The sequence below is a fragment of the Anomaloglossus baeobatrachus genome, chromosome 4 (assembly GCF_048569485.1).
Source record: "Anomaloglossus baeobatrachus isolate aAnoBae1 chromosome 4, aAnoBae1.hap1, whole genome shotgun sequence".
Taxonomy (NCBI): Eukaryota; Metazoa; Chordata; class Amphibia; order Anura; family Aromobatidae; genus Anomaloglossus; species Anomaloglossus baeobatrachus.
In genome coordinates, this window is record NC_134356.1 from 217,865,976 (window position 1) to 217,938,064 (window position 72,089).

The 72,089-nt window shown below is 45.0% G+C and overlaps 1 protein-coding gene across 1 annotated transcript; it reads left to right on the forward strand.

Moving 5' to 3' along the window:
* Positions 1-25,081: 25,081 nt before the first annotated feature.
* On the forward strand, positions 25,082-53,556 carry B4GALT7 (beta-1,4-galactosyltransferase 7). Its single transcript, XM_075342370.1, has 6 exons — positions 25,082-25,554; positions 30,091-30,429; positions 33,973-34,198; positions 50,670-50,753; positions 53,137-53,241; positions 53,351-53,556. Exons 1-6 carry the CDS (start codon positions 25,505-25,507, stop codon positions 53,504-53,506), a joined length of 960 nt encoding a protein of 319 aa, XP_075198485.1. The 5' UTR covers positions 25,082-25,504; the 3' UTR covers positions 53,507-53,556.
* The last annotated feature ends 18,533 nt before the right edge of the window (positions 53,557-72,089 follow it).

Here is a 72,089-nt window from a genome sequence, read left to right on the forward strand (position 1 = left end):
CTGGCATCGCGGCAAGCTGCGGTCACATACAGTCATGTGATCGGACTATGTGACAGCATGTGGCCGAAGCTTGCCGCGATGCCTGTGAACTGTATTGAATTGTACTGCATTTGTGCTGGGTGTGGCAGAATACCGCTGATGTGAAACAAGCCTTACCTGCAATTTTAGTATAAGCCACTTATCTTTATCATTAGTGGGTCTCCGCAGAGGTGAATTGTAGTCAAGCTCCACCCCCTTCTGTGATTAGCAGCTTCTGTCTATGGAAAAGGACGTGTGTGGGCGGGAGAAGCTCGCAGAGCTCTGCCACATACAAAATCTAAAATATTTCACTGTCAGAATGGCTGCACACAGTAATCTAAGAGTGAGGGCGGTCCTGCACCAATGTTCAGTGCATGTGTTACCTGCGGTGCCGCATGTATTCCGGAGGGAGGATAAGCAGTGATAGAATCCAAAGCGGGGGTGCTCGTCACAGAAGAAGGTCCATATGGTAAGAGACGAGAAGGAACTGACCGCACACCAACCGCTGTGTAGGAATTCTCATTTAATAATCAGTGCAGGTAAAAGTCTGGACGCAGCCGGTGAGCAGACTCTTACAAGAGGACGACGGCCGTTTCGCCTATCAATTAGGCTTCCACGGGTCCACATGTGGAGCTGAAACAGCACGCCTTATGTAGGCGTGTTCACAGGCAGCGTCACAGAACCACATAAAAACAATGAGGAATGTACATACATATGACAAGCGGGTAATTGAGCAATATAAAAAAATACCAAAATACAGATACAAGAATACAATTCAAAACGGACATAAGTCAAAAAGGATTCATAAAAATACCGTGAGATCTAAGCGATCATTTAGACCAAAAGCGCCCTGTGCCCTATAGTTAATAATCAATTTGGCCTCAGCCTGTAACAAGAGTTTGTGTAAGTCACCCCCTTTAGGAGGGAGGGTGACCCTCTTGAGGCCCGCGAAGCGCAAGACGTTTGGGTTGCCTGCATGTTGATCCCGTACATGAGCGATTAGCCTAGGGGAACCTTTGCCAGATGTAACAGAGTTATAGTGCTCCCTAAATCTTACATATAGGCACCTTATGGTCTTTCCTATATAGAATCTGCCGCAAGCACAAAGAACTACATAAACCACAAACTTGGTTTTGCAAGAGATAAATTGGTGCACCTTGTGTACATGCGAACCAACCTGCACGGAACATCCAGTAAGATGGAGAGTACAAAACCTGCAGTTCCCGCATCGAACATTTCCTGGTGGGCAACATTTATCAAGCCAAGTAGTGGGAGTACTCAATCTATTCTTAACCAGCATGTCTCGCAGGTTGTTGCATCGTCTAAAGGTGACCAAGGGGTTGGAACCTGTCATTTCGGATAAATCAGTCCTTCTCCAAGATGTGCCAGTGCTTCCGCAAAGTCCTCCTTATTATCCCATCCAAGGGTCCGAATTTAAAACTAAAGATAAACCTCCCAGGACTGCCCCTGTCAACGTTGGCGCAGCTGTTACGAACAGGTCTGGGGCGATCAGCAATAAGTCAAACGCAGTATCAACCAGACCACTGGGATAGCCCCTCTGCTGCAGTCTACTTTTAAGATCAGACGCTTGTTGGAAAAATGAATTGTCAGTATCATTACACCTGCGTACTCGCAAAAATTGGCTATAGGGTAAAGCCGTTTTTGTATATAGCGGGTGAGCACTCTGATAGTGTAGGAGCGAGTTATTTTTTATATTGCTCAATTACCCGCTTGTCATATGTATGTACATTCCTCATTGTTTTTATGTGGTTCTGTGACGCTGCCTGTGAACACGCCTACATAAGGCGTGCTGTTTCAGCTCCACATGTGGACCCGTGGAAGCCTAATTGATAGGCGAAACGGCCGTCGTCCTCTTGTAGGAGTCTGCTCACCGGCTGCGTCCAGACTTTTACCTGCACTGATGATTAAATGAGAATTCCTACACAGCGGTTGGTGTGCGGTCAGTTCCTTCTCGTCTCTTACCATATGGACCTTCTTCTGTGACGAGCACCCCCGCTTTGGATTCTATCACTGCTTAACCTCCCTCCGGAATACATGCGGCACCGCAGGTAACACATGCGCTGAACATTGGTGCAGGACCGCCCTCACTCTTGGTATTATCCTGGACTTTTTGCTGCTTTGGGTCCCTTTGCACATTGTTGTTTCGCTGTTACCCGGCATTATATTGTTTGGCGGTGCATTAGCTACGATATAAGTTCCTGGCATGGAGATTACTATCGGCTGTGACGATCAGTCACCAGGTGCTTCGGGACTGCAGGCTGGACGAGCTGACGGGATAATAAGGAGGACTTTGCGGAAGGACTGGCACATCTTGGAGAAGGACTCTGATTTATCCGAAATGACAGGTTCCAACCCCTTGGTCACCTTTAGACGATGCAACAACCTGCGAGACATGCTGGTTAAGAATAGATTGAGTACTCCCACTACTTGGCTTGATAAATGTTGCCCGCCAGGAAATTTTCGATGCGGGAACTGCAGGTTTTTTACTCTCCATCTTACTGGATGTTCCGTGCAGGTTGGTTCGCATGTACACAAGGTGCACCAATTTATCTCTTGCAAAACCAAGTTTGTGGTTTATGTAGTTCTTTGTGTTTGCGGCAGATTCTATATAGGAAAGACCATAAGGTGCCTATATGTAAGATTTAGGGAGCACTATAACTCTGTTACATCTGGCAAAGGTTCCCCTAGGCCAGGGGTCTCAAACTCGTCAGAGTAAGTGGGCCGCACATAAAAAAAATTTAAGGCAGAGGGCCGCATTCCTTTCAAATTTAATACAATACAATATAATTGTTAATTAATTATTTCAACTATTATAACAATGCTACATTAGTATGCGCTGAGAATCAAAAATACCGTGAAGCGAAACGTCATTTTTTTATATTATTTATTTGTCAAAGAGAGTGGGCATCTGTGATTGGCATCAGCATCAAAATGTATAAGCAGATTCCAGGTTATTCCAACATCCAAGCACAGACACTCATTCTCTGTCACAGCATTAAAAAAATTACATAGCGCTCCGCAGTATTTTTGATTCTCAGAGCAGATAAAGCGGACAGCTACGGGCTGCCACCCCCAGCTGCCTGGCTTTACCTTAGCTGGCAATCAAAATACAGGGAAGCCCAATTTTTTTTTAATTAAATAATGAAAAAAAAAATGCGTGGGCTCCCGCCATATTTTGATCACCAGCCAGGTAAAACCAGACAGCTGAGGTCTGGGATTCTCAGCGTGGTAAGGCCCAAGTATTTTGGGCCCCCCGCAGCCCACAACCGCCCCTGGAAATGGCGCATTCATCACAGCGCCATTTCCAGGTGCTTTACCTGGCTCTTCCAGCATCCCTGGTGGCAGTGGCACGCTGGGTAATAATGGGGTTAATACCAGCTTTGTATTCTCAGCTGGTAGTAAACCCGAAATTCATGGTGTCATGTCAAATTAGATGTGACCACCATGAATTTTTAGTAAACAGTAAAAAAACACAACACAGAAAAAAATATTTTTATTAGAAATTAAACAAAAAACACATTTAGGGACGCCATCTTTTTTAGAAAAAAAAAGCTTCCCTCTGACGTAGTCCAAAGTCAATATCAGCTCAGCTTCATCGCTCTGAACAGATGAGCGTCTGTCCAGACCGACTAGAAGGCTGAGACTGAAAGTAACATTTTCCGGTCTTCCAGTCACCATCATCATCAAAATCATTTTTATCATCATCATACACACACAGCCACCATCATCATCATACAAACACACACGGCAATCATCATCATCATCATTATACACACACAGCCAACATCATCATCATACACAGCCATCGTCATCATCATCGTCACTCACAAACAGCCACCACCACAATCATCATCAGTCACACACAGCCACCACCGCCATTATCATCAGTTGCACACAGTCACCACCACCATCATCAGTCACACACAGCCACTACCGCCATTATCATCAGTTGCACACAGTCACCACCACCATCATCAGTCACACACAGCCACTACCGCCATTATCATCAGTTGCACACAGTCGCCACTACCGCCATTATCATCAGTTGCACACAGTCACCACCACCATCATCAGTCACACACAGCCACTACCGCCATCATCATCATCAGTCGCACACAGCCACCACCACCACCATCAGTCACAAACAGCCACCACCGCCATCATCATCATCAGTCACACACAGCCACCACCGCCATCATCAGTCGCACACAGCCACCACCGCCATCATCATCAGTCGCACACAGCCACCACCGCCATCAGCAGTCGCACACAGCCACCACCGCCATCATCATCATCATCATCATCAGTCGCACACAGCCACCACCGCCATCAGCATCATCAGTCGCACACAGCCACCACCGCCATCATCATCATCATCAGTCACACACAGCCACCACCGCCATCAGCATCATCATCAGTCGCACACAGCCACCACCGCCATCATCATCATCAGTCGCACACAGCCACCACCGCCATCAGCATCATCAGTCGCACACAGCCACCACCGCCATCATCATCATCAGTCGCACACAGCCACCACCACCACCATCATCATCATCAGTCGCACACAGCCACCACCGACGTCATCATCATCATCAGTCACACACAGCCACCACCGCCGTCATCATCATCAGTCGCACACAGCCACCACCGCCATCAGCATCATCAGTCGCACACAGCCACCACCAACATCATCATCATCAGTCATACACAGCCACCATCGCCATCATCAGTCACACACAGCCACCACCACCATCATCATCATCATCATCAGTCACACACAGCCACCACCGCTATCATCATCATCATCATCATCATCATCAGTCACACAGAGCCACCACCGACATCATCATCATCAGTCACACACAACCACCACCGACATCATCATCATCAGTCACACACAGCCACCACCGACATCATCATGATCAGTCGCACACAGCCACCATCATCATCAGTCACACACAGCCACCACCGCCATCATCCTCATCATCATCAACACACAGCCATCATCATCATCATCCACACACACATACAGCCATCATCATCATCATCCACACACATACAGCCATCATCATCCACACACATACAGCCATCATCATCATCCTCATCATCCACACACACAGCCATCATAATCATCCAAACACACATACAGCCATCATCATCATCCACACACACAGCCATCATCATCATCATCCTCATCCACACAGGCATCATAACACACACACACACACACACACAGCCATCATCATCATCACACACACACACACACACACAGAGCCATCATCATCATCATCATATATACACACACAAACACCACAAACGTTATAACGTGCCCTATGCTCTTGTTCCTTCCGCTGCACCCGCCGGCAAAGCAGCTGACGTCAGCGCTGCTCGGGTCGCTCTGTTGCGCTCGAGTTGAACGCCGCCGTCGATTGCTTTACCCTGACATCTGATTGAACTCCGCCTTTGATTGCTTCTCCAATGCTGCAATGTGAAAGTGCGGCTGGCGACCGCTAAATGACTGGAGGCAGTGGAGGGCAAATATCAAGTGTTCTGCACTGTGTGTCTGCGGGCCGCATAAATCAGACTGGCGGGCCGCATGCAGCCCGGGGGCCGCGTGTTTGAGACCCCTGCCCTAGGCTAATCGCTCATGTACGGGATCAACATGCAGGCAACCCAAACGTCTTGCGCTTCGCGGGCCTCAAGAGGGTCACCCTCCCTCCTAAAGGGGGTGACTTACACAAACTCTTGTTACAGGTTGAGGCCAAATTGATTATTAACTATAGGGCACAGGGCGCTTTGGGTCTAAATGATCGCTTAGATCTCACGGTATTTTTATGAATCCTTTTTGACTTATCATGTCCGTTTTGAATTGTGTTCTTGTATCTGTATTTTGGTATTTTTTTTATATTGCTCAATTACCCGCTTGTCATATGTATGTACATTCCTCATTGTTTTTATGTGGGTCTGTGACGCTGCCTGTGAACACTCCTACATAAGGCGTGCTGTTTCAGCTCCACATGTGGACCCGTGGAAGCCTAATTTCTAGGCGAAACGGCCGTCGTCCTCTTGTAAGAGTCTGCTCACCGGCTGCGTCCAGACTTTTACCTGCACTGATGATTAAATGAGAATTCCTACACAGCGGTTGGTGTGCGGTCAGTTCCTTCTCGTCTCTTACCATATGGACCTTCTTCTGTGACGAGCACCCCCGCTTTGGATTCTATCACTGCTTAACCTCCCTCCGGAATACATGCGGCACCGCAGGGAACACATGCACTGAACATTGGTGCAGGACCGCCCTCACTCTTGGTATTATCCTGGACTCTTTGCTGCTTTGGGTCCCTTTGCACATTGTTGTTTCGCTGTTACTTGGCATTATATTGTTTGGCGGTGCATTAGCTACGATATAAGTTCCTGGCATGGAGATTACTATCAGCTGTGACGATGTGTATCTAAGTGATACATCATTGAACTCAGGATCTCTTGATGTGAATGAAAACCTAAACTGGCAAAGAAAAACTTTGCATATCGGTCATCAGTTTGCATGTTTTTGCAGCTCCTGGAACAATTTTGGAGAAAATATAGTTGCCTACAATTTCTATTGGTGCAATGGGGGGAGGTGGGGGGCTTTGTGTTGTTCCTCATCTATTGCTTACAGATCACACAGCACACGTTAAATCTGATGTTTGTGGGAGGAAAGGGAAATTGCTGGTCTCCTGGGACAAATGCAGTGCAAGTCTTTATACTTTTATACATTTTTTTTATTAAAGGTAACATGTCATCTGATTCATGGTGCTCGAACTACCAGCATAAATCAATCTCACTGCCTTATCTCAGCTATGTATGTTTTAGTATGAAGAAAAGGAGAAGCCGTGGGTTACTTGCCTAGGACTAGTCCTCCAACACAAAGTCCCTGGACTAGTCCAATTTCTCTGACGTGCAGCAGTGTTTCAGCGTTAGGGCTCTTTTCCACCTGCGATTTTCATGGGCGAGTGCGATCTGATAAAAATCGGATTGCCCTCGCACCAGTGGTAAAGAATGAGACCGTTTCCTCTGTCCTATTTTTTTTCTTCCACACGAATCGTGCTCTCGGTGCAATCACAGCATGCAGCGTTTTGCACCGAGTCTTGGCTCATGCACCCCCAACATCGTACTGCACTCACATGTTATGACTGCAGTGCGGTGTACGCAGAGACAGACAGCGGAGGAGATGGGAGAAAGTACTCCCTCCATCTTCTCCGCTCCTGTTATACAATTGCAAGATCGCATCACCGTATAATGACCCTCGGCTGACACCGCAGCAGAGGGTCATTAGCATATCGCTTGTGATGCTGTCGCATCAGAAGTGGTACACAAGTGGAAAAGAGCCCGTAAACATACAACACAGCGCAATAACTCAGTTTCTGATTAATGTAGCTGGAGTTTGGACAGCATGAATCAATGACCGATTTGCTTTAATCCAGATACTGATACATATTTTTCTTCTGATGGTAAATGTTTGGTTTCCTGTACATGATTATTGGTGCCATCATCTTTATGGAGCTGCAATATTCAGAGAAATTCTTTACAGCATTACATGGACAACAGGAATTAATAAACCGGAGAGGTTTCTATCATTCTATAGGAGAGCGTTCTGAGCATGCTCTGTGATCTGTGCAGAGGGCAATGTGCAGGGAGGGGACAAAATAATCCTACTTGAACTATGTTCCTGACTGTGATCAAAACAAGATGACTACTGAAAAGCGATCTCAACAAAATGAACTCCATCAGTGAGGCTGGCTCAGTAGCCCAATCTAACACTAACATTTTTTTTTAATATGAATAGTGAGACGTACTTAACCTTTTCCTATCCTGAGTCCCCTCCCTCGGGGGGACATTCAAAATCCGTTAAGCTCCTTTGTCCCCTGGCAGGGGACATCAATATTTCATACGCATTTTACTGTCCTAAGTCCCTTTTAGCGGACAACTGAGTGGAAAGTCCCTTTTCTAAGCATAGTAGGCAGGACTTTGCGCATAGTGATATTTTTGGCAGCCAATAGTTGCATCTGTTCTTGACGACCTTTGACCCAACCCAGTTTCGTTTCTACTTCTTTTACAAGTGAAAATGGCTCATAGATAGCGAAACGAGGGTGTGTGAATCCGGACAAAGTAAGGCAGTGTGTAATCGATACTAGTGCAAGTAGTAATAGTGAGAGCGATTCGGACGATGGAAGTGAAGTTGTAGAGTCGGACCTGAGTGATGTTGAAAGCATTTTTCTACTGATGTCAGCGACGAAGATGACGAGGGTACGGAGGTCGACGCTGATGGGTGGCAACGAATGTCGTCTTCTGCCAATGGGTTTGAGCAGATTCCGTTTTCACTACTGAACGCTGGAATAAATATAACTGATGACAACTTATAACAGCAAATTGTATTGGATAGGAAAAGGTTAAGAGGTTTCCTACTTTGGAAAATGGACCCCATACTTTCTTATATACCTAAAATAACAAATGGAGCATGTACTCTCCTTCCATTTCTCCAGTGATGAGTCCCTCCGCTGCTTGGGTCATGCTGCAGTGATGACATCATGATGACAGTGCTCATGACCACTGCAGCCAATCACTGAGCTCAGTGGCTTGTACAGTCTATCTCGGCTGAGCTTCTCCGCTGTCTTAGCTGTGCTGTGTGATATCGATAAGACATCATCGCTGCAGCCAAAGCACCGAGACAAGGCAGGGAGGCAGAGCTGCACCCAAGGAAGCAGAGTACCTGCAATCTTTAGTATTTTAGGTGTATAAGAGAATTTGGGGTTATCGTTCCTTAAAGCCAAAACCCATCTATAATAAAGAACTTCTACAGTCGAATGGTTGCATATGTACTGTTTTTGGATGAGTGAATAATTTGACTTTCTCTATGAATCCAATGAGTACTCATATTTTTTTAATTATGTACCCCACCCCCCAAAAAAACCCAAAACTAAACAAAAAAAAACCCCATCACTTTAAATTTAGATAAACAAAATATGTAAAGAATAGGTAGTTTTCTGATGACACTTTCTAAGTAGATACTTTATCTTTTCCTTTTATAAGGTATATTTAATACTGGTTTTATTCCTTTTTATAGAAAATCTATATAAAATTTTTATACAGATATGCAACAGTTGCAAATTCTCCTAACAGTGCGGTCTGATTTTTATTTTTTTTTTAATTTCTGACCCATAGACTTGCATTGGTGAGTTTGATCTTACACTCAGCCCAATATCAGACGTGTTTTTGTTCAGACCTCTCAGTCCAAGGAAAAAAATGGACTTATCTACCCCATAGGCCATCAGAGGTACGAGTACTATATGTGAAAAACTGACGTCTGATGAGTTTGTAAGGCTATGTGCGCACAGTGCATTTTTCGCGGCGTTTTTGCGCCTTTTTCTGGTGCGTTTTTGGCCTCAAAACTGCAGGACTTTGCTTCCCCAGCAAAGTCTATGAGTTTTCATTTTTGCTGTCCGCACACAACTTTTTTTTTAAGCTGCGTTTTTGAGCTTAAAAAAAATGGACATGTCAATTCTTTCCTGCGTTTTCCCCCATGCAATGCATTGGAAAAACGCAACCAAAAATGCATTTTTTGTGCTTTTTTTCCCGCGGGTGCGTTTTTAGCGTGCGCACATAGCCTAAGGTCCAATTACTAAGCATACCCCTAACCAATCTGAAAATGAGGGGCATTGTCTGTTGATCTTGAATGTGAGATATGGTGATATTTGTAGTTTTTCCCTGGGTATTTCAGAGCTTGATATTGTACCAGGGTGCCTATACTTATTCTCTCTGTATGCATTGATCACAATGGTGGCTCTTAGCGGCGCTGTAGGACGGCATTCTCCGCGTGTGGACAGGAACTTCTCTGCTTGCACACGATTTATTGCATAGCTCTTGGGCACGGTCTGTTGGAATAAGATAAGGAGAGGTGTGCACATATTTGTACGTAAGAAATCGTTTAACATAGTACTTGTCACAACGGAAATGTTTTTGCTACTTGCTGGACGGAATAGACCCGAATGTGAGTAAAAGCAATAGGTGAGCTGGCTTCTCTATATACCCTGTACACACTTGTACTCCAGGGGTTATTTGTTTTGTTCAGTGTCAGATGGACTGACTTTATAATGGGGTCCATAAGCCTTAATTGCTTTTGAAGGCAAGAATAACGTGAAGAACCATTGACCGTGGCATGAAATGAACATGTAAATATGCCTAATGATATACATGTATACTATTGGCAGAATATAATTCCTAGATTATGCCGTACATATATGCTACGGTGATTGCTCAGACACAACAGCTTGTGATAGTAACAGCCACGCTCCCACAGTAATGGCCCAAATCAGAGAAAAAGGAAGATTTTCTCTTATTTTTTAGATAATTGGGGGAGGTGGGCACAATTTAAAGGGGTTGTCTTATTAGCTTAGTAACTTACTCCCACTTGAAGCCTTCCACTAATGTTCAGTTGAGCTATAACCCCCTTAGCTGTCTCTAAGTCAGGCTATATTCACACAACCGTATTATCGTCTGTGCTGTCTGTGGGAAAAAAACATGGACCACTCTAGGACCAATATTATTCAAGTAGGCTGTTCAGCTTACCATTTTTTTTATTATACGGACCAAATGCTAGTGTGAAAAAAATCACATCATGCACTAGTGCTAATTTAATGCTAAAAAAATGGATTCCATAAGGGTTAACTGGGGTAGAGGTTCAGACACAGATTACAGTGATGTATCACTTATTGGGCTGAGTGCTGTTGTTTACTTATGATTGTTTTGTCATCAGGAGAGTATCACTTCTCAGACTATAGCTCACTCACCTGCTAGACTGGCCATGCCCCCTCCTTTGATGACCAGCTCACTGTCAAAATACAGTGTGCATAGGGAGCTGTAGTGTGGGTTTGGGCAGCTTCTGAGCTCTGCTACATCCTACATCTAGAACTCTGATAGTTTACAGAGTGCAGCACTTGTGACACAAGTGATACATCACTGGATTCAGGGTCTCTTTTTCTGTGTTATGCTGCTCTCAGATGAGGTAGCAAAAACCTGGTGACCGATTCCCTTTAAAGAGGAACCTGTCTGTTCCCCTATGTTCTCAACCCAACAACATTCATATCTGTATGTCAAAATTACCTGCTTCACCAGTCCTGTATAACGCTATTCACGAAAATCAATGTTTAAAAAATAGGATTTATAAACCACACTGTTCCTATGCTAAGTAGACTTGTGACTAGTCGATGGGGCGTTAGTTCCCAAAACTAGTCACCCCTACTTCCATGTTATCACGCCCCTGTGGGCATGATTACATGATTTCTTTGAAATCGTGTGCAAGCGCGCAGCATGTTCACGCACATTGAACCTTTCAAGCCGGGTGTATGCACCCTGGATTTAGCGAGGCACATTGCCCATGGTTGGAAGTGCTGTCTTCAGAGGTTCAACGTGAGTGAATAAAGCCGTGAGCACGCACAAGATTTCCAGGAGCTGGCAGTGACATGAGTTTCTGGAGAACATGTCCATAGATGCAGAATACCACAGAAAGAAGGCAAACTAGACAGAGCGAAGCGACGCCCTTGGGACTAGTCCCCCTGCTCATTTATATAGGGCACACACAAGTTAGAAAATGTTTTTTCTAAATTAATTTTACACAATCTTACAAAGCAGGGATGGGTAGGAAGGGTTTTTAGGCCACATCACCGTGCTTGTAGGTTACAAGGCATATGGGACCTGACAGGATCCCTTTAAGACTGGGGTTTCATTTCCTAGTCTTTAAAGGGATTGTTCATATATATGATAGTCAGGGCCAGAAATATTTGGACAGTGACATAAGTTTTGTTATTTTAGCTGTTTACAAAAACATGTTCAGAAATACAATTATATATATAATATGGGCTGAAAGTGCACACTCCCAGCTGCAATATGAGAGTTTTCACATCCAAATCGGAGAAAGGGTTTAGGAATCATAGCTCTGTAAGGCATAGCCTCCTCTTTTTCAAGGGACCAAAAGTAATTGGACAAGGGACTCTAAGGGCTGCAATTAACTCTGAAGGCGTCTCCCTCGTTAACCTGTAATCAATGAAGTAGTTAAAAGGTCTGGGGTTGATTACAGGTGTGTGGTTTTGCATTTGGAAGCTGTTGCTGTGACCAGACAACATGCGGTCTAAGGAACTCTCAATTGAGGTGAAGCAGAACATCCTGAGGCTGAAAAAAAAGAAAAAATCCATCAGAGAGATAGCAGACATGCTTGGAGTAGCAAAATCAACAGTTGGGTACATTCTGAGAAAAAAGGAATTGACTGGTGAGCTTGGGAACTCAAAAAGGCCTGGGCGTCCACGGATGACAACAGTGGTGGATGATGGCCGCATACTTTCTTTGGCAAAGAAGAACCCGTTCACAACATCAACTGAAGTCCAGAACACTCTCAGTGAAGTAGGTGTATCTGTCTCTAAGTCAACAGTAAAGAGAAGACTCCATGAAAGTAAATACAAAGGGTTCACATCTAGATGCAAACCATTCATCAATTCCAAAAATAGACAGGCCAGAGTTAAATTTGCTGAAAAACACCTCATGAAGCCAGCTCAGTTCTGGAAAAGTATTCTATGGACAGATGAGACCAAGATCAACCTGTACCAGAATGATGGGAAGAAAAACGTTTGGAGAAGAAAGGGAACGGCACATGATCCAAGGCACACCACATCCTCTGTAAAACATGGTGGAGGCAACGTGATGGCATGGGCATGCATGGCTTTCAATGGCACTGGGTCACTTGTGTTTATTGATGACATAACAGCAGACAAGAGTAGCCGGATGAATTCTGAAGTGTACCGGGATATACTTTCAGCCCAGATTCAGCCAAATGCCGCAAAGTTGATCGGACGGCGCTTCATAGTACAGATGGACAATGACCCCAAGCATACAGCCAAAGCTACCCAGGAGTTCATGAGTGCAAAAAAGTGGAACATTCTGCAATGGCCAAGTCAATCACCAGATCTTAACCCAATTGAGCATGCATTTCACTTGCTCACATCCAGACTTAAGACGGAAAGACCCACAAACAAGCAAGACCTGAAGGCTGCGGCTGTAAAGGCCTGGCAAAGCATTAAGAAGGAGGAAACCCAGCGTTTGGTGATGTCCATGGGTTCCAGACTTAAGGCAGTGATTGCCTTTAAAGGATTTGCAACAAATATTGAAAATAAAAATATTTTGTTTGGGTTTGGTTTATTTGTCCAATTACTTTTGACCTCCTAAAATGTGGAGTGTTTGTAAAGAAATGTGTACAATTCCTACAATTTCTATCAGATATTTTTGTTCAAACCTTCAAATTAAACGTTACAATCTGCACTTGAATTCTGTTGTAGAGATTTCATTTCAAATCCAATGTGGTGGCATGCAGAGCCCAACTCGCGAAAATTGTGTCACTGTCCAAATATTTCTGGACCTAACTGTATATATATTGGGTGGTAAGGTAGTTTTTTTTATTATACATATACAGTGAAACCTTGGTTTACGAGCATAATCAATTCTGGGAGTGTGCTTGTAAACCGAGTTACTCGTCTAGCAAAGCAAAATTTCCCATAGGAAATAATGCAAGCTCAGACAATTCGTTCCACAACTTGTTCAATGTCCCATCCTGGTCCCCTATTGTGCCATTCCACACACGCACAAACACATACACATTATGCTCACCTTACCTTCCGTTCCATCGCCAGCCTCCTGGTTCTTGTAGTCCGCCAGTACAGGATGTGTATTGGGTAACCATCGCGACCGATGCCGGAGCTTCCACTGCCTTTCAGTAGCGGCTGACAGCGGAAGTTCCTCCATCGCCGGGATGGTTACCGATACACTTCCTGTACCGGCGAACTACAAGAACCAAGAGGCCGGCGATGGAACGGAAGGTAAGGTGAGCATAATATGTGTGTGTTTGTGTATTCTGCAAGAGCGCGGTGGATGTACAGAACCGGAAGTGTGTGCGGTGAGTATTTTCTCGTACAGCAAAGCTTGCTCGTAAACTGAGTTACAAATTTACAGGAAGCTTTGCTCATATAGCGAAATGCTCGCAAACCGAAGTTCCACTGTATATTACAACAAAAAACAAAATTGTACCTTACTCCCTGTCCCCAGAGCCAGTGCTCAGCGCTGTCCGGTCTCGGCTGTGGCGCCAATGTGCAATTGACAGCCAATGAACTCTGTTTGTGTAGACAGAACGCCCCGATCACAGTAGCTGAGTTCACTGATTGGCTGTTGTCGTGACATCAACGCCACAGCCAATATTAGACATTCGGAGCAGCAGCGGACCTGGGGATGGTGAGTTAAGCAAAGCTTTTTTGTTTTTGTTTTCTCAAGAACAAACAATCTGGGGATGACTATTTTTTCTGAAAAGGGACAACCCCAGATGCCTCTTAGGCTACTTTCACACATCCGGCTTGAGCCCTGCGGCTCAATCCGGCTGTGCAAGCTATGCAACGGATGCGGTGAAAACACCGCATCCTTTGCATAAGTTTTTCCCATGCGGCCCGCCCGGTTTTTGCCGCTTGCGGCATGCTACTGAGCATGCGCAGTGGCAAAAAACGCATGCGGCGGCCGGATGCGGTATTTGCCGCATCGCGCCGCATCCGGCCGCCATAGGCATGCATTGAGAGATGCGCCGCATCGGCCGAATGCGGCGCGATGCGGTTTTTTTTTGCCGCACGAAAAAACGTGCCAGGCAACGTTCCATCCGGCCGCCGCATCGGCTAAATCTGCCGCATGCGGCAAAAACCGGATGGAACGCAAGGCCATGCGGCACAATGCGGCACTAATTAAAGTCTATGCAGGAAAATCGCAACCGGCAGCAAAAAAAAAACGGTTGCGATTTTCCTGCAAAGTGCCGGATTGTGCCGCAGAAGAAAAACCGGAGGTGTGAAAGTACCCTTAATAATTTTGGTGCAGCTCTTTGATGTCTACATGTCCTGAGAGGAGGCACACGTTTGTGCTACAAGTTTTATTGATTTCTATCATACTAATACTGGCCCATTCTCCTCCCTTTTAGCACTGACTACTTCTGTCTGTCCCAAATATGTTAATAAATTGTATATTGCACACTAATATATCATTCTTTGTGCTGCCACTTTTTGCAAATTACTTTTCTGGCTTCAGCTGAAACTGTATAATCTCGATGCAGTAAACTCCCTCTAGTGGACAACTCAGGATTTGGAGCTCCATATAAGAAGAAACTAAGCTCTATAAGGGTATGTGCGCACGTTGCTTTTTACCTGCTTTTTTGCTGCTTTTTCTTCTGCACTGTTTAATGCCAAAATGGATGTGTTCTTCTTTTCAAGCAAAGTCTATGGGAATTTGGGTTCAAAATGCTGCCTTTTTGTGGCAGAACTTTGGTCAAAAACTCAGCTTTGCAGTGCAAAACCCAAATGGCAAAAACAATTGACATGTTGCTTCTTTGAAAAGCTGAGTTTTTGACCAAAGTTCTGCCACAAAAAGGCAGCATTTTGAACCCAAATTCCCATAGATTTTGCTTGAAAAGAAGAACACATCCATTTTGGCATTAAACAGCGCAGAATAAAAAGCAGCAAAAAAGCAGGTAAAAAGCAGGTAAAAAGCAACGTGCGCACATACCCTTAGGCTACGAGCCCACGATAAGGCTTCCGAAAATTCTAGACGCAGTGTACTTTCTCTCCTGTGTGAGAGAACGCAGTGTCCGTGCACACAATTAGGGTCACTGACACGTATTTTCGCTGTGTTTTCACACTCAGAACACTATCATCGCCCCCCAAAAAATTGACATGCTCTGGCTTGGTAACTTGCGCCCAAGGGCTGTTTATGGAGCATCTAAAGAAGCACAATTGATGGGATTTCTAGAAATCCCATCCACTGTGCTTGTACTGTACAAGAGAAACCGAAAGATGGCAATATCTAACTCCTTAAATAGAAAACCTACAAGAGCTAAATAGAGTCAGTATCCAGAAAATTGAATAGAATATTTCTTTATTAGAAAAATGGTTAAAAATAGACAACAAAAATCAGGAGATAAACTAGGAACATTTCCTCCTCATTACATCCACTATGAAGACACGTGAGCATCACAAAAGTGGTAAATAGCCACAATATTTAAATATACAAGATTTCTAAAAACAACCACCAGAGGTCACTGCTGTACAAAAAAAGCCACAAAGTATAATCCAGTTAGTATAAATTATTGATCTACAAGTGCATCTCAATAAATTAGAATATCATCAAAAAGTTACTTTATTTCAGTATTTCAAAACAAAAAGTAAAACGGATATATTATATAGAGTCATTACAGAGTGATCTATTTCACGTGTTTATTTCTGTCAATGTTGAGGATTATGGCTTACAGCCAATGAAAACTCAGAAGTCATTATCTCAGAAAATTAGAATATTTTATAAGACCAAGTGAAAAAATGATTTTAAACTCAGAAATGTCGGTCTACTGAAAAGTCTGTACAGTAAATGCACTCAATACTTGCTCGGGGCTCCTTTTGCATGAATTACTGCATCATTGAGGCGTGGTATGGAGGCGATCAGCCTGTGGCACTACTGAGGTGTTAGGGAAGTACAGGTTGCTTTGATAGCAGCCTTCAGCTCGTCTGCATTGTTGAGTCTGGTGTCTCTCATCTTCCTCTTGACAATTCCCCATAGATTCTCTATGGGGTTTAGGTCAGGTGAATTTGCTGGCCAATCATGCACAGTGATACTGTGGTTATTAAACCAGGTATTGGTACCTTTGGCAGTGTAGACAGGAGCCGAGTCCTGCTGGAAAATGAAATTTCCATCTCCAAAAAGGTTGTCGGCAGAGGGAAGCATGAAGTGCTCTAAAATTTAATGGTAGACGCCTGCACTGACTTTGGTCTTGATAAAACACAGTGAACCTACACCAGCAGATGACATGGATCCCCAAACCATCACTGATTGTGGACACTGCACACCAGACCTCAAGCAGCTTGGATTGTGGCTTCTCCACTCTTCTTCCAGACTATGGGACCGCGATTTCCAAATGAAATGTAAAATTTACTTTCATCTGAAAACAACACCTTGGACCACTGAGAACAGTCCAATTCTTTTTCTCCTTGGCCCAGGTAAGACACTTCTGGCGTTGTCTATTGGTCGTGAGTGGCCTGACACAAGGAATGTGACAGTTGTAGCCCATGTCCTAGATACGTCTGTGTGTGGTGGCTCTTGAAGCACTGACCCCAGTAGCAGTCCACTCCTTGTGAATCTCCCCCAATTTTTGAATGGTCTTTTCTTAACAATCCTATCAAGGCTGCGGTTATCTCGTTTGCTTGTGCACCTTTTTCTACCACATTTTTTCCTTCCACTCCACCTTCCATTAATACGCTTAGATACAGCACTCTGAACAGCCAGCTTCTTTAGCAATGACCTTTTTGTTGCTTACCCTCCTTGTGGAGTGTGTCAATGACTGCCTTCCGGACATCTATCAAGTGAGCAGTCTTCCCCATTATTGTTTAGCCTACTGAACCAGACTAAGGGACCATTTTAAATGCTTAGGAAGCCTTTACAGGTGTTTTGCGGTAATTATTCAAATTTTCTGAGATAATGACTTTTGGGTTTTCATTGGCTGTAAGCCATAATCAACAAATTTAACAGATGTAAACACAGTGTTTATCACCCTGACACACATTTTGCTGGGGCTTCTTTGTGCGGGTGGGTCTGGGGTGTGTGCAGGGGAGTTTTATAGCACTCACCATTGCAGCAATGTCAGCGCTCGTGTCCACGCCAGTCAGACCAGACGTTCATGTGATGGCGTCCAACGTCACTTTTGGTCCAAGTGGCATGGACATGAGAGCTGAAATTGCAGCAGTAAATTGGAGAATTGGGCTGAAAAATGGCAAATGAGGTTTAACACAGATAAGTGTAAGGTTATGCACATGGGAAGGAGAAACAGATGCTACGATTACCTACTAAATGGGAAACTGCTGGGGAAATCAGACATGGAAAAAGACTTAGGCATCTTAGTCAATAAGAAGCTAAATTGGAGTGCCCAGTGTCAGGCAGCAGCCACCAAAGCAAATAGGGTGATGGGATGCATTAGAAGAGGTCTGGGGGCACGAGATGAAAACATCATTCTCCCTCTGTACAAATCACTCGTCAGACCACATTTGGAGTATTGTGTGCAAGTGTGGGCGCCGGTGCTCAAGAAAGACATTACTGAACTTGAAAGGGTTCAGAGGTGGGCTACTAAAATAATAAATGGAGTGGGTGCATTACAATACACGGAAAGGTTATCAAAATTAGGTCTATTTACTCTAGAAAAGAGAAGACTTAGGGGAGACCTAATAAATATGTGCAAATATATCAGAGGGCCATATAGAGATCTCTCCATGATCTGTTTGTACCAAGGACTGTAACAAGAACAAGGGGGCATTCTCTTCGATTGGAGGAAAGAAAATTCCTACATCAGCATAGAAGAGGGTTCTTCACGGTAAGAGCAGTGAGGCTCTGGAACTCTCTTCCTGAGGAAGTGGTGATGGCCAACTCACTGAATGAATTTAAGAGAGGAATGGATGCATTTCTGGATAGCAAAAGTATAGAAGGTTATAAATAGCATAATCTTACAGGTAGATAAAAGAGCGACCTAGATTATTAGAGGAATGGGTGGGCTGCAATACCAAGACAGGTTATTAAACTTGGGGTTATTTAGTTTGGAAAAACGAAGGCTTAGGGGGGATCTAATCACAATGTATAAATATATGAGGGGACAGTACAGAGACCTTTCCAAAGATCTTTTTACACCTAGGCCTGCGACTGGAACACGGGGGCATCCGCTACGTCTTGAGGAAAGAAGGTTTAATCATAATCACAGACGAGGATTCTTTACTGTACGAGCAGTGAGACTATGGAGCTCTCTGCCGCATGATGTTGTAATGAGTGATTCACTACTAACATTTAAGCAGAGCCTGGACGCCTTTCTTGAAAAATTTAATATTACCAGTTATGTATATTAGATTTTATGACAGGGTGTTGATCCATGGAACTAGTCTGATTGCCGGATGTGGAGTCAGGAAGGAATTTTTTTTCCCCATTGGAACTTGTTTGCCACATTGGGGTTTTTTTGCCTTCCTCTGGATCAACATGTTAGGCTACGGGTTGAACTAGATGGACTTAGAGTCTCCCTTCAACCTTAAAAACTATGATACTATGAAACTATGAAACATCTGATTATGGCTATTTTCTCAGCCACCTCATATCTCTTGCACTGATGGGCTAGTGCAATATTTATGTTCCTTGGCGTATACCACCTTTTTTGTAAATATACTTATTTACGGGCTCTGCAATGTTTCTATTACATGGATTGGTCACCTTATAATTGTATGGCATAATTTATAATATTCTATGCTTTCTCAATTATATAGTTTTCCTTGTTCAGGTTGGGCAATAATCATATGAATTTATTTTCTATTTCACCATGACACTTTATGAATATATGAATTGATTTCTCTAGTATAATTCTTTAAATTATTTCATATTTTTTCACTGGGTGCTTCACTAACTTTTTGTACAAATTTTTGTACATCTTTTTGAAGAGATTTGCACCAACCTGACTGGATTAATATATCTCAATAATTTCTACTAATGCTGCTTTCACTCCTCCGGTTTTTCCTGTGCGGCACAATCCGGCAGTTTGCAGGAAAAACGCAACCATTTTTTTTTTTGCTGCCGGTTGCGTTTTTCCTGCATAGACTTTAATTTGTGCCGCATGGGCTTACGTTCCGTCCGTTTTTTGCCGCATGTGGCAGATTTAGCCGATGCAGCGGCTGGATGGAACGTTGCCTGGCATGTTTTTTTGTGCGGCAAAAAAAAACGCATCGCGTCGCATCTGGCCAATGCGGCGCATTTTTCAATGCATGCCTATGGACGCCGGATGCGGCAAAAAACGCATGCTCAGTAGCATGCCGCAAGCGGCAAAAACAGGACGGGCCGCATTTAAAAAACGTATGCAAAGGATGCGACTTTTTCGCCGCATCCGTTGCATAGGTTTTAGAGCCGGACTGGCCGGCTCTGCACCTACCGGATGTGTGAAAGCAGCCTAACTGGATTATACTTTGTTCCTCTTTTTGTACAACAGTGACCTCTGGTGGTTGTTTTGGAAATTTTGTATATTTTAATATTGTGGCTATTTAACAATTTTGTGGTGCTCACGTGTCTTCATAGTGGATGTAATGAGGAGGAAATGTTCCTAGTTTATCTCCTGATTTTTGTTGTCTATTTTTAATCATTTTTCTAATAAAGATATATTCTATTCTATTCAATTTTTTGGCTACTGACTATTTAGCTCTTGTAGGTTTTTTCTGGTACTGTACAAGGCAGCGCTTTTGGACTCCGCAAAAATACACTGCGTCCAAAACACTGCTAACGCTAATTATTTTCACGTAGCCTAAAGGGATCTGCACTGAATTAATGTCATAAATTATGGCTACAAAATCAAGCACTGAACACATACCATTAATAGGGTTGTCCACTACTTTGATAATAGGATGGGTCATCAATATCCACAACCAGTTATTTCATCTTCACGGACAACAATGCTCCAGTTCATAAAGGTCACATTATTAGGAAATGGCTGCTGGAGACTGGGATACCTGAAATGGAGGTGGCTGCACTTTTTCGAGACCTAATTGCCATAGAAAACCTATGGGATCAATGGAGTAACCATATAGAGGCTCCTAAATCTGTATCCCAGAACCTCAAAGACCTGAGAGCCACCCTTCAAGAATAATGGGATGCCATGCCTCAGCAGACAATAACTTGTGAACACCAGGAGATGTCGTTGTCAAGCTGAAATTGATGCTCAAAGCCACATGACAAGTTATTGAGACATTGATATTTTTAGGGGGTATACACACCACTGTTGTTGGCTTATTTTTTCAATAAATTGTTTGAGATGAGGAATTCGCCATAACATGCGTCTTCTTAAATTCCCTACTTTCATGATAAAATCTCACTGTAGAGGGAACGTTTTTATATAAGTTTCACCCATACGCCAAATATCCCTAACTTTTTGTGAGTAGTATATATTACGGTATTATTGTTAAACCACTCTAGGCCCCAGAGGCATGACACAAACGCTATTGTTAACCCTTAACCTACCATATAAAAATGAATAATGTCTTTTATGAAGAATGCTGTGGAAGTACAAATGTGAAAAAGTTTACATGTTGTCATGATTCTGCAGAGCCAATGCTGGGCCTCATATTTTTCCCCGTTTCCCAGTCGAGTTCTCTGTGGTGTGGGAGGGGTCTGTTCTTTGGAACGTAGGAAGCAAAAAGAGAGGGCGATCCGGCACAGATTCTCCTTAAGTTAAAATGTTCAAGTCTTTATTTGGACATATTTAAAAACACATCGTGAAGACCAAAAAAATTCATTCAGATGGTGTAGGTTCAAAATCATGAAGGCTTAACGCGTTTCGGACTAATAATATAAAAACAAAACAAGTCCTTAATCATAAGTGCTTCATGAAGCCAGAAGAGCTACTGAAATAGCCTAAGCATTTAAAATGCTTAGGCTATTTCAGTAGCTCTTCTGGCTTCATGAAGCACTTATGATTAAGGACTTGTTTTGTTTTTATATTATTAGTCCGAAACGCGTTAAGCCTTCATGATTTTGAACCTACACCATCTGAATGAATTTTTTTGGTCTTCACGATGTGTTTTTAAATATGTCCAAATAAAGACTTGAACATTTTAACTTAAGGAGAATCTGTGCCGGATCGCCCTCTCTTTTTGCTTCCTACGTTCCTTGTTACCGGTCGGGTTTGACCGAAGGATTCCGGGCACCCGCAAGGCTGAGCAGTCCGGGCAGCAGGTGAGCTGAAGAAACCACTTTTTATATTCTCATTTGATCTGTTCTTTGGAGCCTTGTTCTGGATGATTGCTCCGCTTTATTTGGGAGCTGTTTCACCCAGAACGCTGCCAGTGATAGTTCCTGTTTTGCAGTGCACGTCTCTGGTTCCCGTAAGTGTCTGACCTGATCTTGTCCTGCCACCTTGTTCCACTGTTCCCCTCCTGTCTCCTGATCTACTGACTTGATTCCCTGACCTCGGCTCGTCCCCTTACTCCGGCTCTGCTGGTACCCTTGTACTTACATGACCTCTCTGTTTACCGACCCCAGCTCATCCCCTGACTCCGGCCCTCCTGGCTTTCTTGTACTTACATAACCTCTTTGTTTACAGACCCCGGCTAGTCCCCTGAGATCCACGCCACTAGTGTGCCTGGTGGCACCTAGTGGTTTGGTGTCTTATTACACTTGGGTTCTCGTCATTATACATATCTGTTAAATTTTGATACTAGGTGGCCAAGGGGTGGTAGAGGTCTGTATAAATGTCTCTTTTAACCCATGATATTGTCCTGATCTGGTTAGTAGATCAATAGGTTAAGTACAGATATTTAGTGCTGTGCTTCTGTAATTACTCCAGATTTTCTTTTTCCAAGAGCAATAACTTTTTATTTTTCAGTCAACATAGCCATATGAGGGCGTATTTTTTGTGGGACGAGTTGTACTTTTGAATTAAACCATTAGTTTTACTATATAGTGTACTGGAAAATGGGAAAATTATTCCAATTGCGGTAAAAGTTGCAAAAAAAAAAATGTGCAATTCCACATTTTTTTTTATTTACCATGTTCACTATATGATAAGTCTCACCTGGCGGCAATATGATTCTCCAGGTCAGTATGAGTTGGTAGATACCAAATTAGTAGTTTTTAATTTAATTGGTGAAAAGTAATTGAATTTGTAAACAAAAAATAAATGAATTAGCTTTTGGTGCCATTTTCCGAGACCCGTAATGTATTCATGATTTGGGGCTGTGTGAGATGTTTTTAGTGATATCATTTGGGGTAGATGATTGCTGATGCTCATAATATAGTGAGCCATAACTGTAACCGCTTCCTGCACCTCCCCTGTGACTGAAACCCGACAGCTTCCTGGAGGAAGTAGGTTCATTTTCTCCTTGTAGCTGCACTTTCAGTTAGGCAGCAGGGAAACATTGACCTCCAGATATATAGCGGTTTTCAAGGTGATGGGTTCTCTTTAAAAGGAACGTGTCAGCAGGACTTCACTGACCAAATTGCTTATATTTTCAGGTAGATCTTTGAAAAATAAGTCCAGCAATACCTTTACGTAGATGGTCCATTCTTGAAAAATTAAAGTTTTTATGCAGATGAGACTGAAATGCTTTGGACGTGTGGAAGCTCTTCTCAAGCCTCCGTCACTCCTGCTTCATTGCCTCTCCAGCACTGTGTGATGGCCACATGCACACAATCATTATATGGTGAGTTTTTTACCTCAGGATTTGTAAGGTAAAACCAGAAGTGGGTAATAAATACAGAAGCGGTGACGTGTTTCTATTCTACTTTCCCTCTGACTCTACTTCTGATTTTGGCCACAAATACTGAGGTGACAAACTCTCCAAATACTCCACATCTGTACATGGCCTAAGTAGAGATGCTGTCAGACAAGCAGGACAGGCAGCGCCAGATGGAGAACAAAGCTGGAGTGACAGAGGCTTGAGAAGTGCTTCCAGGTGCATAAAGCGCCCATTTGCCTAGCAATTCAAACTCTGATTGTTCAGCAATGGACTGGTCATGTAAAGTTATTGCTGGACTTGTCTTTGAAAGAGCTACATGGGCTATAAATAGTTTAGGTGTGAAATCCTGCTGACAGATTCCCTTTATATAGCGGGTATATTGGTATTCTTGACCAGGGCCAGCATCAGACCCCGGGCAAGTACCACGGCCCTGGACCGTCGGGGGAAAGGGAGGCAACTCAGCGTTGTCAGGAACGGCTATTTCTTCTGTGGCCCCTGTTCCAGGGACCACAATGCTGGCTGCCGGCCCTGTAAACACACACTTGCACGTAGTTTTCTCTGCTGAACACTGTCACCTGCATTGCAGTTCATCTGAATGCGGAGCTAGTACATGGTGCGCTCCCATCCCAAAGATTAAGAGGAGTTGCAGCACTAGCCGGAATTCCCCAATGCTGTCTGCCTGCCCAGAACGGTGTAAGCCCCCCAGAGCAGTATACCTCTCCAGATCAGTATACCCCCAGAGCAGTATGCCCCCCAGCCCAGTGAGGTGTATACACCCCAGAGATGTATGCCCTAAGCCCAGAAAGGAGTATTCCCCCAATTGCTGTATGCTGTAACCCCAGAGCTATATGCCCCCCAGCCCAGTGAGGTGTATGCCCACCCAGTTCTGTATGTCCACCCAACTCAGTAAGGTGTATGCACACCCACAGCTGTATGACCACCCAATCCAGTAAGGTGTATGTGCCTAGTAATGTGTATGCTCCCAGCCTCCCCTGTGATGTATATACAACTGTCTCAGTGTACGCAGCCATGTCTGTTAAAGTGACAGTCATCACGCAGCACGCCCTGCACAGCCCCATGCACAAGAGGAGCTGGATGGGATACAAGTGGGGGAGGTGATTGAGGCTGTTTCCGGCTTCTCCATATTAATAATACCTCTAATGTGTATGTATGATATGTATATGCATGTATGTCTGTGTATATGACAATATATATATTTATGTCTGTTTATATGTATTTTTGTCTTTAGATACGTATATGTATGTACGAATGTATGTGTATGTGTGTGTCTGTGTGTACATGGGGCCCACTGAGACTCTTTCGCCTGGGGCCCAAGAAGCCGGCCCTGTTTTTGACCCCATACTAGTTAAGTGGAAGGCTGCATGGAGCTGTGTACTTTGAAATACAAGTTCTGAATTTCAGTCCCAGCCTGCCCCTGCCCCACCTAAGTATATACTTATTGAATGCCTTTAGTAATACAAAATTGCTTTCTTTCTCCTTTCAAAGAAGTAGATGTATACTTAACCTTTACAAAACAATGAACTATTAGGCCAGTTTAAGAGCACACATATATTTACACTAGATAGAGCTCATTGTTCCCACCCTACTTCCTGTTCCGGTAGCAATGTGGTGTGTAGTGCACTGCAGAATAGACCTTTTGCAACATAGGAACGTTTAGCGCCGGAACCATTCCTACGTGGCTATGTTGCCTGGCCGGAGGTAGTAGAGTGACGGACTCGTGTGCTCCAAGCCAGCGTGTAACGGGATTTGAGCCGCGCCGGGGGCTATTGACTGTGCTCGGGCGGCTTAGTGTATGAGTACGGCTCTGCCGGTGTGTCCGCACAGACTGACCGGGTAGTGCGGAGGAAGTGAGCGCCATATTGTGGCTGCTCCGAACTCTTCTGCAGACGTACTTTACTGAGTTGTAGGGTCAGCCGGTTAGATAGGTGGCCATTGTGCCGTTTATTTGGGAGTCTATAGACCATGGGGTCCTGACACCCAGTGCTGCTGAGGTCGGGGGATGTGTGTGACGTGTACACAGGGCAGGCTGTAGGATGCTTTTATTTCTGGCCATAGATGGTTATGAATATGTAAATTTACTGTACTACTGAGTGCCCACAGCAGAGATGTATCTGACTCGAAGGAAACCAGCGCTGTATCTGCGGGAGGACAGTAGGTGAGCACTGCGGTACCGCTCGTTCTTTATCCATTGCAGGGGTCCCATATACACTATTGCAGTGGATTCGTATACGCTGCGGCTTCACATCCATGGCAGGGGGTTCCCGTATACACTGCGGCCCGACGTCCATGGCAGGGGGTTCCCGTATACACTGCGGCCCGACGTCCATGGCAGGGGGTCCCCGTATACACTGCGGCCCGACGTCCATGGCAGGGGGTCCCCGTATACACTGCGGCCCGACGTCCATGGCAGGGGGTCCCCGTATACACTGCGGCCCGACGTCCATGGCAGGGGGTCCCCGTATACACTGCGGCCCGACGTCCATGGCAGGGGGTCCCCGTATACACTGCGGCCCGACGTCCATGGCAGGGGGTCCCCGTATACACTGCGGCCCGACGTCCATGGCAGGGGGTCCCCATATACGCTGCGGCCCGACGTCCATGGCAGGGGGTCCCCGTATACACTGCGGCCCGACGTCCATGGCAGGGGGTCCCCGTATACACTGCGGCCCGACGTCCATGGCGGGGGGCGGGGTCCCCGTATACACTGCGGCCCGACGTCCATTGCGGGGGGGGGGATTTAAAAAAAAGGTAGGGAATGTCCTAATATAAGTTCCGTCACCGGTCTTTGTAATATTTGCATGTTTTTCATGATTGGGAGTATGACTGGGACTAATTTTATAAAATTTCCTACTTTTTGCCCAGTTGAGAAATCTCTGAAACTTTGTTAAAGCACAATTCCAGCTTGCCCCCAGTTTTATATTCTCCTGCCTTCTTCATCTATTTGTGACTTACCGGCAGCTTCAGTGTTTCATTGAGCGCATCATAGGTCACTTTTCAGTGCGAGACTGAGAGCTTTGTTCTAGATCTCATAAAGATGCACTGGGAGTATCTGGGCACAAGATGGGGCCAGAGTGATGCTGAAAAAGCTGGGGAGAATAAGAATGGGGGCAGGGGAGTTAAAGGGAACCTGTCAGCAGAAATTTTGCTTTAAACCTAAAAGTTTCCCCTTCTGCAGCTCCTGGGCTGCATTCTAGAAAGGTTCCTATAGTTTGTGCCCCCTTTTAGACCAAATTAAATATTTTATAAAGTTGTACCTTTTGGTATGCAAATCTTCTAAATTATCCATGGGGGCGGGCTGTCCCTTCTGCCGATTTACGCCTTCCCCCCCCCCAACGCTCCATTTCATACCTCAGGACGCCGCCCAGTGCGCCCGTGGTCCCGCACATGCGCCGTGCGACTGTAACGGGACTGTGCACTGTGTGACCGCTGGTGACGTGTTGCGCAGGCACGAGATTATGGGCGGCGCTGTGATTGTCATCAGCAAGTGCCCGCCCATAATCTCGTGCCAGCGTTTTCCCCTCTGCCTCCAGCGTTCTGCGCAAGCGCTGGCCAGATGACCCGACGTCACCTCTTTCCCATCTTTCCCTGGAGCAGGAAATAGATGGGAGGAGCTGAGCAGGACACCACCGGTTCCGAGAGGTGATGTGGGGTCATCTGGCCAGCGCTTGCGCAGAACGCTGGAGGCAGAGGGAAAGATTATGGACGGGCACTTGCTGATGACAATCACAGCGCCGCCCATAATCTCGTGCCTGCGCAACACGTCACCAGCGGTCACACTGTGCACACAAAAACTAGAGGAACCTTGCTAGAATGCAGCCCAGCAGCTGCAGAAGGGGAAGCTTTTATGTTTAGAGCAAAATTTCTGCTGACAGGTTCCCTTTACATAGACTTGATCAGGATGCTCTACTTTTCATGTGTAATCCTCTTTGAAAGTTTAACTCTGTCTCTGCCCCCTCACTTGATTGACGGCTCCTCAGGATCCCTTCTACCTGCTGAAATCTCACGCTGCTCAGTACAAGCTGCAGCTGTCAGTTAGGCCTCCTTCACACAGCTGTATCTCCATATGTGTGATGTCCGTTTTCACAAGTACCGGAGACATGGGTCCATGGAGACCAATTAAAATCAACAGGTTTGCACAGACGTCCGTGTTTTGACATGGATCGTGTGTTCGTGTGGCGCATGCGTGTCTGTGTGCTCCATATGGTGATATGTCCGTTTTCTGCCAGCAGCACAGATGTCACACACACTACACACTGCTGTGATCTGTGTGACACGTACCGGAGGAAACACGTCATTAAAAAAATTAACTTGCCTGTCTCCGGTGCTGCTGTTGCTTCTGGATCCCGCTCATTATGCTCATGAATATTCACTGCACTGACCGTGGACCTGAAAGCAACGGCAGCCCTGGAGACAGGTAAGCATACAAGTCCATGCTGTCCGTGTGCTATCAGGATGTTTTTACTATTAATTTCTGCTAATAAAACAACAATTACCCTTTAACATGAAAATCACATTTTTATCTGGAATTAACTTCATGTTTGTCAGAATTAAATGATATAGATTTTTTTATACACATATATATATACTTTATATACAGTTAGGTCCAGAAATATTTGGACAGTGACACAATTTTCGCGAGTTGGGCTCTGCATGCCACCACATTGGATTTGAAATGAAACCTCTACAACAGAATTCAAGTGCAGATTGTAACGTTTAATTTGAAGGTTTGAACAAAAATATCTGATAGAAATTGTAGGAATTGTGCACATTTCTTTACAAACACTCCACATTTTAGGAGGTCAAAAGTAATTGGACAAATAAACCAAACCCAAACAAAATATTTTTATTTTAAATATTTTGTTGCGAATCCTTTGGAGGCAATCACTGCCTTAAGTCTGGAACCCATGGACATCACCAAACGCTGGGTTTCCTCCTTCTTAATGCTTTTCCAGGCCTTTACAGCCGCAGCCTTCAGGTCTTGCTTGTTTGTGGGTCTTTCCGTCTTAAGTCTGGATTTGAGCAAGTGAAATGCATGCTCAATTGGGTTAAGATCTGGTGATTGACTTGGCCATTGCAGTAGGTTCCACTTTTTTGCACTCATGAACTCCTGGGTAGCTTTGGCTGTATGCTTGGGGTCATTGTCCATCTGTACTATGAAGCGCCGTCCGATCAACTTTGCGGCATTTGGCTGAATCTGGGCTGAAAGTATATCCCGGTACACTTCAGAATTCATCCGGCTACTCTTGTCTGCTGTTATGTCATCAATAAACACAAGTGACCCAGTGCCATTGAAAGCCATGCATGCCCATGCCATCACATTGCCTCCACCATGTTTTACAGAGGATGTGGTGTGCCTTGGATCATGTGCCGTTCCCTTTCTTCTCCAAACTTTTTTCTTCCCATCATTCTGGTACAGGTTGATCTTTGTCTCATGTGTCCATAGAATACTTTTCCAGAACTGAGCTGGCTTCATGAGGTGTTTTTCAGCAAATTTAACTCTGGCCTGTCTATTTTTGGAATTGATGAATGGTTTGCATCTAGATGTGAACCCTTTGTATTTACTTTCATGGAGTCTTCTCTTTACTGTTGACTTAGAGACAGATACACCTACTTCACTGAGAGTGTTCTGGATTTCAGTTGATGTTGTGAACGGGTTCTTCTTCACCAAAGAAAGTATGCGGCGATCATCCACCACTGTTGTCATCCCTGGACGCCCAGGCTTTTTTGAGTTCCCAAGCTCACCAGTCAATTCCTTTTTTCTCAGAATGTACCCGACTGTTGAGTTTGCTACTCCAAGCATGTCTGCTATCTCTCTGATGGATTTTTTCTTTTTTTTTTCAGCCTCAGGATGTTCTGCTTCACCTCAATTGAGAGTTCCTTAGACCGCATGTTGTCTGGTCACAGCAACAGCTTCCAAATGCAAAACCACACACCTGTAATCAACCCCAGACCTTTTAACTACTTCATGGATTACAGGTTAACGAGGGAGACGCCTTCAGAGTTAATTGCAGCCCTTAGAGTCCCTTGTCCAATTACTTTTGGTCCCTTGAAAAAGAGGAGGCTATGCATTACAGAGCTATGATTCCTAAACCCTTTCTCCGATTTGGATGTGAAAACTCTCATATTGCAGCTGGGAGTGTGCACTTTCAGCCCATATTATATATATAATTGTATTTCTGAACATGTTTTTGTAAACAGCTAAAATAACAAAACTTGTGTCACTGTCCAAATATATCTGGACCTAACTGTACGTAGGAGCTGTTGGTTTTAGTATACAAAAAAGTAAGCTATCAAGTAAGTTTGGTGTGTCTTCTATACTGTCTTATCTAAAGGCAAAATGTAATGAGGCACTAAGCTCAAATGTATATGTAGTTCGTTTATGCAGGATTGCTACAGTTAGGCCGGGGCCACACGGGGATTACTGCGATCTCCACAACACTGTAGCACAGCAGGAGCCAAGTGTCACTGGGACTGAGATCCGATCGTGCGATCAGACCACAGGATGTGGGGATCGGGCCGGCTCTGCGGAGGGGCGGGCCGGATTTTTTCTTCTCTTTATTTCTTCTCCAATATTCATTTGCCTGTTTGTAGCAAAGCCACTCTCCATAGCACATGCAGCACATGCATCCTAACAGATCATCTTCCCTGTGGAAATTTTTATGAACTTCATTATTTTTTCTTTCTATTTTAGGTCAGGTCTATTCCTTGGGATTTTGCCGAGAAAATGCAGCATCTTCAAGTTATTCCTCACCTGCTCTCTGCTTGGTTTTCTTTCCATGCTTTGGCTGCAACTTAGCTGTACAGGTGATGTAAAGAGACAAGAAGGGGCGCCTGCCAAGCAATCCTGCCCCCCTCTTCCTAGAACTGTGAATGAGGATCCTTCATGGGGTCCACATCGGCTTGCTGTGCTTGTTCCTTTTCGGGAACGTTTTGAAGAACTTTTAAGTTTTGTCCCACATATGCACCAGTACCTGTCTGAGAAGAAGGTCCGGCATCATATATTTGTCATAAACCAGGTGGATCATTACAGGTTTGTATGTTTCATCATAGATTGGACTGATCAAGATATCAATACCTTGTCTATTCAACTTTAAGGCCCTGATTCACAAAGATGTTTTTCGCCTTTTTTCTAGCATAAAACACCTTAAAATTATTTTGTCTTTTGAAGCTTTTACACCAGTCCCGGCCAGCTCCGGCAAAATTGGAAGAACTTGGGAGGGATATAGTATAACTAAACTTGCCTTCCTAATTCCGCAAAATTTACATTTCTTAAATCCTGTCAGTTTTCCCAGATATGTTCTCTAGGCCCTGATCCCAGCAGTACTGATCATTAAGATAAGCGTGTGCAACGCCAGTTTTAATGAATCGGCCTCTAAATTTATAACGTAAAAAAACAAGCAGTTTGCGACAGTATTTTTCTTTTTCTGGTATTTCTAACTAAACGCTAATGTGTACCTTAAATGAAAATAAACCTCTAGTTAAGATTAGTAATGGGTGAAACCGAACTGTAAAGTTTGGTGTCTGTACTAGACACCTAGTGTCAGAGCATGGGCCCCGAACACTGACTTCTCAGGGAGGTCCGTGCTACCGTTTGGCTTCGGCCGCCCAGATAAAATTATTTATTTAAAAAAAAAAAAATTGGGGGTTGAAGCAGAACAGTTATACTTACTGAGTCTCCGCGCGGTTGTCACATTGCTTCAGTGTCGCTCATTAAGGCTATGTTCACATTTCCGTTGTTTTGCATCAGTCACAATCCGTCGCCTTGAGGAATTACGGTATCCTGCAAAATATTTTGCAGGAATCCTGTTTTTCGCCATAGACTTCTATTAGTGACGGATTGCGACTGATGATGCTGCATTGCATCCGCTGCGTCGCGGTCAGTTGTTTTTTAACTGACCGCCGGGCGGGAGCAACGCAGCCTGTAACGTTTTTTGAGCAGCGCGATCCGTAGGATTTCGCTGCGCATGCTCTCTTTGGCTCCCTGCACACGTAACCAGGATACACATCAGGTTATCAAGCAATGCGCTTTGGTTAGTTACCCGATATTTACACTGGTTACGTGTGCAGGGAGCCAGCGCTAAGCGGTGTATGCTGGTAACCAAGATAAATATCGGGTATCCCCTCCCTTCCCTGTTTTGATACCCAGCCAAGATAAAGCAGACAGCTGAGGACTGGTATTCTCCAGCTGGTGTAGTCCATGGTTATTGGGGCCCACAGGCTTAAAATATCAGCCCGTAGCTGCCTCCAAATTATGACATATGTTGAATGTGACAATTAAACACACACACCCAAAGAATCCTTTATTTGGAATGCAAAAAACCCACCCTCTTTCTTCAATTTATTAACCCTTTATCACCCAGGTCCAACCTAATCCACACGAGGTCCCACGAGGATCCTGTCTTTGCTACACACTGAAGTCATAGCGCGTGGGCACATTAGAAAACATGGATGCCCGCTGTGCCTTCAGGCAGACACTGACTGAGCCGCAGCTGTGAGTGGTGATGTCAAGCCTTTACCTGTGGTCACAGGTGGGGTACCATGGGAACCTCCACCTGTGACCCCTGTAAAACTAATTGTCTGTTTGGCCAGACAAAAACACTGACTTCCCTGTGAAGTCTGTGTTCAGGGTCTGTCCATAGACACTAGGTTCACCATCACTAGTGGCCAGATATAAAGGATTTCTCCAGGTGTCTAGAAGAATGAGGGATGTAGGGAGTTAGTATGTGCCACAGTGTTGAAGTGGTTGTCTGGGGCTTATATATTGATTAAGTATGTGTGTGACAGGTCACATCCACTGATTAGCTGCACTGATGGTTGCCGGATGTAACAAGTGGAACATGGCAACTTTCCATATTGTTTAGTGACCGCTGCTGTGTTCTATTCAAGATCTCACCATGTTGGTTGATACCGCGGATTTATGCAATGTCCCTGACAATGTTTTTTAAGTGCCTGAGCTCGTCATGTCTAAAGGCAGCCGAAAATATTGCTTTCTTGATTATGGTAATGATGAGTCAAGAAAATGATACATCTGGTTCATTTGATACAATTGATTAGACTGCAGTTAAAAAGTAATTAATCAATACCTTAAGTTATCTATATGTTTTTTCTTAATACCTGCACAATACTGCAGATATTTAACCCCTTACCGACCGCGGGCAGTAATATTACGTCCTAGCGGTCATAGTGTTACTGCCCGCGGTCTGCCGCCGGCAGCATGCTGCAATCGGCACACATCTCAGCAGATTTTCACAGCTGAGATGTGTGTCTGCTAGGCACGAGCAGAATCGTTATCTGCTTGTGCCGTTTAACCCGTTAAATGGAGCTGTCAATATGTGACAGAGCCATTATAACTGCATCGGCGGTAAACTTTTACTTACCGCCCGATACCGGAAGTCACGTGATCACGTGACTATCGGTGGTTGTCATGGTAGCACAGGGTCATGTGAGGACTCCTGTACTACACATGAGTTACTTTCAGTTTCACTTGTCCCAGAGCCGAGTGAAGCAGTAAGTGAGCATATTGGCTGTTTACAGCTGTATAGCTGTGATCAGCAGATAGTGCAGAGCGATCGGATTGCTGATCGCTATAGCCCCGTAGGGGGTCTAGTAAAATAAAAAAAAAGTTTTAAAAAAACCCTAAATGTTCAAATCGCCCCCCCTTTCGCCCCATTGAAAATTAAAGGGTTAAAAAAAATAACAAATATACACACATTTGGTATCGCCGCATTCAGAAACGCCTGATCTATCAAAATATAAAATCAGTTAATCTGATCAGTATACGGCGTAGCGGGAAAAAAAATTCCAAACGCCAAAATGACTTTTTTTTTTTTTTTTTTTTGTCGCCACAACTTTTGCGCAAAATGCAATAACAGGCGATCAAAGCGTAGTATCTGCGCAAAAAGGGTACAGTTAAAAATGTCAGCTCGAGACGCAAAAAATAAGCCGTCACTGAGCCATAGATCCCGAAAAATGAGAACGCTACGGATCACGGAATATGGCGTAAAACGTGCGCCACTTTTTTCGGACAAACTTATGATTTTTTTTTAACCCCTTATATAAAAGTACCTATACATGTTTGGTGTCTACAAACTCGCACTGACCTGAGGCATCACACCCACATATCAGTTTTACCATATAGTGAACACGGTGAAAAAAATATCTTAAAAACAATAGTGCTATCACACTTTTTTTGCAATTTTTCTTCATTTGGAATTTTTTTGCCGTTTTCCAGTACACTATCTGGTAAAACTTATGGTTTCATTTAAAAGTACAGCTCGTTCCGCAAAAAATGAGCCCTCATATGTCCATATTGACTGAAAAATAAAAGTTACAGCTCTCGGAAGAAGAATGGCGAAAAGAAAAACGGAAAGCGAAAAATCGGCCGGTCGTGAAGGGGTTAGAGAATAGGCTGAGTGGGCCATACACATTAGTTAGTAATAAGACAAATTGCTCTTTGTTTTGTAAGGATATTGTGTAATCGTTCATGTTGTCCGACACCTATTGGCCTTGTTGATTGGCTTGTTTCACTGGTTGCTGCATATTGTAGACTGACGCATTTTATGTTGTTTATTAGGTTTAACAGGGCTTCTTTGATAAATGTGGGATTCTTGGAGAGTGGGAATGATACGGACTACATCGCTATGCATGATGTTGACCTGCTACCTCTTAATCCAAAACTGGACTATGGATTCCCAGAAAAGGGTCCCTTTCACGTGGCATCTCCAGAGCTGCATCCCTTGTATCATTACAAGACCTACGTGGGGGGGATTTTGCTGCTTACCAAACAGCATTATGAACTGGTGAGTCTTTACTGTTCACTTTGATGTAGAAGTAGAAGATCAAATGTATATAAAACTGTTGATCGGACTCTCAGCATTGCACCTAACAATCCAAGTCTCAGTAACGCAGACTCAGGCCTTAGACCTGCTGATCGACTCGCCAACGTCCTTCTAGGTCGCTAGTGAAAAATAACTGTGCTAAGTATGATCCTGTGCAGAAGATTAACACGATTGACGTGGAGGTGATATGTAAATACTTATGGCGTAATATTTTCCTTGAAAGCTGTTAAAGGGACTGCAAAACTGATGGCGTATCTTCAGGACAGGTCATCAGTATCAGATCTGCAGCGGACTGATTGCACTCCTAATCAGCTAACTAAATGTGTTGCTGGTCGCAGTGATCTCATTTATAGTTTTGTATTTTTTTTTTCTCTCTCACTGTTTAGCAAGGCCAACGTTGTCATTTTGGTGGTATATATGCTTGGTATTATTACTTGGTCCTATTCAATTGTAATTGGTGACTCATCTGCCAGCTGCTTGACAAAAAAACATTCACAATGTAGAGGCTCCTAAACAGCATCTATTCTCTTGCTACTCCATAGTTGACTAATTTGTTTTCTAGCATATAAAAATAAGTTTATTTTTTTATGCATGAATAAGTCACCTATCCAGATAATCAATAAGCACTCGTTCATCAACTGATCAGCAAATTGTGAACCCACAATCACCAAAAAATGGCCCCGGTTAAATGGGCAGTGCCGTCATATAACATATAAGCAATTCTGCAGACATTAAGAGAATAAAAATTAGTTCATTTTAAATGTATAAAAAATGTTGCCCCATTCATAAGATATTTACCTTTTGATGTATTGTGTGGCGCCACCTAGTGTTAGCACCGCTGCCCTCTATATCCGTCCATCTCCCTCTTCTACTGGCCGAGCATGTCCGCTTTTTTCTCCTTTTGAAATTGCCACCTCAGCCGTGCACCAGGATCCTTCCGTGCGTCAGCCGGATCTCATCCTACTTCTATTTCATCCTATTTCTGTTTCATATATCTAATAACTGATGGACTGAGTAATATTTCTGGATTGAAATGATGTTTATTGTACTAACAGAAAATGTGCAATCCGCATTTAAACAAAATTTGACCGGTGCAAAAGTATGGGCACCCTTATCAATTTCTTGATTTGAACACTCCTAACTACTTTTTACTGACTTACTAAAGCACTAAATTGGTTTTGTAACCTCATTTAGCTTTGAACGTCATAGGCAGGTGTATCCAATCATGAGAAAAGGTATTTAAGGTGGCCACTTGCAAGTTGTTCTCCTATTTGAATCTCCTATGAAGAGTAGCATCATGTTCTCCTCAAAACAACTCTCAAATGATCTGAAAACAAAAGATTATTTAACATAGTTGTTCAGCAGAAGGATACAAAAAGTTGTCTCAGAGATTTAAACTGTCAGTTTCCACTGTGAGGAACACAGTAAGGAAATGGAAGAACACAGGTACAGTTCTTGTTAAGCCCAGATGTGGCAGGCCAAGAAAAATATCAGAAAGGCAGAGAAGAAGAATGGTGAGAACAGTCAAGGACAATCCACAGACCACCTCCAAAGACCTGCAGCATCATCTTGCTGCAGATGGTGTCACTGTGCATCGGTCAACAATACAGCGCACGTTGCACAAGGAGAAGCTGTATGGGAGAGTGATGCGAAAGAAGCCATTTCTGCAAGCACGCCACAAACAGAGTCGCCTGAGGTATGCAAAAGCACATTTGGACAAGCCAGTTACATTTTGGAAGAAAGTCCTGTGGACTGATGAAACAAAGATTGAGTTGTTTGGTCATACAAAAAGGCGTTATGCATGGAGGCAAAAAAACACGGCATTCCAAGAAAAGCACTTGCTAACCCCAGTAAAATTTGGTGGAGGTTCCATCATGCTTTGGGGCTGTGTGGCCAATGCCGGCACCGGGAATCTTGTTAAAGTTGAGGGTCGCATGGATTCAACTCAGTATCAGCAGATTCTTGACAATAATGTGCAAGAATCAGTGACGAAGTTGAAGTTACGCAGGGGATGGATATTTGAGCATGACAATGATCCAAAACACCACTTTAAATCTACTCAGGCATTCATGCAGAGGAACAATTACAATGTTCTGGAATGGCCATCCCAGTCCCCAGACCTGAATATCATTGAACATCTGTGGGATGATTTGAATCGTGCTGTCCATGCTCGGCGACCATCAAACTTAACTGAACTGGAATTGTTTTGTAAACAGGAATGGTCAAATATACCTTCATCCAGGAACTCATTAAAAGCTACAGGAAGCGACTAGAGGCTGTGATTTTTGCAAAAGGAGGATCTACAAAATATTAATGTCACTTTTATGTTGAGGTGCCCATACTTTTGCAGCGGTCAAATTTTGTTTAATATTACTGAGTCCATCAGTTATTAGATATGAAACTGAAATAGCTGTTGCAAAAACCCAAATTATTATAAAGAAAAAAGGTTAACATTAATAGGGGTGCCCAAACTTTTTCATAAGAGCCACAATAGTCACTATACAGTCATAGCAAGACCAGGTAATCAGCAGAACAGCTCACTACCACCCATTAATACAATGTCCTACTAGGGTGCCAATAGCCTCCATCACAGATACTTTCATTTAATAACATAGGACAATAAGGGAAAAAAAAAATGATTCACTTCCCTGAAAAAGCAGGTCTTCATCCCTGCCTAGCCTCTACGCGTTTCTCCTTTCCCATTAAAGGTTAGTCAAGAGGCTTGGGGAGATGACGGCAGATCCTGTATGGTGGTAATCCATGCATAATGTACTGATCTGGGGAATCATAATTCCAGGGCAATTTTATGGCAAGATGCAGTCTAAAAAATTAAAGCTGTAGTATTTCACTTTTTGCTATTTCGTCACACTTGGAAAAAATTTTTCCCCTCTTACCATTACATCATATGATACAATGGATGGTGTCATTCAAAAGCACAACTCATCCTGAAAGAGATGACAGAGACCCTGATTCCAGCAAAGTCACTGAATTGTTTGCTGTCATTTTGATAAAATCACCGTTTTCTCTGCTGCAGATCTAGCAGTTATCTGAATGTAGAGGGTTATAAGGAGCTCATGTATCTGCCGGACTGTCTGACAGCACACCAAGTAGTCCTCTAATGGTAATCTCCTGCTAATTAAACAGAGTGATTTTATAAAAGCTACACTACGCAGCCCAGTAAGTGACGCATCGCTGGAATCACAATCTCTGGCCCTTCACATGTTGCTGTCAGATTTGGTGGCAAAAACCTGGTCACAGTCCCTTTTTTAAAGATCCACAAGCAAACCAGGTATTAAACCAGGTATTAAAAGGTATTTTTCCTCCCCCATGACCGCACCACATGAGAAAGGTATCCGCCTCACCAGGACTGGAAATCTACTGAATAAAAGGGCGCTGCCTCTCCCCTGTATAAGGCTGTGTGCACACGTTGCGTTTTTTACCGCGGAAACGCTGCGTTTAGAACCGCAGCGTTTCAGTGGCAAATTGCATGCGTTCAGCTTTCCCAGCAAAGTGTATGAGAAAGCCGAAAAATCAGTGCACCGTTTTGGATGCCAAAAATCGGTGCGGAAAGAAAAGCAGCATGTCACTTCTTTTGTGCGGTGTAGCTGCGTTCTCTCCCCCATTGAATCAATGATGTGGGTCAGAACGCAGCTACACCGCAGTGAGCTGCTTTTTTGTTGCGGTCCGCGGGCTTTGTCGGCATGCCAGAACGCAGGCATTTACCTGGAAGTGAGGTCAAGAGGTTTCCTGTTGACCTCACTTCCTGGCAAAATCCTGGAAAGCCCCCGGTGTCGCCAAAGTGCCCGCCCCAACCCCCCCCCCCCCCCCTCCCGAAAATCCAACATGGCCGCGCGCACAGTAGCGCACCGGCCGCCCTGCTCCTATGATTTCTGTCGCATGTGCCTTGAGACATGCGACAGAAAAATGCCCCCCAGGCCCTGCCAGGTCACCCCCTATTCCCCCCGGTATTCCCCCTTACCTGTCCGGTCGGAGTGCTGATCCCCCGCGGCCCCCTCCTCCTTCACAGCAGACGCCGGCCGGTCACATGAGCAGAGCAGCTGACAGCCAGCACTGTGTTCAGTGTCAGCTGTGCTGGCTGCTCGGCACTCTGCAGCTGTGACCCGGGGAGAGTGGGTGCAGATTTTTGGCACCCACTCTCCTCAAATGGAGGGTCTGCCCTCCTAGAAAATGAGGGATACGTTCCCTGAACGTGCCCCCATATTCTAGAAGGTCCAGAGGCGACGTGGGACGTCCAAATGGATTTCTGCGGACCCAGTTTTTTCAAATTTTTTGATTAAATTGGAGAACAAGGGAATGATTTGGGGAGTGTTTTTTCTAATAAATTTTTTTGTCATTTTTTTTGCTTTTGTTTACTGTCAATTAGTTATGTCTGGTATCTGATAGACGCCGTGACATCACTAATTGCTGGGCTTGATGCCAGGTGACATTACACATCTGGTATCAACCCCATTTATTACCTCGTTTGCCAACGCACCAGGGCGCGGGATGAGTTGGGGCGAAGCGCCAGGATTGGCGCATCTAATGGATGTGCCACTTCTGGGGCGGCTGCGGCATGCTATTTTTAGGCTGGGAAGAGTCCAATAACCATGGCTCTTCCCACCCTGAGAATACCAGACCCCAGCTGTCAGCTTCACCTTGGCTGGTGATCTAATTTGGGGGGACCCCACGTTATTTTTTTTTTAATTCTTTATTTATAAATAAAAAAAAAAAAAGCCTGGGGAGCCCTCCAAATTGATCACCAGCCAAGATGAAGCTGCCAGCTGTGGTTTGCAGGCTACAGCTGTCTGCTTTACCCTGACTGGCTATCAAAAATAGGGGGGACCCCACGCCATTTTTTTCATTGTTTTTTTTTTTTTTTGGGACAAATACTAAGCTAGGCACCCTTTTAGTGCCACATGAAAGCTACTAAAGGTGCCAGCTTAGAATATGCAAGCGGGGGTGGGACGTTATATATATTTGACATCCCTTCATCCATTGACGCTTTTTAGGCTGTGTGCCCACAATCAGGGTTTGCAGCGTTATGGGCGCTGAGTGTTTTCCCTGCGTCCATAACGCTGCGTTGTGCAGTAGAAGCACAGTGGAAGGATATTTGGAGATCCCATGCCCACTGTGCTTCTTTTCTCCGCAGCATAAACTGACCGGTGGCGTGGCTTCCCGAGCCTCAGCATGTCAATTTATGCTGCGGAGACGAGAGTGTTCTCTGCAGGTAGCATAGAACTCCACAGCAGCCTGAACCCAAATCGTGGGCATGGGCAGCTGCAGGAAGGCTGACATTGTGTACTAGACGCCGTGTCGCTGGATCATGGCCACATAGCCTTAGGCCTGTTTCACACGTCAGTGATTCTGGGACGTTTGTGCTTTTTTTTAAACATACCAGAATCACTCACATACGCAGACCCATTATAATGAATGGGTCTGCTCACACGTCAGTGATTTTTCACTGCACGTGTCTCCGTGCGGCGTACCCGCATGTGCGTGATTGCCGCACGGAGACATGTCCATTTTTTTCTGGCATCACTGATGTTCCACAGACCACGCAGTGGTGTGGTCCGTGAAACACGTGCCAGAAAAAAACGTGCTTTTAAAATAAAAATCATTTTAACTCACCCGGCGTCCAGCGATGTCCTCTGCAGCCTGTTCTCCCTGCTGCTTCTGAGCCGGCTCATTATTGTCGCGCATATTCATGATGCGCAACACAGCCGACCCAGGAAGCAGCTGCTGCGGGGGTCAGCACCAGCCGGATGCTGCACCGCGGGAGCGATCAGCACCATGGAGAGCGGGAGCGGGCGCAGGTGAGATGATTACTGAGTGCAATCACGGGCCACGGAGAACGGAGCCCGGATTGCACTTAGACAACCCACGTGTGCCGTGATTCACGGCACACAGAGGGACATGTGCGTGTTTTACACGCCAGTGAAAAACGTCAGTGTTTTTCACTGACGTGTGAAACGGGCCTAAAAGTGAGAATATTGTTGCTACAGCAACATTTTGGGGGAAGTAGCTGTGGATTCAAAATGCTTAATATACTCCTGAATAAAATCCTTGAGGGGTGCAGATTCCAAAATGGGGTCACTTGTGGGGGTTTTCTGACGTATAGGTACCCAAGGGGCCCTGCTAATGTGACATGGTGCGCGAAGTTTATTTCAACTTTTCCAAAATTCAAATGGTGCTCCTTCCATTCCAAGCCCTCCCATTTATCCAAACAGAATGTGAAGGAAATGACATCACAGGTTTTTTTTTTCCAAAGGCCTGTGTTCAACCAACTTTATTAACACTGACAAGTCTTAAAAAACGCACCTAAAAAAACGCATGAAAAACGCATGCGTTTTCGATGCGTTTTTCTCAAAAAGCATTGTTTACAATTCTCCCCTCTGCCAGAGGGTGCGTTTTTTTCCGTGCTGAAAAAAAAGCAACGTGTGCACATAGCCTTAGTTGGTTCCCTGTCCTTGCAAGGAACCTACATAGATGAATAACAGTGAAGTTCTTTACCCAGGTTGGGAGCGATGTTTGCGGTGTATCCACTGGCAACGTGTGTCAGTCAGAGCTGATGGGGCCTGAAAGTACCTCGGCGGGTCCAGAGGGGGCCATGACTGACTGACTGACTATCGGATCGGAGATGTGATGGCTGCGGCGGCATCCTCTGTGTGCTGCAAGCTGCCATGCTGTTCGGGACGGCACACATGAAGGGTGTGCTGGAATGGTGGTGCACACATATGACTAGCACGCTGGTCAGGCTCATACACGGGTGCACAAAGAGATACACCCAAGTTGGTAACTGTGCTAAAGGGACTTCTGACCCAGAAGGGAAGCCCTTCACTTCCGAGGGTTCTGGAGAAGGCATTAGTTGGAAGGTTCAGCTGTTGGCTGGTCCCGTATTTAAAATTGAGGTTTGACTGCTTGAGGGCGAGTTATGCTCTTGCTATCCTTCTGGCACAGCTATGGAGGAGCAGCAACCTCAGCAGCAGTTACAGTAGATGCAGCATGGTCTGCAGCAGCGTCAATATAGATGTAGAGTGGTAGTCGCACCAATTACATCATAAACACTGGGAGCGACAGTGGAGACCAGCCAGAGAAGCAGAGGGCATCAGTATGGATCCACGGCCTCCAAGGAATGTCACTCAATTGAGTCGATCCTGCCTCCAGATCCAGTACCCTTATTAAAGCAGCTTAAGGTCAGTGATCTTCGTGACCGTTCACCACAGTATTATAACCAAAGGCCTAGGAAATAAACGTACCTCAAAAGTTAACTATGAGTGTGCTCTCTGAAAGTGTAACTTGCCTGGCTCATGGCAGAAGAGGCTCTGTGCTGAGTGTGTCTAGCATACTATTTGTGAGGAGTCCCCGACCTATGCACTGGACCTGAAATCGATCATTAAAGCGGAAATTATAAATTCCCTTAAAGTCGTCACCCATCAGAAAAGGGATTAGAAGAAAAGGTCCAAAGTAGGATCTTCTAAGTCTAGCGAGTAAGAGAAGTCTGAGTGTGAATGTGATTCAGATGCTTCCTCCTCTTCATCCTTTGATGGCGCAGGGTGCAGGCCTTACTTCCCTATTGAAGATAGACATTCTGGTCAAGGCAGTAAGGGCCACTATGGGCATCATGGAGGTTAAAACGCCAAGGTCATTGCAGGATGTCATGTTCGGGGGGTTGATACAGAAGAAATGTTGTACCTTCGCTATCAACGATATGATTGTCTCTCATTAAGAGTGGGGTAGGCAAGAGAAAAAGTTCATTGACCTTTTTATGAAAGAGATGATACCTCTTTGAGGAAGAGGAGACAGCTCTTTGAAGGTGGATGTGGTGGTCAAGTTGTCTAAGAAATCTTTACTGCCCTTAGATAGGAAAGCCAAGGGATACCTTCAGCGTACCTTGGAGTCCTTAGCTTTGGCACTGAAGCTGGCAATCTCCAGAACTTGCACGGCTAAGTCTTTGATTATGTGGTTAGACTAGCTGGTGGAAAATCAAACTAAAATTAAAGCTCCAAGAATAAAGGGGTTTTTTTTTGCGGATATCTCTGCATATTTTATTTAAATTGGCAGTCGGGTCAGCAGGCTTGTGTAATGCAGATTAGTACGCTATGGCTGAAGTGTTTGCCTGGGGATGATCAATCTAATGCCAAATTGAGCTCCATCCCTTATGATGCTACTTGTCTGGTCTCATTCTGTATGATATTCTGAGCAAAGCAGGGGTTAGAAAGAAGAGTTTTCCTAATCTGTCCATCCTGCAATATATGAAAACTGGATAAATAAGCTCAAAGAATAGGGTCTTATCTGTGAAAGTGTGGTGGATTTAAAATGAGGAAGTTTGTCACCTGGTGCATTTGTGTTTCACACAATCGTGACATGAGCCACGAATTATCTGCTGCAATTACCACGAGCCATAGGCTGGGTACATGCAAATGGAACTCTCAATTGGCCAAGGTGAGGGCCACTCTAGAGGAATTAGGGTGGCTTCTAAATCTAAAGAAGTCAAAGATGGTCCCCTTGAGAATCCAGTCCTTTTTAGATCTAGTCTTAGATTTAGTAGTGCAGAGGTGTTCCCGGTGGCTCTCTGAAGGAGTGAGGAGCACTCCGAAACTTTTAGAATAAACCACCTACTGACATCCACATCAAAGCATTTGGCTACTTGATTTCTCTTCAGTAGTGCAGTCGTGAAAACATTTACTTTGGAGATATTGAAGTGCTTGAAAATCCTTCAAATCCAAAAAGATGGCGCTGATCTCCAGATATATTATAACAGAAGCAGTTTTATTTGGCTATTATAAAATATTACAACGCGTTTCGGCTAAAAATCTTAAAGATAGCATTCAGGTAAAATAACATGACAGATGCTCCCTCAGCCTGAGGGAGCATCTGTCATGTTATTTTACCTTTCAAAGACAGGAGGAATGCAGGTTTAAATCCGCGCCAAACCACAGGAATCCAGTTGTTGTTAGTAAATCCCTTTTCTTTATTAACACAGGTCTACGCGTTTCAGGGACATATCCGTCCCCTTCCTCAGGGCAATGTACAGAGAATACTATCTAGATAGTATTCTCTATACATTGTCCTGAGGAAGGGGACGGATATGTCCCTGAAACGCGTAGACCTGTGTTAATAAAGAAAAGGGATTTACTAACAACAACTGGATTCCTGTGGTTTGGGGCGGATTTAAACCTGCATTCCTCCTGTCTTTGAATTGTCTCCTCACTGCGGGACCGCTGCCTCCAACACCATCTCTACGTAAACTTGCATGCATGCTAAGGGGTTGTGACTAGCACAACCCCACCAGGTGAGTGTTCCCACTAACATCCACCTCCCACATGTTTTGCCGGGTAAGACCCTATTTGCGCCTTGTCTTTCCACAGCTTTTTTTCATGTTATTTTACCTGAATGATATCTTTTTTAAGATTTTTAGCTGAAACGCGTTGTAATATATTATAGCCAAATAAAACTTCTTCTGTTAGGGCTGATTTGCAGATATATTATACCAGAAGCAGTTTTATTTGGCTATCATAAAATATTACAACGCGTTTCGGCTAAAAATCTTAAAGATGGCATTCAGGTAAAATAACATGACCGATACTCCCTCAGACTGAAGGAGCATCGGTCATGTTATTTTACTTGAAGAAGACTTTTTTAAGATTTTTAGCTGGAAAAGCGTTGTAATATTTTATAATAGCCAAATAAAACTGCTTCTGGTATAATATATCTGGAGATCAGCACTATCTTTTTGGATTTGAAGGATTTTCAAGCTCTTCAATTCACTAGTTTCCTGTGATCCTCGGGTGGAGGTGATTCACAGTGTATCAAATCCTGGTGAGCAGCAGATCAGGACGGAGCTTGTGGAGGTTGATCCGAAGGGTATCTATGAGTTTGATCCAACTTGCAATAAGGTGAGTGCGATTCATGCACTTCTTTTAACCAACATATATGATTTGAACTACAACATTTAGTGCCGTGTATGTCTCTTTTTAACTCCAACCCCTCAAGGTTTACCTTCGTTGATAAGGAAGCCAGAAGGCTCCTTCAGGACCATCACCAATTTAAAAAGACCGAAAACAGGTTCCTGATATATCCCCTTCAAAATGGAGTATATAAACGACTATAAAACACGTATTTCTGGACTGTTATGAGTGTGTTGGATCTGAAGGATGCTTATTACCATCTCCCAATACATATAGTTAATCAGAAGTATTTGAGAGTGACCTTGCATATAAAAAACCAGGTCATGTATTTCCACTTAAAGGCGCTGCCCTTTTGGTCTGTCTATTGCCCCAAGAGTTTTCACGATGATTATAGCGGAAGTAACAGTGCATCTTTGAGAACAGGATACTCTAATAAATCCCATACCTGGATGATTTCTTTTGTGGTAAGCATGTCAGTGGAACAGCGCAACGCTTGATTGGCAAGGGTCAGGGCCACACTAGAGGAATTAGGTTTGCTTCTATATCTAAAGAAGTCAAAGATGGGCCCATTCAGAATCCGATCCTTTTTAGGTCTCCCCTTTGATTCAGTAACACAGAAGTGTTACCTGTTCGGAGGAAAAGAAATGCAAGATCGTACATATGGTATTAGAATCCTTAAAAGCTGAGGAAAGCAATATCAATATTGGGGTCCTTGACTATGTGTATCCCAGCATTTCAGTAGGTGATTTCACCAGGTGATTACAACAGGAGGTGATTTCAGGCGAAAAGAGGCTAAGAGAGCGTTTTGAATGAACATTATATCTCTTCAGTCACGACTGAGGCCTTAGCATGATGGTTGAGTGGAGATTTTCGTAAAAGTGGTCCCATGGGTAATTCAGGTTTCAGAAGACGTAACCACGGATTCAAGTTGCCCCGTGGACTTGGTGGGCACGAGAGAGAGCGGTCCTCCAACATAAGAGCTTCTGGCAGTAACATATGCAGTGAAGCATTTTCTTCTATTTCTCCAAAACCATCAGGTCTGTGTCCTTTCAGAAAACCAAACAGCAGTTGCTTATATCAAGTGTCGGGAGAACAAGCTCAGAGCCTCTGATGGCAGTAGTAGAGAAGATCTTTGAGTTCCTGTTATCTTTGAAAGTGCTACACGTAAATGAGAAGGAAAACACCAAAGCCAACTTCTTTAGTCTCAACTATTTTCAAACAGGCAAAACTGGAAGGTAGAAAGGTTCAGTTCCTTGAATCCAAGGGAGAGGCCTCATGTAGACGCATTCCAGATTGTCTGGCACTTCAACCTGAATTATGCCTTTCCTCCCACGATGCTGATTTCAGTGATCCTAAGGAAAATCCGAGACTATGAGGCAAGAATAATCCTAATAGCCCCATTCTGGTCCGGGAGGCCGTGGTATTCTTGTAGAGAGGTGCCACCCTTTTTATTCAGTAGGTCTCCGGTTCTTGGGCGGAACCCTCTATCATGTGTTGCTGTCGTGGGCTTTAGAAAATCCCATTACTGTTTAAGTAGTCACCACTTAAAAGTAATATCGTACTACTGTATTTTTGCGCTGTCTGAAAGAACTAGCGAGGGCGTTTTCCAAAGGGCATCGGGGATCACTGGACCGGAAGTAGCAGAGGCTCCCCAGCGCCTGCTCAGAACAGTTAATGAAGCCAATAACTTCTGGAGGGTGGAACAATACAGGCTAAGGTCGGGACATTTACTGCACAGGCATGGGATTTCAAAGCAGGAACTACACATCACATGCATACTGTGATGCTACTAGGAGGCAAAATCAATGCTAATGAAGCCAGAAGGCAGGACTATCTTTCGGGCAGCATAAGCCCCATAACCTGGAACAACTTTTAACATAAAGATATAAAAGATGATTTCTCAACAAGAAGGGATTTACTAGAAGACATATAGGTAATTTAAGCATCCTATTACCTGTGTGCCCATACTAATAGATTAGAAAGGTCAAAGGGGTGACACGATTACCTTCAACAGCAAAATGAGTGTTATGGCACAACCCCCTTTTAAAGTCTGGAGGACGTGTGGAGAAGCACACAATCCAAGCTGCTTGAGGTATAGTGTGACGTTTTCGCAATCGGTGACTGTTTGGGGATCCATGTCATCTGCTGGTGTAGGTCCACTGTGTTTTATCAAGACCAAAGTCAGTGCAGGCGTCTACCAAGAAATTTTAGAGCACTTCATGCTCCCCTCTGCTGACAAGCTTTTCGGAGATGCAAATATCATTTTCCAACAGGACTTAACACCTGTCCACACTGCCAAAAGTACCAATACTTGGTTTAATAACCACAGTATCACTGTGCTTGATTGGCCAGCAAGCTCACCTGACCTAGACCGTGTAGAGAATCTATGGGATATTGTCAAGAGGAAGATGAGACACCAGACCCAACAGACTAGCTGAAGGCTGCTATCAGAGCAACCTGCGCTTCCATAACACCTCAGCAGTGCCACAAGCTGATCGCCTCCATGCCATGATGCAGTAATTCATGCAAAAGGACTCCCGAGCAAGTATTGAGGGCATTTACTGTACAGACTTTTCAGTAAGTCAACATTTTAATTAAAAATATATTTTTTTCAGTTAGTCTTATATAATATTCTAACTTTCTGAGATAATGACTTTTGGTTTTTCATTGGCTGTAAGCCATTATCAACATTAACAGAAATAAACACTTGAAATACATCACTGTGTAATGGCTCTATATAATATATGCGTTTCCTTTTTTGTATTGAATGACTAAAATTAACTTTTTGATAGTTTCATTTATTGAGAAGCACTTGTATGTGGCCCCATACACACTAGACTAGGGTTGGCTTGTGTGTGGAGGAGTCAGGAGAGAGAAGGATCCAGCTTGTGTGTGGAGGCGTCAGGAGAGAGAAGGATCCAGCTTGTGTGGGGAGGCGTCAGGAGAGAGAAGGATCCAGCTTGTGTGTGGAGGAGTCAGGAGAGAGATGGATCCAGCTTGTGTGTGGAGGAGTCAGGAGAGAGAAGGATCCAGCTTGTGTGTGGAGGAGTCAGGAGAGAGAAGGATCCAGCTTGTGTGTGGAGGAGTCAGGAGAGAGAAGGATCCAGCTTGTGTGTGGAGGAGTCAGGAGAGAGAAGGATCCAGCTTGTGTGTGGAGGAGTCAGGAGAGAGATGGATCCAGCTTGTGTGTGGAGGAGTCAGGAGAGGGATGGATCCAGCTTGTGTGTGGAGGAGTCAGGAGAGAGAAGGATCCAGCTTGTGTGTGGAGGAGTCAGGAGAGATGCCTGCCGACCATATAATCGTCTGAACCATCGTTAGTCTAAACCCCCCCCCCATCTATGATGCCCTTAAGTCTCTAACACTGAGCTACATAAAAGGGAATGTGTTTCTCTAGTCCCAATTTAAGAGGCTCAAGAAGGTTCCTATCCCTTATACATTATATAGTTCTGTTTCTTGGTATGAAACCAATAATGTGACGTTTTGGTTAGATTACAAGACCTTTCTCAAATATTGCCTTCCCACCCGAGTGGTCATACTGCCACTCACTGCGCTTCTCTTTTAAATGCCGATTAGCTCCTGCTATCCGATTTTTGAGAAAGGTCATGTAGTCTGACCGAAATCTCACCTTTTCGGGATTGCCTAAGCATAAACGGAACTATACTTTACAATTTGACACTGGAACCAGCCATCACTTTCCTGTGTAATAATGTCTGTGGTTTTTATGAGCAGTGTGATGAAGTGATGCTATTGAAATAAAGAGCTTGATGAGACAGAAAAACGGATAATAGATCAGCACAGGGGCAGTAATACATGCCAGGACTCTTCCCTGTGCAGCTACTTGGGATGTATAATAATTATCAGTTACGCCATGTACTCCTATTCACATGTATTGTCCTCTTTAACATGTTTTCATTGTAATCTTCAGACCCATAAAATAATGTGTCACGTAATATGCTCTTAATGATACCTTTTTGTCTTCCTGTGTATAAAACTCAATTACTGGAAAATGATAGTTTTCACATAGCTTTTAATATTTTGTGCCTTATCCAATATTTCTGTGTTACTGTGCTGGTAGGAAAATGCATCATGAGCTTCTCCTGACCTTTTTATGTACTATTATAGTCTAAAACTGTGCAGTCTAACTCCTAGGTTATATGAGAATATAAAGGGTACAGCATTGTGTTGTGAAAATCTGCATAAATGGAGAGCAATGCTTCAGATTTAGAGCTGGTCGAACTCTCAAAAACCCGGGACCGGTGGGTTCCTGCTAAATTTAAAAAACAAACAAAAAAAAAAAAATTCCCGATCTGCTCCAGAATCCGGTACCCACATAAGTCTGAGGACCAGAATCTTGAGGTTAAAAACGTTGGTGGAAGGGATAGGGGGATAGGAGCGAGCATATTATATTATATACTCACCCAGGCAGTGTCATGGTGGCATACTCCTTCCGGGTCACGCTTCCCTTCCGGAGCTGACAATTGAATATTCACTGCTTTGCCCTCCCACCGCCATGTGTAAGTGGTTGCAGTTAAACGTGACCCCACACAGAGTGACAGGGTGTCAATTGTCTGCAACCAGTCACAGGCGCCAGGACGGCTGGTGGGCAGAGAAAGCAGTACAAGTGTCTGCGGGTCAGTATGGGAGTATAAAAATAAAATAAATAAAACAATCGGTGCAGGGTCCCTGTATTCTGATACCGGCACAGATAAAGCCCACGGCTGCAGCACCCAGCTGTTGGGCTTTATCTGTGCAGTGTATCAAAATAAGCCCAGAATCACGTGTACGAGGGACGCGCATCACATCACACTGCAGCTGCAAACTCTCCTGACAGGAGCATTGCAGGTACATAGAAACGCATGCTGCCGACCCGCTCATTTCAGAAGCGTGTACGGCTGTGCTGGGTGATGCAATGCAAGACTTGTACGAGTCTGGCATGACATCACCCGGCACAGCCTGCTGTTCTCCAGACATGAGGTACATAGAAACACAATGGCCGACCCGCTCCTGTTAGAGTGTGCGGCTGTGCCAGGTGATGCGACACGAGACTCGTTCGAGTCCCTCGTAAGTGTGATTCCGGCATAAGAGAAAACACATGCAGCTTTTTTTTTTTACTTTGTATTATTATTTAAATAAATAATTAAAAAAAAAAATTATGTGCGGTATCACCCCCCCAGTTTTGATACCCAGCCAAAATATAGCCAGCTGGGGGCTGGTATTCTCAGCCCTCAGCCGCCCGGTATTGCTGCATCCATTAGATGTCACAATCTTGGTGCTTTACCGGCTCTTCCCTTTGCCCTGGTGTGGTGGCAATTGGGGTAATACCAGGGATTAATAACGGCGCACAGCTGCTACTAAACCCTAGGTTAGTGATGGCACAGGCATCTATGAGATACCTACATCAAAACCTGTAAATGAAAGTAAATAAGTACAAACACAGAGAAAAAAATCCTTTATTTGGAATAAAATACAAAAACACACCCTCTTTCACCACTTTTTTAACCCTCAACACCCCACCAGGTTCGGCGTAATCCACACGAGGTCCCACGCCGCTTCCAGCTCTGCTACATCTCACAGCGAGCGGCCATAGAACAAGAAAGCCGATTGTGAGTGCAGACAATAACTGAGCTGCGATGAGCAATGACTGCAGGCAGACACTGTCACAGGCTGGGGGCACGTCTGACTGCAACCAATCACAGACAACAAGACGGCCGGTGGGCAAGGAAAGCATGGAAGGCTGTGTGTGTGTGTGATGAGCCTAATGCGCAGTACAGGAAGTGAAGTGCGCGACCCGGAAGCAGTTTGCCGCCATGACACAGAATCTGCGTAACTATGAAACAATTGCTTAATTCTGTTTTTCTTTATTTTTCCTTTAATTTCCCCAATGCTGAATCTGGATGGTACACACAGGCATCTTTGAAACCACGCAGATCTGGACTATAACAGTCTGGGTCCGCTCAGCCCCATTCAGATTCCAGATCTGCACCATTTATGCCACTAGTTTAACCCTTTGAAATGCAAAGGGTAAAATTTGCAGTAATGCTGTTGCATTACAGTTAAAGTCCAGAGCTGTAAAAACCGCTGCAGATTTTCTGCTACAGAAGGTCCACAATGAAAAGGTCATGTGGGAATGTTCCTTATTTGTGCGGAAATCACTTTGTATATTACTGCTTATCTGCCCTCAGATTCACCTTTACATTGCAGAGTGTGAAATCCGTAAGAATATCGGCAGCATAAATTGACATGCCTCAGATGTAAGATCAGATTACACTGCAGATATTGTCTGTAGCATTTAGATGGGATATTCTATAGTATGCTGGTACTGAAATATGCCCAGGTTTTGCCATCTGGACATTCCGGATGGGAAATTGATTCAATTACATTTGTGTGAACTTGGCCTTAGAATTTATTCCTGCTTATTGTAATGACACAGATATATGTACATGGGATATATGTATTATAGCGCCTCTGAAATCACAATCGGTCAACTTGTTCAGGTTTTGACATTGTTTTCTTATGTCATACAGTGTAATGGAATGTCAAATCGATTTTGGGGATGGGGTCGTGAAGATGATGAGTTTTACCGGAGAATCAAAGGAGCTGGGTTGCAGGTATTTAAATAATTTTTTATTTTAATAAGAATTTGTGCCTATTTTCTTTACTAAATCTGTACCTGCTGCTGCCCTGTCTGTGATAAAATACTTATATAATGCTTGAGGTCGGCATACTGACACACAGGGCAGCAGGCGCAGATTTAGCATAGCCCATCTGTGTGATAAAATAGTTCTATAATGCCTGAGGTCGGCATACTGACGCATAGGGCAGCAGGCGCAGATTTAGCATAGCCCATCTGATAAAATACTTATATAATATCTGAGGTCGGCATACTGACATAGGGCAGCAGGCGCAGATTTAGCATAGCCCATCTGTGTGATAAAATACTTATATAATGCCTGAGGTCGGCATACTGATGCATAGGGCAGCAGGCACAGATTTAGCATAGCCCATCTGTGTGATAAAATACTTATATAATGCCTGAGGGGGGCATTCTGACACATAGTGCAGCAGGCGCAGATTTAGCATAGCCCATCTGTGGGATCAAATACTTATATAATGCCTGAGGTCAACATACTGACATAGGGCAGCAGGCGCAGATTTAGCATAGCCCATCTGTGTGATAAAATACTTATATAATGCCTGAGGTCGGCATACTGATGCATAGGGCAGCAGGCGCAGATTTAGCATAGCCCATCTGATAAAATACTTATATAATATCTGAGGTCGGCATACTGACATAGGGCAGCAGGCGCAGATTTAGCATAGCCCATCTGTGTGATAAAATACTTATATAATGCCTGAGGGGGGCATTCTGACACATAGTGCAGCAGGCGCAGATTTAGCATAGCCCATCTGTGGGATCAAATACTTATATATTGCCTGAGGTCAACATACTGACATAGGGCAGCAGGCGCAGATTTAGCATAGCCCATCTGTGTGATAAAATACTTATATAATGCCTGAGGTCGGCATACTGCCATAGGGCAGCAGGCGCAGATTTAGCATAGCCCATCTGTGTGATAAAATACTTATATAATGCCTGAGGTCGGCATACTGCCATAGGGCAGCAGGCGCAGATTTAGCATAGCCCATCTGTGTGATAAAATACTTATATAATGCCTGAGGTTGGCATACTCACATAGGGCAGCAGGCTATGCTAAATCTGTGCCTACTGCCCTATGTGTCAGTATGTTGACCTCAGGTATTGTATAAGTATTTTATCACACAGGGCAGAAGGTGCAGATTTAGCATAGCCTAGGTGTCAGTACGCTGACCTCAGACCTCAGTATTTTATCATACAGATAGCTATGCTAAATCTGCGCCTATCTGTGTGATAAAATACTTATACAATGTCTGAGATCAGCCATACTGACACCTAGAGCAGAAGGCGCAGATTTAGCACAGCCCATGTGTCCGTATGCTAACCTCAGACACTATATAAGTATTTTATCACACAGGATATTCTAAATCTGTGCCTGCTGCCCTAAGTGTGTGATATAATACTTATATAATGCCTGAGGACGGCATATTGACACATGGGCTGTGCAGTAACATGTTACACTCAAGTATTGTGTATGTGATTTAAAGGCGGTGAGGGTATAGGGACTGGTAATCGATAGATCAGTATCTAATAGGAATGGCACGGGTATAGTACAGAATCAATAAGAAAAGTATATTACTGCCTGTTATCCTAATAAACACTTTAGTTGTAGCAACACTCCACATTAAATAGTTTATATGAGATTTTAAAACCTCACCACAATTTTCCATGGACTTGTTCTGTTTGTACTCGGAGCCCTGATGTAAAGTGGGGCAGCCTATCCATATAATGCACTGACGTATATAAATCATACCATTTTAAGCACCAGGTTTTCCCATATAGGACATTAATAAGTATATGTTCCTTTATACGCGTTATCAGATTGCCGCCTCTTATGCACTTTCAGAATTACCATTTTAATAGGGAGTTGCTAGTTATCCTCTGTTTCCAGGTTGCACCAATCCTCTGTAATGCATTAACCTTTCACCACCTCAATATTTTTATATAGGATTAGGATTTTGTAATGTGTAATTAAGCAATAAATTCAAGGTTTTTATTTTCTTAGAATTGCATGACATCCCAACAATTAACACACTGTGTGTCGCCATCATAACAATGTGTGTCTATTCCATATAATGCTAGGCCTGTTTTATACGGAGTGCAAATTATAACATGTAATTTGGCAGGTTACTGTTTTCGTGAACTTTGACACTCTGTGATGAATAATGCTTAATCGCACATCTTGGTATTCATCCATTTCTTTGCCCTAATTAACCAGAAATGTACTTTTCTATTAGTTTCTGTCATATATGTTCTGTTATGTACTGTTTTGAATTGTTGTATGTTTTATTGTTTTGTCTTTTGTATTAATAACATTAGTGACTTGTTTATTTTAGCTCCTTAGACCCACGGGAATCACCACAGGGTACCAAACCTTCCGCCATATTCATGACCCCGCGTGGAGGAAGCGTGATCAGAAAAGGATCGCAGCTCAGAAGCAGGTATAAATCACTTGTTGAGGAGCGTTCAAGCCGAGTACTTGCATAAGCCAATACAAATGTATAGCTTTATTCTCACGCACTTACTATCATTGTTCTTTATGCCTTCTAGGAGCAGTTTAAAGTAGATCATGAGGGAGGAATCCACAATGTCCAGTATCGCATTGAGTCTCGTTCGGAGGTGGCAATTGGTGGCGCCCCATGTACTGTGCTGAATATACTGCTGGAGTGTGACCTGAACGAGACTCCGTGGTGTGCTTTTAGCTGAACTTTTAAGGCGAATTTTTATATATTGTAATAAAATTATGACTAATCTGATCTCTTATTTGGTGGGATAATGTATTACGGCTCCAAGAGACCATGGTTGATTTTTAGTGTGAATTATGTGATCTATTCTACAAAAGAACATGGATTGTGTACCAACGTCTAGCGTTTAGAGGGATTTTAATGACCGTTGATATCTCTACTTACCATTCCTGTGCTTCTATAGTCTGTGCGTGTACAGATCGGTGGTGATGGAATAATATTAGGTTGGTAAGTTAATTATTTTTGGAGAAGACCCACAAAGATAGTTTATAGAAGACAAAAATGGAGCACAGGCAAAAAGGAACTTCTTTAAACTTTTGTATAAGTAGCTCATCTCAATGGATATGTCGGGTGCAGCAGAATATTCCCTCAAATAAGCAAATTCACTAAATATATTACACACAGACTGGCTCTCCTGGCTAAAATTGTAGGTCCAGACGATTAAACTGCCCCCCATGTATGTAATAATGTGTGTAATTTATTCTTTAACCCCTTCCTTATTTGGAGTCTTTCATGTTTTTATGCTTTCATATTTTCTCTCTAAATTGTTTATCTGGCCATATTGAGTGTTTTTTGCAGAACGAGTTGTAGTTTTTGAATGAAATCATTAATGTGACTATACAATGATCAAATGGGGAAAAAGATCCACCTGTTAGACTGTCTTTTTTATGTGTATATGGCTTTTATTGTGCGATGTGCCAAACGTAGTTTTTTGGGGGGTTTTTGTTTGCTTTTCATTTTTCTTCAGAACTTTTTGTAAAAAAAATAAATATTTTTTCTTTTTCGCTCCTAATTGGGAGACCCAGACAGTGGGTGTATAGCTACTGCCTCTGGAGGCCGCACAAAGAACTACACTTAAAAGTGTAAGGCCCCTCCCCTTCTGGCTATACACCCTCCCGTAGGAGTACGGTTTCCTCAGTTTTAGCTTTGTGCGCAGGAGGTCAGACACGCACGCATAGCTCCATTGTTTTTAGTCAGCAGCAGCTGCTGACTATGTCGGATGGAAGAAAAGAGGGCCCATACAGGGCTCCCAGCATGCTCCCTTCTCACCCCACTGTATGTCGGAGGTGTTTGTAAGGTTGAGGTACCCATTGCGGGTACGGCGGCAGGAGCCCACATGCTGATTCCTTCCCCATCCCTTTTTACAGGGCTCTGGGTGAAGTGGGATTTACTGGTCTCCAGGCACTGAGACCGTGCTCCATCTACAGCCCCTGGAGAAGATGCTGGATGGAGCGGAGTACATCAGGGACATGGCCCTGCTTCCTCAAGGTACTCTGTGTCCCCGTGCATTTGGCGCTCACACCGCAGCATGCTGGGTGTTGTAGTGCGCCGGGGGACATCAGCGCTACGGCGCTTGTGCCATGGCCTCATTCAGCTTCGCTGAAGCAGGCACACTTCTGGGAATCGGTCGCGCCGGCCGCTGGGACTGCGGCGCGGCTGGCACTTGTGGTGCGCCGGGGACTTCAGCGCGGCCCGCGCTTTTACGGCGGCCGCGCTGATAACTCGAGTCCCCGGCTTTTGCGGCCTGCTTCCGTTCGTTCCCGCCCCCAGACCTGCCAGTCAGGAGAGGGGCGGGACGCTGGCCACTTCTGGGAATCGGTCACGCCGGCCGCTGGGACTGCGGCGCGGCTGGCACTTGTGGTGCGCCGGGGACTTCAGCGCGGCCCGCGCTTTTACGGCGGCCGCGCTGATAACTCGAGTCCCCGGCTTTTGCGGCCTGCTTCCGTTCGTTCCCGCCCCCAGACCTGCCAGTCAGGAGAGGGGCGGGACGCTGGCCAGTGCATCAGCGCCGAGGGCTGGAGTCGTTTTTTACATACTCCAGCCCTCACAATCGGCACAGAGGGGACACTGTTTCCCGCACTTTTGTTTGGGAACTCCCACGGACCGCCCCTCTCCACAGACGCCGGCAGCCATTCCTGCTGACACGCTGAGCTGCAGAGGGGAGCCGGGGAGGCCCAGACAAGGAATTCTGCGCCTCTTACCCGCTATTCAGCGGGCGGTAAGCAGCCCTCAGGGCTCACCCCCTCTTGTGCCAGTAGTATTCTTAGTATTTTGTTTCTACAAATACTTGGTATTACATAGCGCTGGTCGCCCTTTGGCTATAGACTCTCTCACATTGCAGAGAGCCAGCAGCATGTCGTCCGTAAAACGCAAGGGTAACGGACCCCCATTGTGTGCAGTGCTCGGCCCCTGCGGCGCTTGCACAGTCGGGACCTCTGCTGGACGTGACCCAGGGTGTACCACCTGTGAATGCTGTCCAGGTGACAGGAACTGAGTTTGCAGCTTTTGCTGACAGAATGTCTCTCACTATGTCACAAATTCTTGACACATTGCGAGCTAGGCCTGTACTTCAGGCCACGGACACTGTGCAATCATTGCCCCCTGGTCCCCCTCAGCTCCAAGCTCCGGGACGGGCATATACACCTCAGGGTGAAGACTCTGACTCGGACGATGGCCCCGGGCAGCCTAAGCGGGCTCGCTATGACGGGCCTTCACATTCATCTCAATGGTCAGGGTCCCAGCGAGATGAATCCATGGGTGATGAGGCGGACGTAACTGATCAGGATTCTGATCCTGGGACCGCTCTCAATCTAGATACACCAGATGGTGACTCCATAGTTAATGATCTTATCTTTAACATCAATAAGATGTTAAATATTTCCCCACCAGCTCCTCTTGTAGAGGAGTCAGCTTCGCAGCACGAGAGAATCCATTTCAGATACCCTAAGCGTACATTAAGCACTTTTCTGGACCACGCTGACTTTAGAGACGCAATCCAGAAACCCCACGCTTATCCTGAAAGGCGTTTTCCTAAACGGCTTAAAGATACACGCTACCCTTTTCCCCCTGAGGTGGTCAAGGGTTGGACCCAGTGTCCAAAAGTGGATCCTCCAATTTCCAGGCTTGCAGCTAGATCCTTGGTTGCAGTTGAAGATGGAGCGGCACTTAAAGATGCCACTGACAGGCAGATGGAGCTCTGGCTGAAATCCATCTATGAAGCGATTGGAGCGTCATTAGCGCCTTCTTTTGCGGCCGTATGGGCACTCCAAGCTATCTCAGCCGGGCTTGCGCGAGTCGACTCAGTCACACGTGCATTTGCCCCGCAGGTAGCACCATTGACCTCGCAAATGGCGGCATTCGCGTCGTACGCGATTAATGCTGTTCTTGACGCTACAAGCCGCACGGCAGTGGCGTCAGCCAACTCCGTTGTTTTGCGTAGGGCCCTGTGGTTGAGACATTGGAAAGCAGATTCTCATTCCAAGAGGTGCTTAACCAATTTGCCTTTTTCTCGTGACCGATTGTTTGGAGAGCGTTTGGATGAAATCATCAAACACTCCAAGGGTAAGGACTCATCCTTACCGCAACACAGACAAAACAAACCCCAACAGAGGAAGGGTCAGTCTGGTTATCGGTCCTTTCGAGGACCGGGCAGGTCCCAATTCGCCTCGTCAAAAAAGACTCAAAAAGACCAGAGACGCTCAGATTCTTGGAGGTCTCAGTCACGCCCAAAAAGGACAGCCGGAGGAACCGTTGCCAAGACGGCGTCCTCCTGACTTGCGGTCTCCGATTCCCACACCCGCGGTCGGTGGGAGGCTTTCCCACTTTGGCGACATTTGGCTGTCACGCGTCAAAGACCGTTGGGTGAGGGATATTCTGTCTCACGGGTACAGGATAGAGTTCAGTTCTCGTCCGCCAACTCGTTTCTTCAGAACTTCTCCACCACCAGACCGAGCCGATGCTCTGTTGCAGGCGGTGGCCGCTCTAAAGGCGGAGGGAGTGGTGACCTCCGTCCCTCTTCAGGAACAAGGTCACGGTTTTTACTCCAATCTGTTTGTGGTCCAAAAAAGGACGGATCGTATCGACCCGTCCTGGATCTAAAGTTGCTCAACAGACACGTAAAAGTCAGGAGGTTCCGGATGGAATCCCTACGCTCCGTCATAGCCTCAATGTCTCAAGGAGATTTTCTAGCATCAATAGATATCAAAGATGCGTATCTCCACGTGCCGATTGCACCAGAGCATCAGCGTTTCCTACGCTTCGTCATACACGACGAACACCTGCAGTTCGTAGCGTTACCTTTCGGTCTGGCAACAGCCCCCCGGGTCTTCACCAAAGTCATGGCAGCAGTAGTAGCTGTTCTGCACTCGCAGGGTCACTCGGTCATCCCGTATCTAGACGACCTGCTTATAAAGGCACCCTCTCAAGAGGCATGCCAGCACAGTCTGAAGGTGGCACTAGACACTCTCCAGAGTTTCGGGTGGATTATCAACTTTCCAAAGTCTCATCTAACCCCGACCCAATCTCTGACTTATCTTGGCATGGAGTTTCATACTCTCTCAGCGATAGTGAAGCTTCCACTGGACAAGCAGTGCTCGCTACGGACTGGAGTGCAATCTCTCCTTCAGAGCCAGTCGCACTCACTGAGGCGCCTCATGCATTTCCTAGGAAAGATGGTAGCAGCAATGGAGGCAGTCCCGTTCGCGCAGTTTCATCTGCGCCCTCTACAATGGGACATTCTACGCCAATGGGATGGGAAATCGACGTCCCTCGACAGGACTGTCTCCCTCTCTCAGACTGCCAAGGACTCTCTGCGTTGGTGGCTTCTCCCCACCTCATTGTCACAGGGAAAGTCGTTCCTTCCCCCGTCCTGGGCAGTGGTCACGACGGATGCGAGCCTATCAGGGTGGGGAGCGGTGTTTCTCCACCACAGGGCTCAGGGGACGTGGACTCAGGAAGAGTCCACCCTGCAGATCAATGTTCTGGAAATCAGAGCAATCTATCTTGCCCTGCGAGCCTTCCAACAATGGCTGGAAGGCAAGCAGATTCGGATTCAGTCGGACAATTCCACGGCGGTGGCGTACATCAACCACCAAGGGGGAACACGCAGTCGCCAAGCTTTTCAAGAAGTCCAGCGGATTTTGACGTGGGTGGAAAGCAGAGCGTCCACCATATCCGCAGTTCACATCCCAGGCGTGGAAAACTGGGAAGCAGACTTTCTCAGTCGCCAGGGCATGGACGCAGGAGAATGGTCCCTTCACCCGGACGTGTTTCAGCAGATCTGTTGCCGCTGGGGGACGCCGGACGTCGATCTGATGGCGTCACGGCACAACAACAAGGTCCCAGTTTTCATGGCACGGTCTCACGATCACCGAGCGCTGGCGGCAGACGCCTTGGTTCAGGATTGGTCGCAATTCCGACTCCCCTATGTGTTCCCACCTCTAGCATTGTTACCCAGAGTTCTCCGGAAAATCAGGTCCGACTGCCATCGAGCCATACTCGTCGCTCCAGATTGGCCAAGAAGGTCGTGGTACCCGGATCTGTGGCATCTCACGGTAGGCCAACCGTGGACACTACCAGACCGTCCAGATTTGCTGTCTCAAGGGCCGTTTTTCCATCTGAATTCTGCGGCCCTGAACCTGACTGTGTGGCCATTGAGTCCTGGATCCTAGCGGCCTCAGGTTTATCTCATGAAGTTGTTGCCACAATGAGACAGGCTAGAAAACCATCCTCAGCTAAGATCTATCACAGGACGTGGAAGATATTCTTAGCGTGGTGCTTGGCTCAAGGGTTTTCTCCCTGGCCATTTGCATTGCCAATTTTTCTTTCCTTCCTGCAGTCTGGGTTGGAAAAAGGTTTGTCGCTTAGCTCTCTTAAGGGTCAAGTCTCCGCGCTATCCGTATTCTTTCAGAAGCGCTTGGCACGGCTTTCTAAAGTACGCACGTTTCTCCAAGGAGTTTCTCATATCGTTCCTCCTTACAGACGGCCATTGGATCCCTGGGATCTGAACAAGGTTCTCATTGCTCTCCAGAAGCCGCCTTTCGAGCCTTTGAGAGAGGTTCCCCTTTCTCGGCTTTCACAAAAGGTAGTTTTTCTTGTGGCGGTCACGTCTCTTCGAAGAGTGTCCGAGCTAGCGGCGTTATCTTGCAAATCTCCCTTCCTGGTGTTTCACCAAGACAAGGTAGTACTGCGTCCAATTCCAGAGTTTTCTCCCAAGGTGGTTTCTTCCTTTCATCTCAATCAGGATATCACTTTGCCATCTTTGTGTCCGCATCCAGTTCACCAATTTGAAAAGGGTTTACATCTGTTGGACCTGGTGAGAGCACTCAGGATTTACATTTCTCGCACGGCGTCTCTACGCCGTTCTGATGCGCTCTTTGTCCTAGTCGCTGGTCAGCATAAGGGATCGCAAGCTTCCAAATCCACCCTGGCGCGGTGGATCAAGGAACCAATTCTTCACACATACCGTTCTGCTGGGCTTCCGATTCCATCTGGACTGAAGGCCCATTCTACCAGAGCCGTGGGTGCGTCCTGGGCATTGCGGCATCAGGCTACGGCTCAGCAAGTGTGCCAGGCGGCTACCTGGTCGAGTCTGCACACGTTTACCAAACACTATCAAGTGCATACCTACGCTTCGGCAGATGCCAGCCTAGGTAGACAGGTCCTTCAGGCGGCGGTGGCCCACCTGTAGGAAGAGGCTGTCTGACAGCCCGTTCATGTGGTATCTTTTTACCCACCCAGGGACTGCTTTTGGACGTCCCACTGTCTGGGTCTCCCAATTAGGAGCGAAAAAGAAGAAGGGAATTTTGTTTACTTACCGTAAATTCCTTTTCTTCTAGCTCCAATTGGGAGACCCAGCACCCGCCCTATTTGTTCTTAGGGTTTCGTTTTTCGGGTGCACATGTTGTTCATGTTGTTTCTTAAGTTCTCCGATCTTGTTATCGGATTGAATTTGTTTTTGAAACTGTTATTGGCTTTCCTCCTTCTTGCTTTGGTACTAAAACTGAGGAATCCGTACTCCTACGGGAGGGTGTATAGCCAGAAGGGGAGGGGCCTTACACTTTTAAGTGTAGTTCTTTGTGCGGCCTCCAGAGGCAGTAGCTATACACCCACTGTCTGGGTCTCCCAATTGGAGCTAGAAGAAAAGGAATTTACGGTAAGTAAACAAAATTCCCTTCTTTCTTGTCCTAATAGCTTATTTTCTGTGAGCTGAGCTGTTTGTTACATTTACCATTTAAGTATTTGCATATTTTGATCAGATTTTATGGACGCTGCATTACCAAATGTGGTGGGTATGTTTTTTATTTTTTTTCGCCCATCCTTGATTGAGGGAAAAATGGGGTGAGTTTTGACTTTTTTTAATTTTCCTTTTTTTTTTTTTTTTTTTCTTTCCCAAGTCCATTTATGGTACTTTTAACTTGAGATTGTCTGATTACTTCTACTATATACAGCAATATTTTTAGAATTGCAGCATTCGGTAAAGTTAAGTTTCTTACGAGGCTTCATAATGGCACTAACATGCGCCTTCTGTAAGTTCCCCAGCTAGTATGGTTACTCGTTTGCACCACAATTTGATAGCATCCACATCAATAATGGCTTGGAATAAGGTTTCTATTGATTTTAATGGGAAAGAAAGCTTCTATAGTGCAAACAGTGATGTTTTCTGCACATTTTTAATTAAAATGAATTGAAGAAAACGCAAAACAGAATTTATGTAATAAAAAAAATGATTTTTTTTTTTTTTTTGTAAAGTCTACTACTAAATTCTTGGAAAAAAAAAACAACTAAAGATACTCTGAGGAAAAGGTCATTAATGCACATGGCTCTCTACTATACAACTGACTACGATTTCACAACTCCCGTAAACTACACTGGCGAGTGTTACAGGCTCGGAAGACCACCTGTCTTATTCTCTTCTTCCCCTTCTCCATTCTGGAGTGCCAAATGGGTCAAGGGTTGTCATTTTGCTGCTGTATGAGTTACAGTTAGTCCCTGCCAATACCTGCTCCTCAGCTGAGTGCCACTACGCTTCAGTTTTTTGTCCATATGTTTGTGGGGGGGGGGGATCACAAACTGCAGGTTGTGCACCCTTGAACTAGAGTGATGCTGGGAGAAGCTGGACTATATACACGTCACTTTCTATAACCCCCGGCTGGCTTCTCCACATTACTTTGTCTATGTACACACATGGGAAAGACTTGTCCATCATCTGAAGCTGGGTGGAGAGATGCCGGATTAACAAAATGGGTTTCTCTGAAATGCTGCTGCAAATGTGGTTTGGGCAGCATTAATCAAGTGACCATTTCTTTATTACAGAAAATAATGATATACTGCTAGGATTGATGAGTTCAACAGCCAGGACCCACCCACAGCCTTGCAATATACAGGTGCATCTCATTAAATTAGAATATCATCAAAAAGTTAATTATTTCAGTAATTCAATACAAAAAGGGAAACACATACTGTATATAGTTATTACAAATAGAGTGATCTATTTCAAGTGTTTATGTAGTATGATAATTATGGCTTACAGCCAATGAAAACCCAAATAAAACCAACTGAAAAAATGATTTTACACTCAGAAATGTTGGTGCCTACTGAAAAGTCTGTACAGTAAATGCCTCAATACTTGGTCGGGGATCCTTTTGAATGACTTACTGCATCAATGCGTCGTGGTATTGGGGCGATCAGCCTGTGGCACTGCTGAGATGTTATGGAAGCCCAGGTTGCTTCCATAGCAGCCTTCAGCTCATCTGAATTGTTGGGTCTGATGTCTCTTATCTTCCTCTTGACGATACCTCATAGATTCTCTATGGGGTTTAGGTCAGGCGAGTTTGCTCTCCAAACAAGCACAGTGATATTGTGGTTATTAAACCATGTATTGGTACTTTTGGCAGTGTGGACAGGTGCCAAGTCCTGCTGGAAAATGAAATTTCCGTCTCCAAAAAACTTGTCGGCAGAGGGAAGCATGAAATACTCTAAAACATTTTCTGGCAGATGGCTGTGCTGACTTTGGCCTTGATAAAACACAGTGGACCTATACCAGCAGATGACATGGCTCCCCAAACCATCACTGATTGCGAAAACTTCACACCTCAAGCAGCTTGGATTGTGGCCTCTCCACTTTTCCTCCAGACTCTGGGACCGCGATTTCCAAATGAAATGCAAAATTTTTACTTTCATCTGAAAATCTGAAAACACCTTGGACCACTGAGCAACAGTCCAATTCATTTTCTCCTTGGCCCAGGTAAGACACTTCTGGTGTTCTCTATTGGGCTACAACTGTCACATTCCTTGTGTCAAGCCACTCAGTCATGACCATGTCCTGGATACATCTGTATGTGGGGGATCTTGAAGCACTGACTCCATCAGCAGTCCACTCCTTGTGAATTTCCCACAAATTTTTGAATGGCGTTTTCTTAACAATCATATCAAGGCTACGGTTATCCTGATTCCTTGTGCACCTTTTTTCTACCACGCTTTTTCCTTCCACTCAACTCTCCATTAATATCCTTGGCTACAACCAGCCTCTTTAGCAATGACCTTTTTTGGCTTACCCTCCTTGTGGAGTGTCAAAGACTGCCTTCTGGACATCTGTCAAGTCAGCAGTCTTTTCCATGATCGTGTAACTAAACCAGACTAAGGGGCAATTTTAAACACTAAGGCTATGTGCACACAGTGCGTTTTTCTCGGCGTTTTTGCGCGTTTTTCGGGTGCGTTTTTGGCCTCAAAACTGCATGACTTTGCTTCCCCAGCAAAGTCTGAGTTTTCATTTTTGCTGTCCCCACACAGCGTTTTTTTTCAGCTGCGTTTTTGTGGTGACCACAAAAACGCAGCATGTCAATTTTTCCCTGCCGCCCATGACAGCACCACATGAGAGATAGGTTCCGCCCACATCAGGACAGGAAACCCACTGATAAAAAGGCGGTACCTCTCCTCCACACCAGTTTTGGTTTCCTGTCCTGGTATGGACAACCCATTGCTGTCCCAGGTCCGACCCGGTGTGGAAGCCTGGTATTTACCTGAAGCCGGTGCTCGGGCCTGGCTGCACCCCCCCTCGTTCTCAGACCTCTGCGGCGGTGAGGCGCGGGCCTGGAGCGGGAGCTCGGCCCGACGTCGCTCCAGGGATGTGCGCACTCACGGCGGCCGCTGGAAGGCTTGTCCCTGCTGTGCAGCACGCTGGAGTGAAGCAGGACGCTTCTGGCCGAAACGGGCATGGTTTTACTGGCTGCGGACACTGTCTCTGGTGGATCCTTGGGTTCTCCCGGACGCCCCTCATCTCCTGTCCCAGGGCCCAGTCCGTCACCCCCCCGACCCGGCTCTCCATTTGACGGCTTGGCGTTTGAGCGGCGGCTGCTAGCTCGACGGGGGTTTTCCTCTTGCTTAATCGATACTCTTCTTCGCAGTAGAAAAGTGGTCACCACGGCCATTTACAGTAGGGTCTGGAAGCGCTTTCTCCTTCAGTCGGGGGCTCGGGCGGAGGGCCCCCCTCCTATCTCGGCTATTCTAGAATTCCTCCAGAGGGGGTTGGAATTGGGGCTCTCCACCAGTACGCTCAAGGTGCAGGTATCGGCCTTAGGGGCACTGTTTCATTGTAGTCTGGCACAGAATGAATGGATTTGCCGGTTCATTAAATCTAAGTCCAGGTCTGTACCTGTTCAGGCTCCCCGGGTTCCCCCATGGGACCTTAATTTAGTGTTGGATGCCCTCACAGGGCCACCGTTTGAGCCCTTAGGGGAAGTTCCTCTCAAACTGCTGTCCCTTAAGGTTTTTCTCCTCGTCGCACTCACCTCGGCCAGGCGGGTGGGGGATCTCCAAGCCTTGTCTGTGGTTCACCCTTATACCCAGATTCTGGATGATAGGGTAGTGTTGCGGACTGATCCCTTCTACTTGCCCAAGGTTTCTACACCTTTTCATCGGTCCCAAGAGATCGTGCTCCCTTCCCTCTGACCCCCCTCGGAACGAGAAGGAGGCTAGGTTACACACGTTGGATGTCCGGAGGGCCTTAGTCACGTACCTAGATAGGACTAGGGAATGGAGGAAGTCTCAGGTCCTGTTTGTCACTTTTCAGGGGCAGTCCAGGGGGCATGGGGCTTCTAAGGCTACCTTGGCCAGATGGGTCAGGGATGCCATCGGTTTGGCGTACTCGGCTAAAGACGCCACTCCTCCTCCGGGCATAAGGGCGCACTCCACTAGAGCAGTGTCTACGTCTTGGGCAGAGAGGGCGGATGCCTCTATTGACCAGATCTGTCGGGCGGCTACTTGGTCGTCTCCTGGGACTTTCTTTCGGCACTATAGGCTGGACTTGTCCTCCACAACTGACCTTTCCTTTGGGAGACGGGTCTTGCAGGCGGTGGTCCCTCCCTAAGGTGGATGGTCTATATAAATCTCTCATGTGGTGCTGTCATGGGCGGCAGGGAAAAATCTTAATTACTCACCGGTAATGGGATTTTCAATAGCCCATGACAGCACCCTTAGTTCCCCCCCTATTCACTGGTTGTGGGCACCCTTCGGGGAGTGTTAGTTATGGGTGTTTTTCCTTGGGTGGTGGTATGATTAATCTGTTTGTTGTGTTTTGTTGGTCCTCTCTGGCTCTGAAAACCTACTGATGTGGAGGAGAGGTACCGCCTTTTTATCAGTAGGTTTCCTGTCCTGATGTGGGCGGAACCTATCTCTCATGTGGTGCTGTCATGGGCTATTGAAAATCCCATTACCGGTGAGTAATTAAGATTATTCCCGCGTTTTTCACTGCGCTTTTCATCCATTGAGTTCAATGGGATGTTGAAAGACGCAATGAGAAACGCAAATAGCTGCGTTTTGGTGCGTTTCTAAGACCAAAAACGCAGCTATAAACGCAGGAGGTGGGTAGTAAAGTGACGTGTACAGGAAGAGGATTCCTTCTGTCAGTATATACAGAAGCGTGAATCCTCCCGGTACCGTCACCGCCGCTTCCATCTCCCGTCCTGTGCATGTATGCTGCCGTGCGGCGCCATGTCTGGGCGGGAGGTGGAAGCGGCTGCGAAATCAAAAGTGAACAGTAGAAAAAAAAAAGTCAATACTCACCTGTCTGCAGGGTCCCGGTGCTATGCCCGCTCCCATCTCCTCCCGGTAACCGCCGCTCCGGCTGTGTGCAGACGGCCGGGAAAGCTCCGATGGATGCAGGACCTGGTGATGGATCACCTGATGCAGTCACCTGACGCATCAGGTGATCGTAAGTATCGCGGTGACGCGAGCGCCCGGCCGGTATCAGCAGATGCGTCAGGAGACTTCATCCCTGATTACCGGCAGCTGCTGCAGCGATCGGACAGGATCAGACTCCCGCCCCATCGCTGCAGGAGCTGCCGGTAATCAGCTCATAAGTGAGTATTATTTTTTTTTTTTTTGCACCGATGCATCTGCTGATTGTATAAAAGCCGTTTATACAATCAGCTGATGTGTGATGGGATTCAGCCCCTAGAACCTGACATCATCTGATCGCTTTGCCTTCCAGCAAACCGATCAGATGACATTGGATCCGGATTGGACGGCGCGGGACCCTGACCCAGGATTACTGCGGAGGGGGGTTTATTTCAATAAAGATGGAGTCACTAATTGTGTTGTGTTTTATTTCTAATAAAAATGTTTTTCTGTGTGTTGTGTTTTTTTTTATCTTTACTAGAAATTCATGGTGGTCATGTCTAATATTGGCGTGACACCATGAATTTCGGGCTTAGGGCTAGCTGATAATATACAGCTAGCCCTAACTCCATTATTATTACCCAGCTAGCCACCCGGCTTCAGGGCAGCTGGAGGAGTTGGATACAGCGCCAGAAGATGGCGCTTCTATGAAAGCGCCATTATCTGGGGTGGCTGCGGGACTGCAATTCACAGCGGGGGTGCCCAGAAAGCATGGGCACCCTGCACTGTGGATTCCAATCCCCAGCTGCCTAGTTGTACCCGGCTGGACTCAAAAATTGGGCAAAGCGCACGTCATTTTTTTTTTAAATTATTTCATGAAATTCATGAAATAATTTATAAAAAAAAGGGCTTCCCTATATTTTTGGTTCCCAGCCGGGTACAAATAGGCAGCTGGGGGTTGGGGGCAGCCCGTACCTGCCTGCTGTACCCGGCTAGCATACAAAAATATGGCGAAGCCCACGTCATTTTTTTTGTTTGGGGGGGCAAAGAAATCCTGCATACAGTCCTGGAAGGAGGATGCTGAGCCTTGTAGTTCGACATCTGCTGTCTGCTCTCCTGCATACACTATTGGATGGAGGATGCTGAGCCTTGTAGTTCTGCAGCTGTCTGCTCTTCTGCACACACTAGTGGAGAATGAACACATTGAAGAAGGAAATGACAGACCTTTTTTTTTTGTTCACTGATAAAAAACGCATAAAGACGCAGTGAGCAAAAACGCAGCAAAACGCAGCAAAAAAACGCACCAAATCGCGGCAAAACGCGTGCGTTTTTTGCCGCGTTTTTTCTACGCAGGTGCGTTTTTGTGCGTTTTTAGCGGCCAAAAACGCACAAAAACGCAGCGTCAAAAAGACGCACTGTGTGCACATAGCCTTAGGGAGCCTTTGCAGGTGTTTTGTGGTAATTATTCTAATTTTCTGAGATAATGATTTTTGGGTTTTCATTGGCTGTAAGGCATAATCATCAACATTAACAGAAATAAACACTTGAAATAGATCCCTCTGTGTGTAATGACTACATAATGTGTTTCCCTTTTTGTATTGAATTACTAAAATAAATTAACTTTTTGATATACTAATTTATTGATAAGCACCTGTAGTTCCCTGATCTTTAAAGGGCCTGTGTGCAACGAGCTGGCTGTATACAGTAGATGGTTGTTGGCCGAATGATTCTGCAAGCAATAACCATCTCATCTGACACTCCCATAAACACGGGCGTTATCATTCCGCCAAACACATTTGTGTTCTCAATGAGAGACTGTCAGCTAGTTGCTTAGCTCAGGAAAACAATATGATTGACAGTCCAAAATCAGACATGCATGACCAGCAGTTTTCTTACGCCCCTATACACCTTCAATTGTTGGCCCAACCTATTGATATCTGCGGATTCAGTGAACTTTAATTTGTGTTTGGGGGGGGTGGGGCCTTATAGGCATTCTAGTGAGGTGATAAATGCCTAATTGCTTCAAGATTGTGTTTCTTTTTTTATCAAAGCTTAATCTCCTTGGAGGCTTTAGGCTGATTGTAGCATTAAAAAACCCTTAAGGCCACGTCTCACTAAGCGACATCGCTAGCGACATCGCTGCTGAGTCACGCTCGCAACAGCGATCTTGCTAGCGATGCCGCTGTGTGTGACATCCAGCAACGACCTGGCCTCTGCTGTGAGGTCGCCGGTCGTTGCTGAATGTCCTGGACCATTTTTAGTTGTTGATCTCCCGCTGTGACGCACACATCGCTGTGTTTGACCGCGAGAGAGCAACGATCTGAATATGCTGGGAGCCGGCTTCTGCGGATGCTGGTAACCAAGGTACACATCGGGTAACCAAGCAAAAGCTTTGCTTGGTAACCCGATATTTACCTTGGTTACCAGTGTCCGCAGCTTCTAGAAGCCGGCTGACTGCTCTCTGCACACGTAGCCAAGGTACACATCGGGTAACTATAAGCAAAGCGCTTTGCTTAGTAACCCGATGTGTACTATGGTTACCAAGCACAGGGTCATTACACGGGTCGCTGGTGGCTGATCGACAGCTCACCAGCGACCATGTAGCGACACTCCAGCGATCCCTGCCAGGTAAGATGGCTGGTCGGATCGCTGGAGCGTCGCTAAGTGTGACTGTACCTTTACTGTAGATTTCTTATCTATATTTTCATAAATATTGCTACATCTGTTCTATGCATGTATTTCAATTAATTTTCCTGAGGGGCCACATGAGAGACCGAAACTTGTATGGAGGACTGAACGAATACATTGAAATTAACTCTGTTCAATATTAACATAAATTATTTTATATTAATTTTATTATTGAGCAGATCAAAACATAATTTACTGGGGGTTTTTTTTGTTTTTTTTTTATAGTTGATATAAAAAAGTAAACACGTTGCTCCTGTTATTTGTACTACGATCAACAGCTCTAGCAAAAACAGTTTGATATCCCCTTCAAAAGGATGCTTCTTGGCTTTTCACACAGTATTCTGGCTCCCTACCACAGTATGATGAACCCACATCCCGCCAAAAAGTATAATCCCACAAACAGAATGATGACACCCGTGCAGTATGATCCCCCTACAGCTCCCTATATACAGAATGATGACTATCCCTCATCACTGCTATACAGTGATTTTGGTGCCAACGATGTCTGAACAGTTTTGTATTAAGTTTATGGTGCGGATTAAGAATGACTTCAGTTTTGCAAGGTTGGCTCTAGCTTGTGAGATATTTAATAGTTAATTAACGCAACATGATTGAAATGCATTCAGAATTGCAAACATTTTTTCCATATACAGCTCTGGAAAAAATTAAGAGACCACTGCGAAATTTTCAGTTTTTCTGATTTTACTCTTTTATAGATATATTTTTAAGTAAAATGTAAATTGTTCTTTTATTCTATAAACTACTGAATACATGTCTCCGTTTTCCAAGCAATACATTTTGTATTTATTTTCTGAAAATGAGAAATGGTCAAAATAACAAAACAATGCATTGCTTTCATCCCTCAAATAATGCAAAGAAAACAAGTTCCTAATAATTTAAAAACAACAATACTAATGTTTTAACTCTTCCTGAGTTCAGAAATCAATATTTTGTGGAATAACCATGATTTCTAGCTTTACATGACTTGAGCCCTGCATCAAGGAGCCTGTTGCGAACTGTTCTTGCCATGCACTTCACCCCAGCTGCCATTTGCAATTCCTTTTGTAGGTCACTTGATGTCATCCTGCGGTTTGAGTGACATTCGAATAAGATGATTGTCAATCCCGGTCAGTGAAGATTCGCTGTGATCCGGTGGTATCCATCTTTTTCCGTGTCTTTTTAGGCGTGCACAAAAACGTGGTCAACAGTTTTACCTTTGAAAAGACAGACACTGCTGAGCAGAGGTCAACCAGAGTAACTCTGCTGGCTCAGTATAGTGAATAGATCCTTTTGGGGTTTCATCTGAATCATGCTCATTTCAGAAATGTAGATGGAAATTCTGATGTAAGTACTCAGCATAGAGCACAGGATAAATGTGAACTGATCCAAAATGTGCTGTACCCCAAATTGCAACCAAATACCACTCAACTCAACCCACAAAAACACAAGTCTCCACTCAAGTCTGTCATCTATTAACCAAAATATATGGGGCTTCCATGTTACTGATAACTCAAAGGATCTGGAAAAGCGCTATGGCTCCTCCTCTCAAAAAAGAAATCAAGCAAAATCTGGGTTCTCGTATCCAAATCTCGCCACCTTCCTTCTGAGCCGCACAATGTGCCTAAACCACAGTTGATGTCCACATGTGTAACATATTATGGGGCCTTTTTTATTTATTTATAAAACTTCTTCCCCTTGTGGAAATTGGTAATCTGGGGTTAAAACAACATTTTAGTGGTCACAATGTAATTATTTTTTCTTCGCCCCCCCCCCCCCCCCCCCCACACCCCTGCTAGTATAAAATTTTGTGACACAGTGTCAATATTAGAGTTGAGTGAACCTGAGGTTCGATGTTCGGATTCAGAAACAGACGTCCAAAAAAACAAAGTTTAGATTCAAAGTTTGAGTGAGTTGTGAGTACAAACCACTCAACTGAAGAGCGCTATGCTTGGGTATGAGTGATGCTCAGCCCAGTGCGAGCTGCCTGCAGTGTTCGAATGGATCACACTTGGCGTAAACTCAGCGTGATCACATGCAGTGTGCGCACACAAAAAAAAGAATGAAAAACCCCAACTACCCTCCCCAGGAAGGGTTCTGCTTAAGACTAGCAGTGTGAGGGTGGAGTCACAAAATGCCCATTTACTCACTTTCATTGAGGTTCGGTTCAAGTCGGGGGTCAAAAAATGGCACTTTTTACCTTCACTTTGCACTGTGCCTTAAAAGTAGTGTTCAAATATGTGAAACAGTCTCGACACTCACTCTTGTAGCAAATTAGTGGTTTTATTGAGGCTTCATCACCTGGACGTTTCAGCCCCTATTAGGCTTTCAACAGCAGTATCATAACTACAAGATTATAATTTTGTTTCTCCAACTGACCGAAATCAATCAACATTCAATAGTGATATCCAAAGGAAATGACATTATCCATGAAAACAGTGATTATATAAAAATTATCACACAGCAAAAAAACAAAACTTAACTCTGTTGCAAACACTAATTATTTTTTCTTCAATATATGTGAAATAATTCATACATCTTGTTACTCTTTTATAAAAAATAAACTACCGTATACAAAACATCTTGTTACTTTATACCGAAGTGGATACGAGGTAGTTTATCATTTTAATTATTTGAGTGTAGAATCATAGAGAGCGATGTGGGAAAAGCAAATGTTTTAAATACTTTTTTCTCAACTGTGTTCACAGAGGAAAAGGATATGCAGAGTGATAATGTAAATGCCACATTAAGAATTACCAGCCTAAAGCTGGTGTCACACATAACGACGACGACAACGACGTCGCTGCTACGTCACCATTTTCTGTGACGTTGCAGCGACGTCCCGTCGCTGTCGCTGTGTGTGACATCCAGCAACGACCTGGCCCCTGCTGTGAGGTCGCCGGTCGTTGCTGAATGTCCAGCTTCATTTTTTGGTCGTCACTCTCCCGCTGTGACACACACATCGCTGTGTGTGACAGCGAGAGAGCGACGAAATGAAGCGATCAGGAGCCGGCACTGGCAGCTGCGGTAAGCTGTAACCAGCGTAAACATCGGGTAACCAAGGGAAGACCTTTCCCTGGTTACCCGATGTTTACGCTGGTTACCAGCCTCCGCTCTTGCTGCCAGTGCCGGCTCCTGCTCTGTGCACATGTGGCTGCAGTATGCATCGGGTAATTAACCCGATGTATACTGTAGCAAGGAGAGCAAGGAGCCAGCGCTAAGCAGTGCGCGCGGCTCCTTGCTCTCTGCACTGTGACATGTAGCTGCAGCACACATCGGGTTAATTAACCCGATGTGTACTGTACCTAGGAGAGCAAGGAGCCAGCGCTAAGCGCGGCTCCCTGCTCTCTGCACATGTAGCACAGCGACGTTATGATCGCTGCTTCTGCTGTGTTTGACAGCTAAGCAGCGATCATAACAGCGACTTACAAGGTCGCTGTTACGTCACCGAAAATGGTGACGTAACAGCGACGTCGTTGTCGCTGTCGCTTAGTGTGACACCAGCTTAACCCAGGAAGAAGTGCAGAGCCGACTTAGTAACATTAAAATTGACAAATCACCAGGCCCTGATGGCATTCACCCTCGAGTATTAAAGGAAGGGTGTCGCTTTTTTTATTTTTGTATTAATAGTGATTATGAAATAAATTAAAATCAGTGCTTAGTTACTTAGATTTAGTTTTTATTCTAGTTTTACTGAAGCACTGGGGCCATGCTGGATTTGGTGTCTGTAATGACAGTTTCTCCCCTCCTTTATGGCAGCCCCTGGGCATAGAAGACAGTGGTCAGGATCCGACCCCATTTAGTAACGTTAGAGAAGGCGTCTGCTGTGACCTGGATGCGCCCCCTGGGCTGTCCAGATCACAGCAGAGGGAGGAGATCAGCGCCATCATTGTGGAGCTCACAACGTATGCTGTTTGCTCCACTTTAACCCTGTTAACCGCCAGGATGTGTGAGTACGGGGCGCC

What these genes read in the sequence shown, in the direction of transcription:
- B4GALT7 (XM_075342370.1), top strand. Translation starts at nt 25,505, where the DNA reads ATGTATCTGACTCGAAGGAAACCAGCGCTGTATCTGCGGGAGGACAGT. An exon ending in CCAAACAGCATTATGAACTG is followed by an intron (nt 34,199 to 50,669) that starts GTGAGTCTTTAC and finishes TATGTCATACAG; the next exon opens with TGTAATGGAATGTCAAATCG. An exon ending in GGATCGCAGCTCAGAAGCAG is followed by an intron (nt 53,242 to 53,350) that starts GTATAAATCACT and finishes TATGCCTTCTAG; the next exon opens with GAGCAGTTTAAAGTAGATCA.